Below are 72089 nucleotides of genomic sequence, written 5' to 3' on the forward strand. Positions count from 1 at the left end.
AGCTAATGTCATTTCACGTGACTTTCACACTAGTGGTTCACCTTTTGTGAATACTTTCATGAACAAGGTGATGTGATTTGTTGGCACAAAGAACGAGTTCCGTCTCAATGGTACACGTAATGGCAAAATAGTTATCCTAGTGGCTGGTGTGGATGGCATTCAGGCAAAAAGAAAGGTGAAGAGCACGAATTGGTGCGTCGCAATGATAATTTAAGCTCAGTCTGCCCAAGCTTCTCATGGGGAACAACGCAGCAGCCAAGGTTCCAGAAAAAGGAACAACTGAATTGAATTTTAGCTCTGAACAAAATTTAAAATTCATGAAGAAGATGCCATGTCAACGCTACTCTCTTCAAAAAACAATAAAAAGTGCAACATCATGTTAAGATTTTTGTTGAATCAAATTAAATGGATTTAACGAAAGGGATTTAGCTATACTAATGTGAGAAGCTTTAGAATTTGATTGCGCACCTTGAAATTTTTAAAATTCAATTGCATTTTCACGAAGTGTTAGGACTGTTTGTGCACTTATTTCTAAATTTTTTCACATCCTCTTTGAAAAAAAAGAAAAAACGAAAGAACATGGATCACCTTGCCCTACCAGTAAGGGTGTCCTACAAATAATGACAAATCGATTAAAAAGAAACTCTCCTGGAAAGAAAGGGAACTCGTGATGCACACTTCAGAGTGACTAGGGGTGAGCAGCGGTCTAGGGTCGACCCCGGACCGACGCTGGACCGGCCCAACCTTGCCGGTCTTGGTCCGGTTCCTAAGGGGATTGGGTTGGTCCTTGATCCTGAAATTCCAGGACCAATACTGTGCGGGTTGGTTCTCGGTCTTAAGAGTTTTGGGTCGGTCCAACCCTAGACCGACCCTGTATATTATATTATATTATTTATAATTCTTTTATATATTCAAACCTAAGTAAAATGTCTGTTATATTATATTATATTGAGATGTTCTATCAATAGCACTAATAGTAATTTCAATTTAAAACTTTTGTTGAGTATTAATTATGTGTCGTTTGTTTTGTTTTGAGATGTTTAGAAGTTCAAGTGAATTAACAAGATGTGAAGTTATATATTCATGGTTTATATTAAGTATTCTGAACTTTTTATGATGTAATTGTATTTTACCAATGAATTTGAGCTGCACTTTGCTTTTCAATTTGTGTGAAACGATAGAAGTTTTGAAAAGTAAAGTAGTACTACATTGCTACGGTGATTTGCTAGTCAAGTGGTGTGAAGCTCATTTTTTTTGGTTGAGTGGACTCTACATGATCAAATGCAGGAAAATGCATTTGCATATGGTGTTACGAATATTAAAGATAGATGATTACAAGAACTTTCCATCTTGTCCCATATCTCGACGAGCGGTTAGCGGGTACGAAAGTTCTATTATTGTGTCATCTTAAATTTGCTAAATATGTATTGGTATTTATAGTTTAGTTGCATAATACCGCATTGTCGATGGATGTGTAATTTGAATTTGTAGGTTTGTTTTTTTAGGGAATATAAAAAATAAGAAGGAAAAAATTATCGATCGGTCCTTGGGTTGACCACGGAACCGGACCAAACCCATTGGGTTGGTCCGGTCCTTGTCCCAGGCTCAATAAGGTCGGTCCCCGATCCTAAAAATTGAGGACCGACACTGTATGAGTTGTACCTAGGGTTAAGGGGTGGCCCGGACCAACCCGGACCATGCTCACCCCTAACAATGACCATAATTGAAGGAAACCTCTATAGCCCACAGACTCTTTTACCTTTTTCATTTTCTTCCTCATATGAATTAAATATTTTAGCTTTACTATCCTTTCTCTATCTTTATGTTTACTCGATGTTCTTATTGATTTTAAAATATTCATTTACTTTTAAAAATGCACGTAATATTCCAAATGATCCTCTTATATCAGCTTGCGTCAAATTTGCGCTCATGATCTTAGATGTAGCCTTTATCCCGAAATTTAACTCTTTAAACATTTAAATTTTCTTCTACTAAGTTTTTTCTAATAAAGCATATCATGACTCATCTCATCCATCTTGAGAGAGCAATCAATACTCAGGAAGCTTCACCACTCTCTTGAAAGGTCGAAATCATTTCTATCATAATAGTAAAAAGCAATTAGCAAAGAGCTGCTAACCAGTCTAATCGGGTGGGCTGATCATTATTCTCGAATATCAATTCTATAGCAGCCAAAATAGTGCGCTTGGCTCTTAAGGCAAACAAATCATACTCTTACAATAATATCGTGGGTGGCCCCACCTACCCTAATTTTAAAATCATAAAATTATGGCTAAGCTAATGTCATTTCACGTGACTTTCACACTAGTGATTCACCTTTTGTGAATACTTTCATGAACAAGGTGATGTGATTTGTTGGCACAAAGATCGAGTTCCGTCTCAATGGTACACGTAATGGAAAAATAGTTATCCTAGTGGCTGGTGCGGATGGCATTCAGGCAAAAAGAAAGGTGAAGAGCACGAATTGGTGCGTCGCAATGATAATTTAAGCTCAGTCTGCCCAAGCTTCTCATGGGGAACAACGCAGCAGCCAAGGTTCCTGAAAAAGGAACAATTGAATTGAATTTTAGCTCTGAACAAAATTTAAAATTCATGAAGAAGATGCCATGTCAACGCTACTCTCTTCGAAAAACAATAAAAAGTGCAACATCATGTTAACATTTTTGTTGAATCAAATTAAATGGATTTAACGAAAGGGATTTAGCTATACTAATGTGAGAAGCTTTAGAATTTGATTGCCCTCCTCGAAAGTTTTAAAATTCAATTGCATTTTAACGATAAGTGTTAGGACTGTTTGTGCACTTATTTCTAAATTTTTTCACATCCTCTTTGAAAAAAAAAGAAAAAACGAAAGAACATGGATCACCTTGCCCTACCAGTAAGGGTGTCCTACAAATAATGACAAATCGATTAAAACAGAAACTCTCCTGGAAGGAAAGGGAACTCGTGATGCACACTTCAGAGTGACTAGGGGTGAGCAGCGGTCTAGGTCGACCCGGATCGACACTGGACCGGCCCAACTTGCGGGTCCTGGTCTGGTTCCCAAGGGGATTGGGTCGGTCCTTGATCCTGAAATTCCAGGACCAACACTGTGCGGGTTGGTCCTCGGTCCTAAGGGTTTTGGTCGGTCCAACCCTAGACCGACCACTGTATATTATATTGTATTATTTATAATTCTTTTATATATTCAAACCTAAGTAAAATATCTGTTATATTATATTATATTGAGATGTTCTATCAATAGCACTAATAGTAATTTCAATTTAAAACTTTTGTTGAGTATTAATTATGTGTCGTTTGTTTTGTTTTGAGATGTTTAGAAGTTCAAGTGAATTAACAAGATGTGAAGTTATATATTCATGGTTTATATTAAGTATTCTGAACTTTTTATGATGTAATTGTATTTTACCAATGAATTTGAGCTGCACTTTGCTTTTCAATTTGTGTGAAACGATAGAAGTTTTTGAAAAGTAGAGTAGTACTACAGTTGCTACGGTGATTTGCTAGTCAAGTGGTGTGAAGCTCATTTTTTGGTTGAGTGGACTCTACATGATCAAATGCAGGAAAATGCTTTTGCATATGGTGTTACGAATATTAAAGATAGATGATTACAAGAACTTTCCATCTTGTTCCATATCTCGACGAGCGGTTAGCGGGTACGAAAGTTCTATTATTGTGTCATCTTAAATTTGCTAAATATGTATTGGTATTTATAGTTTAGTTGCATAATACCGCATTGTCGATGGATGTGTAATTTGAATTTGTAGGTTTGTTTTTTTAGGGAGTATAAAAAATAAGAAGGAAAAAATTATCGATCGGTCCCGGGTTGACCCTGGAACCGGACCGAACCCATTGGGTTGGTCCGGTCCTTGGTCCCAGGCTCAATAAGGTCGGTCCCCGATCCTAAAAATTGAGGACCGACACTGTATGAGTTGTACCTAGGGTTAAGGGGTGGCCCGGACCAACCCGGACCATGCTCACCCTAACAATGACCATAATTGAAGGAAACCTCTATAGCCCACAGACTCTTTTACCTTTTTCATTTTCTTCCTCATATGAATTAAATATTTTAGCTTTACTATCCTTTCTCTATCTTTATGTTTACTCGATGTTCTTATTGATTTTAAAATATTCATTTACTTTTAAAAATGCACGTAATATTCCAAATGATCCTCTTATATCAGCTTGCGTCAAATTTGCGCTCATGATCTTAGATGTAGCCTTTATCCCGAAATTTAACTCTTTAAACATTTAAATTTTCTTCTACTAAGTTTTTTCTAATAAAGCATATCATGACTCATCTCATCCATCTTGAGAGAGCAATCAATACTCAGGAAGCTTCACCACTCTCTTGAAAGGTCGAAATCATTTCTATCATAATAGTAAAAAGCAATTAGCAAAGAGCTGCTAACCAGTCTAATCGGGTGGGCTGATCATTATTCTCGAATATCAATTCTATAGCAGCCAAAATAGTGCGCTTGGCTCTTAAGGCAAACAAATCATACTCTTACAATAATATCGTGGGTGGCCCCACCTACCCTAATTTTAAAATCATAAAATTATGGCTAAGCTAATGTCATTTCACGTGACTTTCACAATAGTGGTTCACCTTTTGTGAATACTTTCATGAACAAGGTGATGTGATTTGTTGGCACAAAGAACGAGTTCCGTCTCAATGGTACACGTAATGGCAAAATAGTTATCCTAGTGGCTGGTGCCGATGTCATTCAGGCAAAAAGAAAGGTGAAGAGCACGAATTGGTGCGTCGCAATGATAATTTAAGCTCAGTCTGCCCAAGCTTCTAATGGGGAACAACGCAGCGGCCAAGGTTCGTGAAAGAGGAACAATTGAATTGAATTTTAGCTCTGACCAAAATTTAAAATTCATGAAGAAGATGCCATGTCAACGCTACTCTCTTCGAAAAACAATAAAAAGTGCAACATCATGTTAACATTTTTGTTGAATCAAATTAAATGGATTTAACGAAAGGGATTTAGCTATACTAATGTGAGAAGCTTTAGAATTTGATTGCCCTCCTCGAAAGTTTTAAAATTCAATTGCATTTTCACGATAAGTGTTAGGACTGTCTGTGCACTTATTTCTAAATTTTTTCACATCCTCTTTGAAAAAAAAAAAGAAAAAACGAAAGAACATGGATCACCTTGCCCTACCAGTAAGGGTGTCCTACAAACAATGAGAAATCGATTAAAAAAGAAACTCTCTTAGAAGGAAAGGGAACCCGTGATGCACACTTCACAGTGACTAGGGGTGAGCAGCAGTCTAGGGTCGATCCTGGACTGACGCTGGACCGGCCCAACCTTGCCAGTCATGGCCCGGTTCCAAAGGGGATTGGGTCGGTCCTTGGTCTTGACATTCCAGGACCAACACTGTGCGGGTTGGTCTTCGGTCCTAAGAGTTTTGGGTCGGTCTAACCCTAGACCAACCCTGTATATTATATTATATTATTTATAATTCTTTTATATATTCAAACCTAAGTAAAATGTCTGTTATATTATATTATATTGAGATGTTCTATCAATAGCACTAATAGTAATTTCAATTTAAAACTTTTGTTGAGTATTAATTATGTGTCGTTTGTTTTGTTTTGAGATGTTTAGAAGTTCAAATGAATTAACAAGATGTGAAGTTATATATTCATGGTTTATATTAAGTATTTTGAACTTTTTATGATGTAATTGTATTTTACCAATGAATTTGAGGTGCACTTTGCTTTTCAATTTGTGTCAAATGATAGAAGTTTTTGAAAAGTAGAGTAGTACTACAGATGCTACGGTGATTTGCTAGTCAAGTGGTGTGAAGCTCATTTTTTGGTTGAGTGGACTCTACATGATCAAATGCAGGAAAATGTTTTTGCATATGGTGTTACGAATATTAAAGATAGATGATTACAAGAACTTTCCATCTTGTCCCATATCTCGACGAGCGGTTAGCGGGTACGAAAGTTCTATTGTTGTGTCATCTTAAATTTGCTAAATATGTATTGGTATTTATAGTTTAGTTGCATAATATCGCATTGTCGATCGATGGATGTGTAATTTGAATTTGTAGGTTTGCTTTTTTAGGGAGTATAAAAAATAAGACGAAAAAAATTATCGATCGGTCCCAAGTTGACCCTGGAACGGAACCGAACCCATTGGGTCGATACGGTCATTGGTCCCATGCTCAATAGGGTTGGTCCTCGATCCTAAAAATTGAGGACCGACACTGTATGGGTTGGTTCTAGGGTTAGGGGGTAGCCTGGACCATGCTCACCCGTAACAGTGGCCATAATTGAAGGAAACATGTATAGCCCACAGACTCTTTTACCCTTTTCATTTTCTTCCTCATATGAATTAAATATTTTAGCTTTACTGTCCTTTCTCTATCAACCCATATTTATGTTTACTCGACGTTCTTATTGATTTTAAAATATTCATTTATTTTTTAAAATGCATGTAAAATTTCAAATGATCCTCTTATATCAACTTGCGTCAAATTTGCGCTCATGATCTTAGATGTAGCCTTTATCCCGAAATTTAACTCTTTAAACATTTAAATTTTCTTCTACTAAGTTTTTGTAATAATGCATATCATGACTCATCTCATCCATCTTGAGAGAGCAATCAATACTCAGGAAGCTTCACCACTTTCTTGAAAGGTCGAAATCATTTCTATCAGCATAGTAAAAAGCAATTAGCAAAGAGCTGCTAACCAATCTAATCTGGTGGGCTAATCATTTTTCTCGAAAATCAATTCTATAGCAGCCAAAATATTGCGCTTGGCCCTTAAGGCAAACAAATCATAGTCTTACAATAATATCGTGGGTGGCCCCACCTACCTAATTTTAAAATCATAAAATTATGGCTAAGCTAATGTCATTTCACGTGACTTTCACAATAGTGGTTCACCTTTTGTGAATACTTTCATGAACAAGGTGATGTGATTTGTTGGCACAAAGAACGAGTTCCATCTCAATGGTACACGTAATGGCAAAATAGTTATCCTAGTGGCTGGTGCGGATGGCATTCAGGCAAAAAGAAAGGTGAAGAGCACGAATTGGTGTGTCGCAATGATAATTTAAGCTCAGTCTGCCCAAGCTTCTAATGGGGAACAACGCAGCGGCCAAGGTTCGTGAAAGAGGAACAATTGAATTGAATTTTAGCTCTGACCAAAAGTTAAAATTCATGAAGAAGATGCCATGTCAACGCTACTCTCTTTGAAAAACAATAAAAAGTGCAACATCATGTTAAATGGATTTAACGAAGGGGATGTAGTTGTACTAATGTGAGAAGCTTTAGAATTTGATTGCGCTCCTTGAAAGTTTTAAAATTCAATTACATTTTCACGATAAGTCTTAGATGTGTCTGTGCACTTATTTCTAAATTTTTCACATCCTCTTTGAAAAAAAAGAATAAACGAAAGAACATGGATCACCTTGCCCTACCAGTAAGGGTGTCCTACAAATAATGAAAAATCAATTAAAAAATAAACTCTCCTGGAAGGAAAGGGAACCCGTGATGCACACTTCACAGTGACCATAATTGAAGGAAACATGTATAGCCCACAGACTCTTTTACTTTTTTCATTTTCTTCCTCATATGAATTAAATATTTTAGCTTTACTGTCCTTTCTCTATCAACCCATCTTTATTTTTACTCGACGTTCCTATTGATTTTTAAATATTCATTTATTTTTTAAAATGCGTGTAATATTTCAAATGATCCTCTTATATCAAGTTGGATGCTCATAATCTTAGATGTATCATTTATCCCAAAATTTAACTTTTTAAGCATTTAAATTTTCTTCTATTAAGTTTTTTTTTTGGTAATAATGCATATCATGACTCACCTCATCCATCTTAGGAGAGCAATTAATACTTTGTAGGCTTTACCACTCTCATAATATTAGATGTAGCCTTTATCCCGAAATTTAACTTTTTAAGCATTAAATTTTTTTCTACTAAGTTTTTGTAATAATGCATATCATGACTCATCTCATCCATCTTAGGAGAGCAATTTAGTACTTTGTAAGCTTCTATTAGAATAATAAAAAACAGTTAGGAAAGAGCCGCTAACCAGTCTAACCTGGCAGGCTAATCATTTTTCTCATAAATCAATGTTATAGCAGCCAAAATAGTGCGCTTGGCTCTAAAGGCAAACAAATCCTACTCTTACAATAATATTGTGGGTGGCCCCAGCTACCCTAACCTGAAAATCATAAAATTTTGACTAAGTTAATGTGATTTCACGTGACTTTCACAATAGTAATTCACCTTTCACGAAAACTTTCACGAACAAGGTGATGTGATTCATTGGCACAAAGAGTGAGTTCGTCTCAATAGTACAAGTAATGGCAAAATAGTTATCCTAGTGGCTGGTGTAGATGGCATGCAGGCAGAAAGAAAGGTGAAGAGTACAAATTGGTGTGTCGCAATGATAATTTAAGCTCACTATGCCCAAGCTTCTAAAGGGGATTGACACAGCGGCCAAGGTTCCTGAAAAAGGAACAATTGAATTGAATTTTAGCTCTAACCAAAAGTTAAAATTCATGAAGAAGATGCCATATCAGTGCCTCTCTCTTTGAAAAACAATAAAAATTGCCACATCGGCCAACACGTGCTTTAAAAAGGTAATAAATAAAATCATGTTAAGATTTTTGGTGAGTCAAATTAAATGGATTTAATAAAGGGGATTTAGTCGTACCAATTTGACAAGTTTTAGAATTTGATTACGTTATTTGAAAATTTTAAGACTCAATTGCATTTTTACGATAAATTTTAGGACTTTCTGTGTATTTATTTCTAAATTAAAAAGAGCACGAGATGTTGTTTAAAAGTGACAAAAATATTTCAATAAAATGTATCTTAAAGTGTGACACATTCCATACTTTAAACTTATTGATGTTGGCAAAATATGCTTTGCAATAGTAACATTAGTTAAACAAAAAATATTTTAAAATATAAAAAAAATACCATGAGGCCGACGAATACTTTATTATCTTTTTAGTGAGTCCACGAACTCTATTTGGATACACTTGGTATCAATCGGCTTTGCCTCGATCACTTTATAAAATTAATCAAAATTATTTTATTTTCTAATTTTCTTTTTCTCCCCTCTTCTTGAAGGCCATTTTATGTAGCATGCACGGCATCGGAATGATAATGGAATCTAGAAGTCTCTTAAACTGTTATCATTCCACGTTCCCACTCGACCCCCATCAATATCAGGCGATCTTTCCACTACTTTTTCGGGAAGTCTTCACACCTAGAATCACTAGGTTGATTAAATTATTGTGTCGGCGAAATTTCCAAAATGTTATTGCTTTAGGGGCCCTATCATCGTTTGGAGTAAACCAACCTGCCAAAATTGACTTCACAAGAAAAAAACGAAGTAGTTCATTTGGCCTATTGATTCTAGGTGTGAAGACTTCCCGAAAAAGTAGGGGAAGCTAAATAGCATCAATACTGACACAAAACACGCGACAAGATATGTCGTCATGTCATTTCTTAAAAATAAAAAATTTCGATACGTTGGAATTCGTTGTATATTAAATGTATATTTTTATTATTTGTAAGAATCAAATTCATAAATAAATAAGCCTAGAATGGATATGCACTAAAAACATTAATTCGCAATTTTTTTTTTTTGGTAAAGTTAATTCGCAATTTATTAATACCATTCATTGTTTTAATTTGAAAAATTCAACAATAATTCATAAACCTTTGAGAAAAAAAAAGCGATCCATATTCTTAACTCATATGTTAGATATGTTGGAAGTGGAGAAAAAAAAAACTTAAGGATTGAATTGTATATCACAAGAAGTGAATTCCAATTCGAATGTCGGAGGGTGTTGAGAAAATTGACTAGATATCAGATTTTCCAACAAGTGTTGATTAAGTATCGTAGAGTGTTCGTAGGGGAAGAAAAGCAGGGATGATGGACTTTTGGAGTGTCTTGGACACCGACAGCGAAATTTGGAAGCCTCCCACGTGGTTTCTTTTCTACGTTCTCACTCTACTTCCCATCAATCCCACGTGGTTTTCCCTGTTACCGGACCCTCGCCACAGGTAACAAATAGTTCCCAACTTTATGCCGTGCTTTGGCAGCATTAGACATCTTCTTATCCTTCGGCTCTTCAGCCTCGTTGGTTCTTCTTGCTCTTCAACAATATCACTAGTGGAAAGAGTCTTTGGACAGCGACAGCGCATTCCAGGAGTCTCCCCCACAGTTTTCTTTCCACGTTCCAACTTTGCTTCCCGTTGATCTCGCATGTCTTTTCCCACAACTTTTTCGAAAGTGTCGATTTCTTAAATCAATTGGTTCATTGATTGATTGTGCCGCGAAAGTTCCATAACATTATTATCTTTTTTTTGTGAGGAGTCTTTTATGAAAGTGGCTCCCCACAACCACCGCCCGCGGTGGCCCTGCTGGTTAAGGCTTAGTACCCTATGGGAAAGGAGAGGAGTTCGAGACTTGCAGGCCGCGTTGCTTCAATGCAAAACGCATGTCTTACCGCGCTTGGGGGTCAGCAGTGGGGGCCCCCGGCGCTCCAGGGTTTACTCTCCACCGCAAAGCGGCGTGCGGAGGTTCCCTGGGTACCAAAAAAAAAAAAAGTGATTCCCCACAAAAATGGCAAAACAAAAGGAAAGATTATAACTTCACTTAAGTTGTTTAAACACACTTCATATTTTTTTAGTCTTCAATCCTCCCCTTGAGTTTTTAGCCCTCATAAGTATTCATGAAATAATTACTCAATCTCATTAATGAATTCTTTGGAATCTTACCACAAGACTCTTTACGATTTCAAACACTCATCAATCTTCCACGTGAAAACCCATGTAGAATGGCACCAATTGGCATGTAATTCACGAGAAAAATTATCCACCAGTTAGCTTGGGAATTTACCAATGGCGCAAAGACCCATTGCACATCATGCACACATGGAGATCCAAAGCGCAAACCATCCCCTTTCCCAAACCGACTCCTTTGTCATTTTGTGCCCAGCATGAGTTCATGTACCGTGTGTGTTTGTGTTTGGAAAATATGCGATGACTTTCAAAAATTATGCAATGAGTCCAAATTTGCCACCTAAATACATGTGCAATTGGCTAATAACTTATAATTAGATGTTGCATGCTTAGTTTTAAAATTGACGGAACCATGTTATTATTGGGCCTACTTAGATACAGATTTTTTTCGTTCCTTCGGCCATAAAAGTGAGGATTTTAAAGGTCGGAAATACTTTTAGCGAAAATTACTATAATCTTTTTGAAAACATTTTGGAAAATCCAGATATGCGTGGGGACCTGGGACCTTAGCTCTGCCTTCAGGTCGCTCGAACTAATTTCCTCGGTATTTTGACCCATGGTTTGGCTTCATGAATGGGTTTTCTAGTGCAAATCTTTAAACAAACAAAATAATGGTCCAAGGAAACTATGACATTTCTTATGTTTACTTCAATGGAGTGTAGCTATAAAATCACATTTTTATATTTCAAATGTTAGAATAGCCGTAAAAACACCCATGAATTTCAAATAATCCTCTTATATCAGTTTTTGTCATATATACCTAATATTCTTAGAAATAGCCTTTAACATGGAATATTACTTTCTAAGCATTTAAGTTTACTTTTATAACTCACATGCAGGAATTTGTTCCATCACTGAAAAATCAACATATGTGACTTGGATACAAGACTCTGTCATCATCAACTTGAAAAAAATCATTGTAATTTTAGTGCTAATAATTTTAGATGGAGAATATGCGCAATTATTCAATCGAAATAAATATTCAGCATATAGATATTTCATAATAAAATCTATATATACAATATGATTGTGGATTTATTACTAAAATATGCGTAAGAACTAGAGATTTGCTGAAGTCACTATGAAAATCAAACTACAGGGTAAAGCGAGCAGGTGAGTGCGTTGCGTGCCCATTAACCTTTTGCAATGATGGAAATCCTGGCTCCGTTAGCCTTTTTCAAAAACTCATCATGATCCTCAAGATTTGCTCAAGTCACTATGAAAATCAAACTACAGGGTAAAGCGAGCAGGTGAGTGTGTTGCGTGCCCATTAACCTTTTGCAATGATGGAAATCCTGGCCCCTGTTAGCTTTTTCAAAAACTCATCATGATCCTCAATTCAAGATATTAATAACAAAGTTAGCTTGAAAGCTAAAAAAACACTAGACAAAGTTTTCATGTGAGCGTTACGCATAATTTAATCATGCACAAGTTTTACCCACTTTATGACTCATCTTATCCATGTCAAGCAAGCAATAATTGGGAAGCTTCATCACTATCTAGAAAGGATTATAGCGTTCTTATTAGCACAGCAAAAAGCAGGCAGCAAAGAGCCACTAACTAGTCAAACCAGGCGGGCAATGTCTTTTCTCAAAAATCAAAGTTATGGCGCCAAAATAGTGCTCTTCGTTGTTATAGCAGACAAAACCCTATTCTTATGACAATATTGTTCCGTGCTCCCGCCTACCATTTTTTTTTTCTAAGTTGAAAATTATAAAATTAAGAATAATTTATATCTGATTTTTTCGTATTAACATTCATATTATTGAAAAGTTCTACATATTACATAAAAATAGAGATATATGCACTTGAAGTGATAATCTTGTTGCAAAAGTGCAATTGAATTCTAAATATTGCAAAAAAAAAAATGATTAAATCTTAAAATTTGTCAAATTTGTACAACCAAATTATTCCGTTAATTCCATCCAACTTGATTGATGGAAAATGTTGACATGATTTTTTTAATATTTTATCTCTCCTACATGGCAATGATATGACTAAAATGATGTCTTGATCAAAATCTAATTTTTCAATATAAAATTTATTTAAATAAAATTAAGAAAAAAAAATCAAAAGAATTGAACCAACAACAAGGGTTGGGCTTCAAAGCCCTTGTGCCTCTCGTCCCACCATCACCAAGAAAGGCTTGAGATGGTGGGGGAATGGTTGGCAAGGGTTACTAGCCTCATGAGCAAGGGTTTACATGCCTTCACCCAAATCTAGACATGGGTTGTGACCCTCCCTTAAATCCAGCGAGGGTTGCCAATGGAGGGGGTCGATTTGTTCATTTCCACTCAACTCCAGGAAGTAGTTGTTATTATTACTATTGCTGTGAGCAAAATGGCTGTCTTTTACTTACCAACATCATGACAGCTCTCTCTAACAATGGCAATTTTCAAAACCAATTGAACTGATCCCGTTAGTGTCTGTCTTTTTGCCATAATTGCCTTGTAACATCGTTAGTGCTCCCAACGCAAACTTCAAACCTTTGTAATGGCTATGTTAGTGTTAATCAACGTTCCAATATGATGAGCAAATTGCTAGCACCTTCCAAAACTCAATATCTCCGTTGTCCTTTACCCATGTTATTAGGAGTGTAGATTACCAGTAGTTTGTTGATGCTATCCACCTTTGAAACCACGTGGAATGACTTCCAATCAATCGTCCAATGATCCTCTATGTAGTACTGACACGGACAAGCAACATGCGACACGACACGACACGCCGACACGTTATATATTAAATATATTTTTATATATAAATAATAATAATAATAATAATAATAATAATAATAACCTAGAATTAATTTACACGAAAAATATTAAATAATATCATTCATTATTTTAATTTGTTACAATAATACATAAAACTTAGAGGAAAAAACATTATTTAAAGAAAAATGCTGAAATGATATTTTTAAATTTATTTATTTATCATATATAGCATTTTTTTATTACTTCTTTCATAGTAAAAGACTTTTTAAAAAACTAAAACAATTCTAAAAAAACAACTGAATTTTTTTTTTGACCCCGTGTGTTTATATTTATAGCATTTTTATTACTTCTTTTATTACTTCTTTTGTGCATATTTATATTTTGACTTCACAAGTATTAGAAATTTTTAAAATTGACTCGCGCGTGTCGAATTGCGTGTCGGAATTATGGACTCGCGTGTCGGAGAGTGTCGGAGAGAGTTCACCACGTGTCGGATTTTTCGACACTTGTTGACCGCGTGTCGGGACGTGTCGGAGTGTCGGACACGACACGAAGGCTTCCGGAGAATGTCCGTGCTACATAGATGATCCTCTTGGCTTCATCAGCTTTCAAAGGCTTCCAAGGACATTAACATTTCTATTGATTTCTCGTCTTCACTAAATGACCAGTCAGCATCCAAATTCTAAAGAGAACTACTTTAGTATATTGGTGGCCACGATCTCGATAATAATCTGCCTTCTTCAGTCTTCTTATCCTTCCAAGCATATTGGTGACCACCACTCTATCAAGTAGTTCTTTTTCACAAGTGTGGTCCTTTGAAGATTCAACAAACATTAACATTCTAAGCTTGTTCACCATTGCTAAAGTTCATCCAACCGTTCACCATAAATTGGTATTTTTAAGTCATCATGAACATCCTTGTTCTTCTCAATCCATTCACCCCCGATCAAAGTCCTTCTAGGTTGTTCACATTTGTAGAGATCCTTCCAGCTTGTAGACATCTCCACGTCCACTACCTTGGTCATATTAAATATTGGCATAGCAATTCCAGTGGTGGTAGAGCACTCAGGATCACACTTGATGGTATCCCATTTGCTTAGTGATTTATGTATATATCACCTAGTACTAAACCAATACACACACTAGTAAACTTTGATTGTCTTTGCCATTGTCAATACAACATGGGAAGAGGAAGATGGGGGGTTCAAATCTCCATATTCTCAGGGGGTTGGGGTAAAGACGATTTAACTTCATGTATGTGTTTCAATTTCCATGCCTTATAAGGAGGTTCAGCAAAAATCTGAGAATAAATTATATGTATAGAGTAGGGTCGACTAAAAAAAAAAAACAATATAGGGATTTTTCCAATATTTTCATCCTTCGTCCATATATAATAAGGGTTTGGAATGTCGAATTCCTTTTTAGGGAAAATGACTATAATCCTATCGATTTTTTTTTTTTTTTTGGAAAATCATGAGATGCGTGGGGCATTTAGACCTTAGCTCTCCCGCCTTTGGGCACGCTCAAACCAATTACCTCGACATTGCAACCTATGGATTGGCTTTATGCAATGGGTTTTCTAATGCAAATATTTAAACAAGCGAAATAACGGTCTAGAGAAACTATGAGTTTTTTTAGGTTTATTTCAATGGAACAATAGCTATAAAATCACATTTTTATATTTTCAAAGGGTAATTTAGGCATTACATGTCCTATTTATTCGTGAAAAGTCTAATTTTAAACCAATAGAGTAACAGCTAATTTATTTAATAATTCTAGCCTAACTCTGGCATTATAAAAAATAATTTTATTTAGGGGGTTTAGAATGCTTATTTGTCACCTTGCAACTTTTACTCAATCCGCACCCTATTGAGATTATCGGATTCTTCTAGCTAGAATCTCGCAGGAATTTCCTTACAAATAAAATTAAGTTAGTAACTTGAATTTGAGAGAATATAATTGAAAGAGAGATTTATAATGAGCTACGTTGACGAAAAAAATAGTAAAATGAGCCCCTATGTAAGAAGGATTTTTGTATTTCAATTTGAAAGGTTGGATTGGCCATTCGAAAGGGCACAAAATCCCCCCAGAGGGTTGGCTCAGCCTTTGGAGAGGACAAAAATTGCCTTTAATGGGGGTAGTACACCCCTTTAAAAGGCTAAACAGACCCTTTGAAACTCATAGCGGAATCTAGTCTGCACCGTTTTAATTCCACGTTCCCACTTACTCCCCGTCACTCTCAACAGGGTCTTTCCACAACTTTTTATAGTCTTCGTACCGAGAATCGATGGGTTGATTGAATGATTGTGTCGTTGAAATTTCCATAATCTTACTGTTTTAGGGGGGGCCCTTCGTTTGGAGTAAAACCACGCTGCCAAATTTGACTTTACCCAAGGAAAACAAAAACGTAGAAAGGAGTTCATTTGGCCCATTTGCCGTACAGAATCACGAGGAATAGAAACAGGACTGGTGGATTTCAGGAGTGTCTTGGACACTGAGCGAAATTTTGAAGCCCCCTCGTGGTTTCTTTTCTACGTTCCCACTCTACTTCCTATTAATCTCACATGGTCTTTCCTGTTACCGAACCCTCACCACAGATTACTAAGAGTTCCCGATATTATGTCATGCTCTGGCAGCATGAGACAGCTTCTTTCTCTTCGGCTCTTCAGCCTCGTTAGCTCCAGGTCTTCTTCTTCCTCTTCAACGATATCACTAGTAGGAAGTGTCTTGGACAGTGACAGCGCACTTCAGGAGGCTCCCACACGGTTCCTTTTCCACTTTCCAACCTTGCTTCCCACTGATGACGCGTCTTTTCCCACAACTTTCTCGAAAGTCTAAATTCCTATTAAACGCTCAATAGTCCACTTCTCACTGTTGGAATTTTGTTTGTTAAAACAAAATCAATGCTTTTTACTTTGTCTCACATAGAAAAGATGAAAGCAGGAGGGCCAGTTTAAAAATGTGAGATTTCCCTTTTGTAGTTAAAGAAGTTATTAGGTGGGGCTAGACCCAATCATACCCGCGTGCGGGTGCGCGGATAAATGCGCGATTTTGGCATTAATCCTTTTGCTTTTTATTTATTTATTTTATTTTATTTTATATTTTTAGTTCAAAGGTTGCCTTTTAATTTGAGAATTTCGGAAATGAAATATAAATGAAAATTCGAAATTCTATTTTTAAAAATTATTCCAAATTTTATTTGTGTCTTTTCAAGACAACCTTTGGAAAATTACTTATTCGGTTTTAATTTTTCGAAGGATTGCAATTGTTCGTTTTTCGACTTCTTTCAAGAGTCGCATTTGTTTATCCGAACAATTTTCTAAAGACGTGTTTGTTCGCAATTTTCACGAAGAGTTACAAGATGTTTCATATATATACTTGTCATTTCATTTTCGAGTATTCTTTATGAAAAACTGCAGCCAATTTTTCGATTGTTTTCCTAGAGAGAGACCCTGGAGAAATACTATAATTGCTATTTAGTATTTTCATCCGAGACTTTGTTGTATCCTGGAGGATTTTTGCCGGTGACCATTAGCAACGTTGTGGAGCAAATAAATCCTTAAAGAAAGTGATATCACACCTCAAAGTCCGAGTTGTTTTACTCGATCCGATTTCATTGTACTACCCAATTTCGAAGCATATTTTCTCAACACCCACAAAACGGAAAACGAAAAGAAAGACGAGGCCAATTATTTGGCACCACAAGGAGGAGAAATAGGAATGGTGGCCAGAAGTGTAAATCCGGCATACTTTACTAGTTCGGGAGTTTTTATGACATAAAAATAATTTGAAACAAATGTGTCAGAATTATACCAGGTTGGAAAATTTTAGCTGGGAGAAAATGAAGAGGATCAGAAAAACACGTGTTTTGTGCGGTATCCGATAGTTTGTATATTGCGGGGGCAAATGAAAGATCGTTGTTGACTCAAACACAGTCAATGTTTGTCGTTTCTCGTTCGCTCGTGGGATCTTACCGAGATCGTTCCTCCTTTCTAGATTCCATCTCCACTCTATTTATGTGGGATAGTCTCTCGAATTGCAGTACCAATCCACACTTGCGTGATAGAAGAAGACGAAGACGAAAAAGAAGGCGATGAGCGGCCAAGGCGAATCGCAGTCCACGCATTGGGGCACACGCGCGGTGGGGATGCCGGCGGAGCCACAGGAGCATCCCGCGAGCCAGCACGCCACCACGCGGGTCGCCAACGAGGCTCAGCCAACAGGCTTTCACTCCAGCTACTTAAATGCCACCGCAAGTAGCTCGGTCTCTGGTTTCGTCAACCTCAACAAAAGCGGCGGCGAGAACAAGTATCTCGACGTCACTCCAGCGAATGCTTCCACACCGTCTGGCCTCCACATCGTTCCAGTGAATGCTTCCTTGCTGTCCAGCTGGAGTGAGTCTATTGAGGCGTATTTCGCCTTTGTAGTTATGTCATGGTTGATGATTAGGCTTCATAATTGGATTGATGAGACAAACGCTTTGCTGGTGTTTTCAGATCCGATAAACAAAGTGTGCGACAAGTTGAACCGGTGTGGGAAGAGGGTCGATGATGCTACCAAACAGGCAGAGGCGCTTGTCGACAATGTCTGGAATCACCGTGAGTTTTCTCTACATTTTTCTAGCTAAACATGTCTACATAATCAAATGGAAACGTTTTGGATTTATTTTTCTAGCTAATTATGATCCTATAATCTGATAGAAACATTTTGGATTTATTCGTGGAGACGTATCTGATTGATGATTGCTTGCTTGCATATATTTCTTCTCTTTTTCTGCAATTGATGTAAATATTCAATCCAAAGAGCTTGGTAATTACCACCTAGGAACAAATATATGTGGACGCTATTGATAAGTCATAGGCTTATTTTGCAATCACCCCCTCAGAACAGAGATATACGCGTCATAATCTGTTTATTCGACCCGCCAATTAATAGTTGAGTGGATCAAGTCCTGTGATTATTTATCTAGAGAAGCTCCAACTTTGATGTGCGGGGCTATCTTCAGTGCTTATTCTTTTGGCGATCTATGTCAATTCCTATCTATAACAAATTGCCAAATGCATAATATGGCACTTCCGTGGAGAATATGGCTTGTTTTCCGTAATTTTCTATGGCTATCAGGACCCTCAGGCTCTTTGCGTGGCTGAACGTTGGCCCAATTTCTTTTTCCCTGGAAAGAAGAAAAAATTAGCTTTGTCCTGTAAGAGCAAGCACTGCAGCAGTTGCATAAGCTTGGCTTTTGCTTGTTGTCAGCTTCTTTTGTTTATTTGTGAGAGACAAAGCCCATGATTTCTTTCATTCTCTTCTCCTCACGGTTTCTATTCGATTGAAATGTGATGTTAAGGACTCTATTCTTGCCGGACCTCAACTAATCGGTTATCGTTCTATGTCTGTTTTTCGAAACAGTTAAAACTAGCCATAGCATCACAGATGCAGCAATAGCTCGACTTGCCCAGGGGACGAAAATGCTCAAAGAGGGGGGACGGGATAAGGTATTTGAACGTACTTTTGAAATTCTGCCGGGAGAGAAGCTTCTGAAAGCATATGCTTGCTATCTATCCACTTCCTCCGGCCTTGTCATTGGGACACTGTATTTGTCAACTAAGAGACTGGTCTTCCATGGGGATGAGCCTATTTGCCATTACGCTCCCTCAGGGCAGCAAGAGTGGGTGTATTACAAGGTAACCTTTTCCAATCTTCCTGTAATTGCTTTTACTATAGAATACCAGTACAAATTGTTATGCACTGAGCTTTCGTTAGAATCATGATAAGTTTTTTATGCATTACAAATTCATAACCTCAGTTATTTTTGTCGAGTTGTCTATTGGGACTAGCCTGCTGATTTTATAGTCAAAATTCGGGAGAACCTTCAATGGAAAGAGCCTGCATTTACTCAACGTCCGTGCTACTACACTGAGCCTTGGATCATTCTTCTCGTCATCTTATTTTTATCTAAGCATGAAGCATCTTAATGTAGTGAAACATACCTTTGAAAAACTTTGTCAAGTTCTGCTAAGCTTCACTCTCCAACCATCAGTTTTTAACGTGCTTTCATCCTGATGGCTGTCTAGGTGCCACTGCTGCTCGATCAGTTGAGCTTTGTTAGTCGTTCTTCGAAAGGGTTGGATAATTCTGAAAAGTACATCCAGGTCGTTACAAGGGATGGTTATGAATTCTGGTTCATGGGTTTCGTATCATATGATAAGGCTCTCAAGAACATAAATGAGGCCTTACAGCACAATCGTGAGAATAACACGGCTGGAAGGATACAAGGACGATCAGTGGCCAAAGGGGGGAAGTGATATTCAATTGTACTTGAATAATTTTGGTGTGTTGGTGTGGGTGTGTGACTGCTATGGATAATGTTTAGACATGATCTAATTGATGAAAGGGAAGCATTTCATTTCAGTAAACTTCAGTTGAATATAATTAGTCCAATTTGTTATTGTTGGAAGAAAGTCGGCGGAAGACAATTTACCTCTATCAAATGCGTAGTCAACAATTTACTCGGGAACGAACATTAAATTGCGGATGAAACATGAACAAAAATACTTCATGTTGGTCTGAATGCAATCACGAGGAAAACATTCAATTTCTACAATGTAAATGCCAATTTTCTTATAAAGAAGAAACGGAATACCTTCTTTTTCTTTGGTGGAAATGGGACAAGAAAAGAAAAATGTTTTCTTTCTGAGCGTATGTTCTACCAACTGTGCCAATGGTTGTCTTCATGAAACTTTTATATATCTCCCTTCATACCCTTTCAAAGGGTGTCTTTCTATCGTAGCATATCAAGATGAAACGGTGTGTTCTCATTGCATCCCATCATGGACGTACTGATTAAGTACAAAATCTCCCACTGGACATAATGGGCTTAATAGCATTCTTTCAATAATATAAGTCATTCAACATTAATCAATTTTACAAAACAATTCATATTGGCAAGTAAGCCGTGCGACCGGTGAGTACACCTACACGTGGGAGCTCAAATTATGTATCTGTTAAGGATGACATAATGGCTATAACCCCGAAAAAAAAATAAACAATCGATGTCTCACAGTTCTCCAGACATATTTTGTTACATCAGTCCAAGTATACATATCTCTTAAAGGCTATACTTGACTATTTTCAAAACACCATATACTTACAATTATATTTGCAACCACATAAGGCGATATAATTGGTTGACCAGTAAATACATGTGATAGATGTAAAACAACAATAGTCTTCCTTCGCACTCATGTCTCTCTCCATTTCAAAACAACTACTTTCCTAGACACGTCTCATAAAGCCATATTCATTCATGACTGCCGGTAACATGCTAAAGTAGCAACATTGATCTTTCACTTCAAGAACATAGTAAGAAGTAACATAGGGCACAAAAAGAGAGAAATTATAAATTACCTCAAGGGCTCACATGATGAGTAAATAGGGATAATTTATTTACATTCTCTTGTCGGTTGTACAATGCACATGTAATATGAATTACATACTATAGTGGATTTCTCTTTATATAAGATCGTATATCATTTATTAAATATATTCACTATACGAATCTTAGCCTAAATATAGTCACGTGCTTTTTACGTACTCATGTTTAGCTCGAGTACTATATCAGCTCGCTTTCTATAGCGCCTAATTAAGTACTTGCATTCGGTATCTTTCAGGCATACATAATTGTGGGACTATTTTGTCCGGTCTTATTATAAACAAATTACATACCTCATCTTAATTCCAATCAAGGTAACATCTTATTTTATGTACTAAACTTACTTTTTAGCATTCATTTGTACATAACGTCTCATCTTTACGTGCTAATTATAGCACTTGAGGCGGTTGCTCGTGTGAATAATATATGGAGTGAAACATACCTTCGAAATAGTTTATCAAGTTCTGCTAAGCTTCACTCTCCGACCATCAGTTTTTAATGTGCTTTCATCCTGATGGCTATCTAGGTGCCACTGCTACTCGATCAGTTGAGCTTTGTTAGTCGTTCTTCAAAAGGGTTGGATAATTCTGAAAAGTACATTCAGGTTGTTACAAGGGATGGTTATGAATTCTGGTTCATGGGTTTCGTATCGTATGATAAGGCTCTCAAGAACATAAATGAGGCTTTACAGCCCAATCGTGAGAATAACACGGCTGGAAGGATACAAGGACATGTTGAACGAGTCAATGTTTCTGGTTTGTTTTTATGTGTTAATAGTCTATTATGTGGATTGGTTGCTGTACGTGTGAAGTTAGTGGGCTGTGGTGGTTACTTGTTTTTGTAAAGCCTATATAAAGGCTATGGCATCAGTTTTTTTTATATGTGTGGGTGTAAAACAGACGGTTCCTCTGTTTTTGTGATATCTCCTATGTTCTCCTTTATTTTAGCGCTGCTCTTGTGCATATCTGCACATCTGCATCTCCTCTAGTTTTTAACATTGGAATCAGAGTGGAGGTTAGGAAGAAAAGTGTGTGTTTGAGTGTTGTAAAAAGGTGAGAACCAAAAGAGAGTTTTTATTGCAGCAGTCAAGGGAGAGTATTGCAGCAAGTTACTTTCGTTTGTAGCAGCAGCAGGTTGCTTTTGTGATGGTTCTATTTTGCAGCAGCAATAATGGCCTCAGAAACATTTGTACAACCTGCTATTCCACACTTTGATGGTCATTATGATCATTAGAGCATGCTAATGGAGAATTTTCTCAAGTACAAGGAGTATTGGGATGTTGTTTCTTCGGGAGTTGCCGAACCTAATGAAGGAGTTGTGTTAACGGCAGCGCAAAGAACGGCTTTGGATGCGTTAAAATTGAAGGATCTCACGGCCAAAAATTATCTTTTCCAAGCAATTAACAGATCCATTTTGGAGACAATTCTTTGCAAGGATACCTCCAAGGAAATATGGGATTCCATGAAGAAAAAGTATCAAGGCTCAGCAAGAGCAAAGAGGCAGCAACTTCAAACGCTTCGTTCGGAGTTTGAAATGCTACGAATGAAGTCGGGAAAGACAATCACAGATTTCTTCTCTCGGACAATGGCAATAGTTAATAAGATGCGGATTCATGGCGACAAGACGGAGGATGTCATCATCGTTGAAAAGATTCTTCGATCGTTGACACAAAAGTTCAACTTTATTGTTTGTTCCATAGAAGAAGCCAAGGAACATTGAAGAACTTTCCATTGATGAGTTGCAAGGATCCTTGTTAGTTCATGAACAAAAACTCCTACAACAAGAGACGGAAGAGCAAGCTTTGAAGGTCTCAACTGGAGATCATTCTTCATCAGCAACAAGTGTGAACAAAGGAAGAGGCATAGGAAGGGAGAACAACGATCACAGTGGCTTCAGCTTTGATCAAAAGTCTGAAAGTTATTCCTATCGTGATTTCCAAGGGAGAGGAAGAGGTCGTGGAGGACGACATTCAACTGGTTTTAGGCCAAAGTCAGCAGACAAATCCAAAGTGGAGTGTTTTAGATGCCACAGGTATGGGCATTACAAATCTTAATGTTGAACTAATTTGAATAAACAAAGAGTTGAAAGAACTAACTTTGCTGAAAAAGAAGAATAAGTATCTATTTTGATGGTGTGCCATGAGAAGGAAGAAACTCAACCAAACATGTGGTATCTCGACATTGGTTGTAGCAATCACATGTGTAGAGACAAGAAAATGTTTTTTGATCTAGACGAAACGTACAACAACACTGTAAAGTTTGGTGATAATTCCATTGTGTCGGTGATGGGGAAAGGAACAGTGGAAATTCATCCAAAAGGGACTTCGGTACAAACTATCTAAAATGTATTGTATGTCCCTGAATTGAAGACTAATCTGTTAAGTGCTGGTCAGCTGCAAGAGAAGGGATATGAAATCTCTAATAAAGGTGGGATTTGTAGAATCCAAGATGAGAAGCTGGGTTTAATTGCTGAAGTCAAAATGACGGGCAATCGGATGTTTCCATTGTATCTCCACAACACTACAAATTCATGTTTCTCTGCAAGATTGAAGGAGGAAGCCTGGTTATGGAATTTTCGCTATGGGCATCTTAATTTCGGTGGGTTGCGAACACTATATAAAAAAGAGATGGTGGATGGTCTTCCTCAAATCTCTGCTCCTTTGGAAATTTGTGAAGATTGTGTTGTTAGCAAGCAACATCGTGCTCAATTTCCACAAAGAAAATCGTGGAGAGCAAAAAGTCCGTTGGCGTTGGTTCATTCAAATATTTGCGGACCAATATCTCCAATTTCCAATGGAGGTAAATGGTATATCATTACCTTCATCGATGATTTTAGCCGGAAAATTTGGGTGTATTTTTTGCAAGAAAAATCTGAAGCTTTTGCGGCTTTCAAGAACTTCAAAGCACTTGTTGAAAAGGATGGAGGAAATCAAATAAAGGTCCTTCGCACGGATCGTGGTGGAGAGTACAACTCGCTTGAGTTTACAGATTTTTGTATGAAGCATGGGATCAAGAGACAACTTACAGCAGCCTATACACCACAGCAAAATGGCGTATGTGAGAGGAAGAATCGTACCATTCTGAATATGGTGCGAAGTCTCTTGAGGGGAAGTGGAATTCCAAAAATTTTCTGGCCTGAAGCAGTCAATTGGAGCATTCATATTTTAAATAGAAGTCCCACTCTAGCTGTTCAAAATATGACACCGGAAGAAGCATGGAGCGGCCAAAGACCTACAGTAGATCACTTCAGAATTTTTGGGTGTATTGCCTACGCCCATGTTCCTGACCAAAAAGAGGAAGAAGCTAGACGACAGGGGAGTCAAATGTGTTTTTCTTGGCATTAGTGATCAATCTAAAGCCTATAAAATTTATAATCCTATGACCAAGAAAATCATTATCAGCTGTGATGTGATATTTGATGAAGAACAAACTTGGCCGTGGGGTGAACAAGGTATTGGTAAGCAAATTCCAACGAATTTTGAAGATGAAAATGGGCTGGTGCAGCAATCCACAACAACCCAAATCGCCATAGGCAGTGTCCAATGTATAGCAGCAGCTGTGGAACCTGAAGATCGGGCCTCATCGTGTTCGACGGAGGCCTGCATGGATGAGTGATTATGAAGTAACGGGAGTTGATCAATATGAAGATCCACTTATCCATTTTGCTTTGTTTTCAGATTGTGATCCAACAACTTTTGATGAAGCAGTACAAAAAGAAAACTGGAGGATAGCAATGGATGAAGAAATTGCAGCTATTGAGAGGAATAACAGTTGGGAGTTAACAGATCTTCCAAAAGGACACAAAACAATCGGAGTCAAGTGGGTGTAGAAGACAAAATTGAACAAGAATGGTGAAGTTGATAAGTATAAGGCGCGCTTGGTGGCGAAAGGCTACAAGCAGGAATTTGGAGTGGATTACAAAGAAGTATTTGCACCTGTAGCAAGACTTGACACAATCAGATTGGTAATTGCATTAGCAGCGCAGAATTCATGGCCTATCTTCCAATTGGATGTGAAGTCAGCATTCTTGCATGGTGATCTTCAAGAAAATGTATTTGTTGATCAACCTTCTGGTTATGTGAACCTCGGTAGTGAACATAAAGTTTATAAATTAAAGAAGGCACTATATGGGTTATAACAAGCTCCCCGAGCTTGGTATAGTCGCATTGATGCCTATTTCTTGAAGAAAGGTTTTAGAAAATGTCCATATGAGCATACACTCTTTATAAAAATTGGTGATGGTGGAAAGTTGCTTCTTGTATGCTTATATGTGGATGATCTTATTTTTACTGGGAGTGATAGTGCCATGTTTGACAAATTCAATGAGTCTATGATGGATGAATTTGAGATGACTGATCTTGGATTGATGCATTATTTTCTGGGCATAGAAGTTATTCAATCTGCAGCTGGAATCTTTATGTGTCAAAAGAAGTATGTTCAAGAGATTTTGGATAGGTTTCAAATGAATAATTGTAACCCCGTGACTACTCCAACTGAAGTTGGATTGAAGCTCTTGAAAGATCCTTATGGAAGCAAGGTGGATGGCACTCTCTACAAGCATATTGTTGGAAGCCTGATGTATTTGACAGGGACAAGACCAGATATCATGCATGCTGTGAGCCTTATAAGCAGGTATATGGAGCACCCAACTGATTTACATTTACAAGCTGCAAAAAGGATTTTTCGCTATTTGCAAGGAACTAAAAATTTTGGGCTGTTCTATAAAAAGGGAGAAATATCAGATTTATTTGGGTTTACAGATAGCGATTATGCTGGAGATGTTGATGATAGAAGAAGTACTTCAGGGTATGTATTCATGCTTGGTTCGGGGCGGTTTCATGGTCTTCAAAGAAGCAATCAATTGTTACTTTATCAACAACTGAAGCAGAATTTGTTGTTGCAACTTCATGCGCTTGTCAAGCCATATGGTTACGGAAGATTCTTGAAGAGCTTTAGTTCAAACAGCAAAAAGCAACTATAATCTATTGTGACAACAGCTCAGCTATCAAGCTGTCCAAAAATCTAGTTCTACATGGGAGTAGCAAGCATATAGATGTGAAGTACCACTTCTTAAGAGATCTTACAAAGGATGAAGTAGTTGAGCTAGTTATCTGTAGAAGTGAAGATCAAGTGGCTAATATATTCACCAAGCCCTTAAAGTTGTCCATGTTTCAGAAGCTGAGAAAGCTCCTTGGTGTTCGTTTGTTGGATATTCCAAATTGAGAGAAGGTCATTTAAACTGATTGTTTGCAACATCAGTTTAAGGGAGGGAATGTTGAATGAGTCAATGTTTTTGGTTTATTTTTATGTGTTAATAGTCTATTATGTGGATTGGTTGCTGTACGTGTGAAGTTAGTGGGCTGTGGTGGTTACTTGTTTTTGTAAAGCCTATATAAAGGCTATGGCATCAGTTTTTTTTATATGTGTGGGTGTAAAACAGACGGTTCCTCTGTTTTTGTGATATCTCCTCTGTTCTCCTCTGTTTTAGTGCTGCTCTTGTGCATATCTTCACATCTGCATCTCCTCTGGTTTTTAACAGGACGATCGGTGGCCAAAGGGGGGAACTAATATTCAATTGTACTTGAATAATTTTGGTGTGTTAGTGTGGGTGTGTGACGGCTACGGATAACGCCTAGACATGATCTAATCGATGAAAGGAAAGCATTTCATTTCAGTAAACTTCAGTTGAATAAAATTGGTCCAATTTGTTACCATATTAAAATTCATCAGAAAGTAGGCATTAACATTCCATCGTTCCGAATTTTTATATTGTTTATGATTTTATTTAGTCACTATATGATTAATTATCAATTGTGAAATCTTCCGATGTTGTGGGATCAATTATGTTCCTGAGTAAGGAATGAAATAAATAATTTTGGAACTTTTTCTTGTTAAGAAATTAATTAATTTCTTATGATTTTTAAATATAATTAATGTGGTTACTTAACCAATGTGGTTACAGGAGTCAATTGATCATGTCCGTTTACATTAAAGATGAGATTACATAGGATTTTGACACGTGAAACAACCATTGAAGCCTATTTTACTAGGCTCTTGTACTATATAGATATTAGATATTAGTTTAAGAACTCTATTCTTTATTGTGAATTTGGAAACTTTGCGGAACGTCATCAAAGTGACGAGAAACACTTCCAATGCCTGTACATAAGAGAATAAGAGAAGCTAATGCGTGCATATAATGTCGCCTGGGTTTATATTGTCTGTGATTAAACAATAAACGGTATCAATGGTAGTCCTTATATAAGAAGAGAATGAGGGAGAAGATATTGTCAACTATTCCAAGTTCGACTACTCAAGGATTAAAGTTTAGTCAAAGTTTCAGAGGCGTGCGCCTCTCCTAATTTACATTGGTAAGCTCGACGTCTACCGCTCTCTGAGGGCACCCTTCCTCTACACGATCAGGAAGTCCTTGCTCAGTAGATGGCATGCCTTGCTCATTGGTCAAGACGTCGTTTTGGCTGGAGTCGCTCGACAAAATTGGAGGGAAATGAGTGTTTTCTAACGTTTCAACAGCTGCAATCTCATTGCCGACATCATTCATAACTCCATCCCCAAATCTGCCCTTCCTAAAATTATGGGAATTGGCATCTCTTTGGTAAAATCTTCTTCCTAATTCAACAGTCTTCTCCCACAATGAACCCGAAGAACTTGTTACTTCCTGCCAATTTCTTTTAATAAACATAACCATGAAAATGAGGAGAGCAGAAATTGCAGCAGCTCCAGCAATCAGAAATAGACCCCAAAAACTGTCGAGACCTAGGCTGTCGGATGAAACCGAGGAAGTTGAACTCTGGCAATTGGTTTTGGATGTAAGCCACGCATTTTCAATTTCTGTCATTTGAGGCCCTTCAGTCACATTGAGGATTGCTCGCGAAATATCTGGTACCAGTGGAGACCCTTTGGGGAAAACCTGTAAACCGAAAAGAGATGAACATGAGATTTTTTTTTCAAACAAAGTATTAACCACTTAACCTAATAATTGAAAATTTGGAGGATTTCCTCTTTTAGCTAGAATTGAGGGATCGAGGACTGTACAAAGCCAAATCCAGCAGTTTTGAATGCTGGAATCATGGTATATTTGTTGCAATATTCTGAAAGTATAAGTTTAAGGTAAGGGACTTCATGAAATGCTGCTGCGATCCCACCTTTTGCACTTCCATTGGAAAGAAGTGCATCACATTCTTCAGGAGACCGATAAGATATAAGTCTTGAATCATCGAATTTCATTTCCTTTAGCATTCCATAAACGAAAGAGCCATGTTGGTAACCCACGTTTTTTCCACTTTTTAGGAGTTGATCCACATCAGTCACAGTTGGTTGAAGATTTTGCACCACCAAAAGAGAGCTCAAGCTTGCCGTATAACTCTGCGTTAGTATAAGTACCACGAAAACCCACACAACCACAACAAATCGTGCTAAGTTGCTGAGCACTTTCTCCCCTGCAATCCAAATTAAGGCTAAATACATAAATTCTCCTACAATAATATGTGAATTTCAATGTTTGATCTATCTATTAAAGTGAAAGGTGATTACTTTGTGCAAAGACCACGGTTGAAAAGGAGAACCAGAAGCTCGTGCCAACTTGATGTGTGGCTGGACCTCTGAAGTCTTCGTTAATCCGATGTTCGAGAGTCCATACAACCACAGCTATAAACACAAAGAAGCACACAATGGTTAGCCAAAGGTCCCAAGTGAGTGGCTTCAAGAAAACCCAAGCCTTCTTGCTCGTGTCATCCTTGTATGGCACGAGCATTGCACCCCCTGATTCCGTGTATGGTAAGGTGAAATCCACATACAATGATCTGTTTGCTATGATTGTTGTATCACCCACCACTGCATCATAATTCTGTTTCAATAAAAGGAACGGAAACGTTTTCTTCGTCAACAACATTATAGCATAGTAATTTTCAATATGTATTCCAACAAAATCAAGCACTTGCAATGAGCTCACCTGGTTAAATACTCGATCGATCATGTCATTGTAACTACCAGCGCTACTTCCATTAGGCAAGGCAAATGGAATAAGGTCATAAGCCACGGCATAAGGCAATTTTTCTATGACGGCTTGAAAGATGTCAATACAATAGCCAGTGACTTGGGCTATGTTTCTGCTAGGATCTCGAGTCACCTTCACGAATTGATTAAAACCGTTCTTCACGGGAACTAAGATTTTCAACCTCTTTCCATTTGTGGGAATCTCCCAACCCTTAGGAACAGAGGTTGAATCTCCCGGCCATATTATTGATCTGAGATTACTTTTCAAAGTGGAATATTTGCTCGTGTTGACTGAACTCAAATCTCTTTGCAGCCCATTGTCTAGCGTCCAAAACCCGATCCCTCTTGCTGCATTTCCATTGATATTGACAATCTGGAACGCTGATGATTCTAGTTGCCCATCAACTAGGCCAAAATTTCCAGCAAGGCCCGTAAATGTCGTAGTGGCTAGTTCTTGGAGAAGTTTATTACCATTTTGAGATATCCCAATATTGTCGAGATCTGTCGCACCTGTTGAAGCCTTCAACATCTGGAAGGTAGAATTGGCCGCACCCATTTCCTCGACAGCCATTGCTAGAGCCCGAGCAGCGTCATAAGCCCTATACCCGAAAATGTTCAACGTAGGATTAAGGATGGATGGATTGTCTTGTTGGAATTTCATCTTCCATCGGACCATGAAATTGTGCAGGTTTGGCGTATCTGGGATATAAGTCTTTATGCCTAGTACTCCTTGCATCGAGCTAGCGACAACAGATGAATCCACAGAACTTAATAGGTCAGTGATTCCATTAGTCAAGATCCATACGTAACCTTCGCTCATCATTCCCACCTCTTTTGCTTTGGCCAATAGTCGAGAACCGAGAGCAGGTAACATGTGCACGATGAACACCCTCGTTTGATCGTCCGTGGCCGAAGGAGAAATAAGACTCCTATAGGAAACTTGCGTGTCGGCTTCTTCCAAAGCATCTGCAAGAGAAGGTATGATGCCTTCTCCAAACTGATTGTCCACATATATGAGGACCAATTCTTTCCAGCCAAAAGCTTGGATGACCGCACTTATGGCATTCACTTGGGACGAGTCATTTTGTGTGGCTCTAATGAAGTAAGGACTCCGAATCGAACTGAGGGATGGACTAGAAGCAGAGAAAGAGATGATGGGCACATGAGACTTGTTTCCAAGGTCAATGATGAAGTCTGCTTGCAAGGAAGCTTCAGGGCCTATTATGGCTTGGACTTGCTTATTCTTTATCAAATCGAGTGCTGCAAGGGTGAACCAGAAAGACGGTGTAAGAATACGGCAGATTATGGAAATTCGTATTGGGAAAGGCATAGTATCGATCAGAAAAGTCAATGAAAACTTGATGCAGTATTATAGCAGTAGAAATATTTAAGAAAAAGGAAAATAGGAGTTTGAAGTTGTCAAAGAAATTGTAGTTGATATTATTTAAAGATACAATCCTTTGACCTTATTGTAGGCATTTGGGTGTCGCCTTTAGAACAAAAAAAAAAAAAAAAAAACAAAGTGCATAAATTGACTCAGAACGATTAAGTTGATTCTTCTCCATCGATGAGTTGACCTCTCTACCTCATGACATTAAAAAATTGCACTCTAGAATCCAAGCCTCACATTTCAATTCTATGGCTTTTGTGAGGTCAGACCTTTTTTATGCTGTATTATATATCGGTTCTCTCAACATTCATATTAAACAGCTTTCATGTCTCAAAAATTATTTGGTCGATCTTGAAACTAAATTTTTTTATTTTATTTCTCTATTAATAATACAACTTCTATGGAATTAATTAATCACTGACTCAACTAAACATGACTCGTTATTATAATATTTGGTTCAAAGAAATAATCAGCACAATCATGTAGAGATATCTACCCCATTAATATTCTTCCAAAAAAGAATTCGAAATAGTCTCTATCAATGGTCCGCACTAAAATGAATATTTTCTAATCTGAAAGGCAAAATAGTTTTATGCTCTTTTCTGAAAAATGTTGGTATGTAGCACGCGTCTTTCCCGAGACATTTGTAACAAGATTCATCTATCATTTAAATGCAGACATAACTTTGTAGAGTTATGCTACATTTATAGCAGGACAAGAATCATGAGAGAGCTACATATTCATCAAAGTCGTACAAAAATAAACAGAAGAGTTACGACCCCATAAACACGTTCAAATTTTGACTTCAACTCGATCAATTCAATCCAAGTCGCCTTCTTTTGGCTAGTGCAGACCCGCCAGTGGTCCATTGGCGATTTTTCATGATGACTTAAACAACAACAGTCTTTTGTTTGCGGATCGTTTTTTAATGATCTTATTCACAAAACGATAATCTTCCGGTAATTTTAGGGACAGCTAAATGATTTGGCAAGAAGAACTTATTTTCAAAGTAGATGGTGATTGGCCCGGTTTAATTCACGAACGACATTTTTCAAACCAAGTTCTAGGATACATCTTTCGTTATCTACATTTCTCCGCATATCTTCTTGTCACGGGGCAAAGTAATCTTTTATATTATTCTCCACGCGAAAAGGCTAAAAAAAAAAAAAACCGTGAAATTCACGTCGAAAGACAAAAATAGTTTTCGCCGTTTGAACTTATGGAGCGAAAGCATCATCCTTTTGGACATTTCGACTTTGTCATTCGTAGAAGTTCCAGTAGTACTATTTCAAAGGTGCTGCACCCCAAAACACAAAACCCCATGAAAAAAGTTATAGTAGATTAGAGATTTTCGATTTGTTTCCATTGTATCATAGCAATATCATTTCCGGTTTTAGCTTTCTGAAAGGTACACTCCAAGGAAGGAATAAATAAATTAAATTGTTCCACGGTCAAATGTTACGCTCGGAGACTATGAATCCTCTCAAGCTAAGCGGTCAAGCTGTCAGTCCAATATGACTGCAAGAGTTGGGGATTATATTGACATATTTCTAACTTCGAGACCCTCCTCATACCCATTGTGAAAGAGATCGAATGGAATCTTAAGTACCAACTTGGTGTTATCTTTGATTTACAACCGACTTGAAAATAATGATCGAAAATTTAACTGAGAACTCTTTTGAAATTTCATATAAATAGAATCTGAAATGTCCATGTTATTGGCAAATACGTCATTACGAACATTAATTGGTTTTATCTTGCATAATACAAATAGTTGCATAAAATACTTTATCCTCTACGACAGGATGTGTATTAAACCAAAACCAAACCACTTCCAAGTTCAAGCAGAGATTAAACCATAAATGTTCGGTAAAAAGAAAGATTAATCAAACAAACTTCCACACGATCAGTAGAAGTACAAAAGTCTAAACCCAAAAACTGATGCCGTCATATAATTCTGGACGAGCATCATGAGCAGTCAGTGCATTAGAGAGAGAGAGAGAGAACCTGCAGCAGCAGCAGCAACCTCATCTTGTTTGGAATCTCTAACGTTGAGGACGAGCCTGGTATTGTAGGAAGGGTTTGAACTATAAAAGTCAGAGAGAGACATTTTAATGCAGCTCAATCCCATCTTACCCACCCACTTCTCCAGATCAAGTACCACCCCAACGTTCACCGGGATCGTTGTTGCATTGTTGCTGTTACTGCTTTGCGCCACAGCGACCCAAGGGCCTTCACAGTAGGGGTGAGCAGCGGTTTAGGATCGACCCTGGACCGACCCTGGATCGGCCCAACCCTGCCGGTCCTGGTCCGGTTCCCAAGGGGACTGGGTCGGTCCTTGGTCCTGAAATTCCAGGACCAACATTGTACGGGTTAGTCCTCGGTCCTAAGAGTTTTGGGTCGGTCCAACCCTGACCAACCCCCCTGTATATTATATTATATTATTTATAATTCTTTTATATATTCAAACCTAAGTAAAATATCTATTATATTATATTATATTTAGATGTTCTATCAATAGTACTAATAGTAATTTCAATTTAAAACTTTTGTTAAGTATTAATTATGTGTCGTTTGTTTTGTTTTCAAGTGTTTAGAAGTTCAAGTGAATTAACAAGATGTGAAGTTATATATTCATGGTTTATATTAAGTATTTTGAACTTTTTATGATTTAATTGTATTTTACTAATGAATTTCAGCTGCACTTTGCTTTTCAATTTGTGTCAAATGGTAGAAGTTTTTGAAGAGTATAATAGTATTGCAGTTACTACGTTGATTTGCTAGTCAAGTGGTGTGAAGCTTATTTTTTGGTTGAGTAGACTCTACATGATCAAATGCTAGTCAAGTGGTGCAAAGCTCATTTTTTGGTTGAGTGGACTCTACATGATCAGGAAAACACTTTTGCATATGGTGTTATAAATATTAAAGATAGATGATTACAAGAACTTTCCATCATGTCCCATATCTCGATGAGCGGTTAGCGGATACGAAATTTCTATTATTATGTCATCTTAAATTTGCTAAATATGTATTAGTATTTTATAGTTTAGTTGCACAATACCATATTGTTGATGGATGTATAATTTGAATTTGTAGGTTTGCTTTTTTAGGAAGTATAAAAAATAAGACGAAAAAAATTATCGATCGGTCTCGGGTTGACCCTGGAACCGGACCGAACCCATTGGGTCGGTCCGGTCCTTGGTCCCAAGCTCAATAGGGTCGGTCCTCGGTCCTAAAAATTGAGGACCGACACCGACGGTGGGTCCTAGGGTTAGGGGTGGCCGGACCAACCCGACCATGCTCACCCCTACTTCACAGAAGGTCGTGAGGATTGCGAAGGAGAGAGTCATAAAGAGGAGCTTTTCAGCATCGAAGGAAATTCTTTCTGGAAACATTGGAAAGTGTCTTACGAAAAGGCAAGTGTGAGTTTGTAAGAGAGGAGAAAGAGAAAGATACTCTGAGGACATGCTGACGCTGAAGATGTATTTATATTGTGGTAGAGCTTTGAAAAGTAAGACGATGCATTGACAGCTTCCGTTCAAGGATTGCTCGACCTCCGGCGGGACCAACACTTCATCTTTTCTTTTTCCCAAGTTATTATTTAGGATAAAAAATATCAGAAATTCTTTAACCCCAGGATTGTTTATATCGTCGTTTTTTTCCTGTTATTTCCATCTTGCTTTAAAAAACTGATGATGGAACTGGGTTTGAGTGCTAGAAACGCATCGAATTTTAAAGACTAAGAAATGTAGAGTCGCCGATATGATGTATACGCGACTCATCGTTTAGTGATTTGTTTATGTATTTTCTAAGGCCGATATGGTTTCTATTCGAGAGTTTCCAAGAAACTGCGTGTGCATTAATGACCAAAATGCAACCATTGATTGGGTACACTGCAAGCTAGGGTATTATGTCAACATATTTTGTGTGTATGTATGCGCGTACAATTTTATATTTATAGATATATATTAATATATAACATTGACCCAGCAACTAATTCACAAATTATATTTAAAAAAAAAAAAAAATCAAAAAGAGTGAAAACTTAATTTAGGAGAAGCTAAATAATTGGCCTCTTGGATTTAGATACAAGTCAGTAGAATAAGATTCTTAATATGTTTAGAAGGAGAGCTTAAGCGTATCTAAATGTGATGGATGGTGATGAGAGTGCAGATTCTCTCTATCAATTAACTCATTTGATGCAAGTGAAAGCACCAGGTCATTACTTGCGAGGGAATGTTTTGTTTATATCATTATTAGCCTTTGGTAAGTATTATAATTATATGGTTAAATAATGACTTAGAAATTAATTAGCTCTAGTCAACTAGCTTTGTTCATATGCGGAGCCATTAAATGATTCTTAACGTACCGTCCAATTTCGTCCATCGGATTCTATCTTAATTAATAAACAGGAAATTTCGTCGAATGGGCCAATTGTACGAGTCATGCGGTAGACGACTAGAAAAAATTTCACGGGAAAATCTGTATATTTTATGGGGCTCAACAAGAATATTGAGTCCGAACAACAACTATTTAGTTGATACAATGGTAAAAGTCATATGATGGCTGTTATAGACTGGATGAATATTTAGAAACTAGTCCAAACTTTCTGGTTTTCACAGGTTTCCTTCTCATTTCGTTGTCCATGTGCTTGACTAGTATAAATAAAATAATAGTAAAAAGAAATTAAGAATAGAAAAACATAGTGCCCATGATTCGCGGAATGTTCTAGGCCGTTTGACTTGGGGTTCTTCACCACAAGGAAGTTTTAACTAATTCATAAACACTTTGTTTAAGGGTGCATTCATTTTACAAAAAAATGAATGGTTTCGAAAATATCTTCCTAAAAATAATCACTTATATCACTTAAAAGATATATAAACAAACGAAAATGCTAAAACACAAATTGTCGTTAGTGATTAATGTATTTCATTTACTAATTATTTCAAATGAAACAATTGATTATTTTTATGAGATGTTTTCCAAATTATTTGTTTTCCGCAAAACAAATGAAGACTAAGAGTTAAACTTATCTAGACAAACATATGAGATGTTCATTTATCAAAAATTAATTTATTTAAATCAATAAAAGTTTATCATATTAGAAAATTATATCCTCATCGTTTTATATTTGTTTTCATAATTAGAAAATTGATTGGATTTATATCATATCATGAATTTGATAATGTGTACATGCCACTATATATGTCATGCATATTAATCCTATAAGGAGAATCTTATGCTTGATATTTGTTAGTATCTATTTTGCTTTTTTTGAAATGATGATGTACGAAATGATATATATATTTCTCTTGTTATCATGGGTTACTTTTTTAAGGACTTATTAAGCCCTTAAAGATATTAAGTGGAGGATAACTACATAAATGTAAGAATGTTAGTAAACCCATAAATAAGCTTCTCATGTGCGAACCGAACATGAAGACGGGGCTTGGAATGAATATTTGGAGAATTCAAAAGTAAAAAGCACATGCATAATGAAAAACTAAACAGATCATAAAAATTGAGACGTGGTCATGATATTAATGTCACTTGATGGACTCAAGTTTTGGGAGAATGACACTAGAAATGTCATAAGTTGTGTACATCACTCACTTCAGTATCAATTTTTTTTTTTTTCAGATCACTTAAGTGCTGCTTTTTTGAAAAAAAATTGATCATTTAAGTGCCAACTCCAATCTAAATCGTCGGAAGTCCGACGTGACCAAATTTTATTAATTTCTTAATCTTATGTGGTTTGTGCGGTATACCCAGTTAGTATATAACCCCTAAACGACGTCGTGTGGTAGGTTAAAAAATGATCACTTTAGTACTAGTTGTTATAAAAAGAAAAGAAAATAATCACTTCAATGTCAATTGTTGATAAAAAGTGATTATGTCAGTGTCAATCTTAATAATAATAAAAAGTGATAGTGCCAAAAAAATGCCACTTCAAATAAAAATTTTAATTATAAATGCCAAGTAATTTCTCTAGCTGAAATTTCTCACCGAAGGCACTTAAGGGCGCGTTTGGTAACGATTACGTTCTCGAGCCGATTCGACTAGAACTGATTATTTTTTATTCGTTCCCGAGAACCGATTCGAGTAAAAAAACACGTTTGGTAACTGTTCAAAATTTTTTATTCTAGAATAGAATTGCATTTGATACCGTATTAATTGATTCTTCCAAATTAATTTCTTTTAATTTTTAAATAAAATTTAAATAAAAATTTTACTTTTTTTTTTTTTTTTTTTCTTTTTTTCCCTTTTTCCTATTCTTCTTCTTCTTCATCCGGGGCTGGTCGCCGGCCCTAAGGCAAGGTCAGCCTTCATCGGCCGAGCCTCGCCGGGCAAACTGGCGAGGCTCACCCGGCCCATCGAGGCTCGGCCACGCCCGCGATCCGGCGAGGCCAAGCCTCGCCGCTGGCTGACCCGCCGACCTCGCCCGGCCTCGGCGAGGCCAAATTGGCCACCGGCGGGGCTGGGCGAGCCTCGCCGACCTCGCCCGGCCGGCAAGCCTCCGGGCGGCGGCGGCGCGGGCAACGATGGCGGGCAGTGGGGGGCGGCAACCAAGATGTCGAAAGGGAAGAGCAAGGGTTTTAGCATTTTGATTCTTTTTCGATTCTCGGACGGAAAATCAAATTTTTTTTTTTTCTCAAATCTTGTCCAAAATTGTTCCCGGAACAAAAATTTTACCAAATGCGATTCTCGTCCCAAACTAGTGCAGGAACAAAAATCAGAATCTGGCACTATTTGGCACGTTGCCAAACAGGCCCTAAGTAATAGCTTTTCTTGATTTTTTGGCACTTAAGTGAGCCGGCGATAATCTTTAAAATGAGCGTCATACATAATTTGTGGCACTTTTAGTATCATTCTACCCTCAAGATTGCAATTATCACATAAGAAGAAAAAAATATTGTATAGACTATTGTTGACACAAAATAATATATTTTAAGAATCATGGTGATTAAGGGCGCGTTTGGTAACATTTCTGTTTAAAAATTGTTCCAAGAAACAGAAATAGAAAAAAGTGTTTCTGTTCTAGGAACAATTTTTGAACAAAAAATGCGTTTGTTAAACTTGTTCCAAAATAAAAAATGAACAGAAACACGTTTTTATAAATTTGTATAATTGTTTTTTTCTTTTAATTTTTAATATTCTTATTTTATTTTTTATATTTTCTTTCTTAATATTCTTATTTTCTTATTTATTTTTCCTTTTTTTCTTTTTTTCTTCTTTTGGCGGTGTCGGGCCTTGGCCATAGCCGGCGACCGGGGCCGACAAGGGCCGGCGGCTCGCCCGGCCACGGCAAGGCTCGTTAGCTACCGATGAGGCCAAGCTCGCCCCGGCCGGTAAGGCTCGACGTCGCCGGGCCACCGCAGCTGGCGGTGGCCCGGGCGACGCCGAGCTTGCCCAATGGCCAGCAAGGCTCGGCGTCACCGAGCCACCGCAGCCGGGCGAGCTCACCATCGTATCTAAGCGAGCTCGAGTTCGCCAACCAAGGCGAGCCCGAGCCTCGCTGGGGTCGGCAACGCTTGGCCTCGCCGGGCCAACAACGCTCCAGCAAGGTCGCCGGCCCTCAACAACCGGTCGCCGGCCATGGCCGAGGCCGGCAACCGGTCAAAGAAAAAAGAAAGAAAAAGAAGAAGAAAAAAAAAAGAGAGAAAAAAGTGTTCTTAAAATGTGTTCCGTAAACAAGAAATAACTTTTTTTATTTCTTGTTTCATTCCGATGTGTTTTGGGAACAAAAATGCAAACAAACGCGTTTACTTTCCTTTTTGTTCCTGGGAACAAAAAAACAGAAATTTTTGTTCCAGGGAACAAAAATAAATTTTAACAAACGCAGCCTAAGAAGCACAATATGTGGGAAGAAAATTCTTTTTTTGTTTGCAAGGAAAATAGTTTTGCCGATTACACTCGAGCTTTTATACAATTTCTCATGTGATTAATTAAATTGAACATACCTTGATATATTTTTGGCCAAATGATGCACATTACAGTCAGGAGATTTATATCTAGGACAAAAAGAAAAAAAAATCAAATCAAAGAAAGATGTCTTGGATTGAAATAGCTACTTCTTTGAAATTATATACTATAGCATGATCATCTATGAAGCTTTATTTATTCATTTATTTTTACTTATTTTTTGGTCAAGGATAAAGGAACACATGACTCTTTCAATGAATTATGCTCTCAACTTGACTTTCAAGCTTTGTGAAATTTTCCTAAAATGAAAATGAACATCGTTATAAACAAATTAGATGATTTCGTAGCCCTAAATTTTGTAAAATCAAGCATTTGATAATTGGATTTTAAGCTATTTTCTATTTAACATATTAATTGTGAGTCATTAAGAGGTCAACAGGAGTAGAAGTGTAATATGAAACTTAAAAGACATTAATAAGATTCTATAAAAATATATATAATAAGTTTCATTGCATAATTTTATATTTAACAAGATGAACGTTTTCAGTTCTAAAGTAATTGTGAGATTGAAAGACAAAGGAAATTCTACGCAATGGTAGTTATGATCCTGATCAGCTGCATAAGTCTACAGCTTAGGTCTTTACAAGTCTCTAGCTTGAAACTTTTATTTTTATTAGAAATTAAAGACTTAAGTGACACGTTTTGAAGCATATGAGTCGCAATGTCATATTTGCAATGCATGTCCGATAGAGATTCATGAAATTTCCAAGTTAATATATTATGAATTCACTAGGAACTATTTTTAGTATATATCGAAACATCATGGCCTTGTAATGTTTGTATTGTTCCTGAAGGATTATATCAAGTAGTTATCAGAGCTTGTTTTATCTCTTTGTAGTTATGTTATGGCCGATGATTAGGCTTCATAATGGGGTTGATGAGACAAACGCTTTGCTGGTGTTTTCAGATCCGATAAACAAAGTGTGCGACAAGTTGAACCGGTGTGGGAAGAGGGTCGATGATGCTACCGAACAGGCAGAGGCGCTTGTCGATAATGTCTGGCATCACCGTGAGTTTTCTCTACATTTTTTCTAGCTAAACATGTCTACATAATCAAATGGAAACGTTTTGGATTTATTTTTTCTAGCTAATTATGATCCTATAATCTGATAGAAACATTTTGTATTTATTCGTGGAGACGTATCTGATTGACGATTGCTTGCTTGCATATATTTCTTCTCTTTTTCTGCAATATATGTGAAGGCTATTGATGTAAATATTCAATCCAAAGAGCTTGGCAATCACCACCTAGGAACAAATATATGCGGACGCTATTGCTAAGTCATAGGCTTATTTTGCAATCACCCCCTCAGAACAGAGAAACATGCGTCATAATCTGTGTATTCCACCCGCCAATTAATAGTTGAGTGGATCAAGTCCTGTGATTATTTATCTAGAGAAGCTCCAACTTTGATGTGCGGTGCTATCTTCAGTGCTTTTTCTTTTGGCAATCTATATCAATTCCTATCTATAACAAATTGCCAAATGCATAACATGGCACTTCCGTGGAGAACATGGCTTGTTTTCCATCATCTTCTATGGCTATCAGGACCCTCAGGCTCTTTGTGTGGCTGAACGTTGGCCCAACTTTTTTTTCCCTGGAAAGAAGGAAAAATTAGCTTTGTCCTGTAAGAGCAAGCACTGCGGCAGTTGCATAAGCTTGGCTTTGGCTTGTTGTCAGTTTCTCTTGTCTATTTGTGAGAGACGAAGCCCATGATTTCTTTCATTCTCTTCTCCTCACGGTTTCTATTCGATTGAAATGTGATGTTAAGGACTCTATTCTTGCCGGACCTCAACTAATCGGTTATCGTTCTATGTTTGTTTATGGAAACAGTTAAAACTAGCCATAGCATGACAGATGCAGCAATAGCTCGACTTGCCCAGGGGACGAAAATGCTCAAAGAAGGGGGACGGGATAAGGTATCTGAACGTACTTTTGAAATTCTGCCGGGAGAGAAGCGTCTGAAAGCATATGCTTGCTATCTATCCACTTCCTCCGGCCTTGTCATTGGGACACTATATTTGTCAACTAAGAGAGTGGTCTTCCATGGGGATGAGCCGCTTTGCCATTACGCTCTCAGGGTAGCAAGAGTGGGTGTATTACAAGGTAACCTTTTCCAATCTTCCTGTAATTGCATTTACTATAGAATACCAGTACAAATTGTTATGCACTGAGCTTCCGTTAGAATCATGATAAGTTTTTTATGCATTACAAATTCATAACCTCAGTTATTTTTGTCGAACTGTCTATTGGGACTAACCTGCTGATTTTATAGTCGAAATTCAGGAGAACCTTCAATGGAAAGAGCCTGCATTTACTCATCATCCGTGCTACTACACTGAGCCTTGGATCATTCTTCTTGCGTCTTATTTTTATCTAAGCATGAAGCATCTTAATGTAGTGAACATACCTTCGAAATAGTTTGTCAAGTTCTGCTAAGCTTCACTCTCCGACCATCAATTTTTAATGTGCTTTCATCCTGATGGCTGTCTAGGTGCCACTGCTGCTCGATCAGTTGAGCTTTGTTAGTCGTTCTTCAAAAGGGTTGGATAATTCTGAAAAGTACATCCAAGTCGTTACAAGGGATGGTTATGAATTCTGGTTCATGGGTTTCGTATCCTATGATAAGGCTCTCAAGAACATAAATGAGGCTTTACAGCACAATCGTGAGAATAACCGGCTGGAAGGATACATGGACGATTAGTGGCCAAAGGGGGGAAGTGATATTCAATTGTACTGGAATAATTTTGGTGTGTTGGTGTGGGTGCGTGACTGCTACGGATAATGCTTAGACATGATCTAATCGATGAAAGGGAAGCATTTCATTTCAGTAAACTTCAGTTGAATATAATTGGTCCAATTTGTTACCATATTAAAATTCCTCAGAAAGTAGGCATTAACATTCCATCATTCCGAATTTTTATATGTATTATAATTTTATTTAGTCACTATATGATTAATTAATAATTGTGAAATCTTCCGACGTTGTGGGGATCAATTATGTTCCTGAGTAAGGAATGAAAGAAATGATTATTGAAACTTTTTCTTGTTAAGAAATTAATTAATTCCTTATGATTTTTAAATATAATTAATGTGGTTACTTAACCAATGTGTTTACAAGAGTCAATTGATCATGTCCGTTTATATTAAAGATGAGATTACACAGAATTTTGACACGTGAAACAACCATTGAAGCCTATTTTACTAGGCTCTTGTACTATATATAGATATTAGATATTAGTTTAAGAAGTCTATTCTTTATTATTAATTCGAAAACTTTGCGGAACGTTCTCGAAGTGACGAGAAACACTTCCAATGCCTGTACATAATAGGATAAGAGAAGCTAATACGTGCATATAATGTTGCCTGGGTTTATATTGTCTTTGATTATACAATAAACAGTATCAATGGTAGTCCTTATATAAGAAGAAAATGAGGGGGAAGATATTGTCAGCTATTCCAAGTTCGACTACTCAAGGATTAAAGTTTAGTCAAGGTCGCAGAGGCGTGCGCCTCTCCTAATTTACATTGGTAAGCTCGACGTCTACCGCTCTCTGAGGGCACCCTTCCTCTACACGATCGGGAAGTCCTTGCTCAGTAGATGGCGTGCCTTGCTCATTGGTCAAGACGTCGTTGTTTTGGCTGGAGTCGCTCGACAGAATTGGAGGGAAATGAGTGTTTTCTAAAGTTTCAACACCTGCAATCTCATTGCCGCCATCATTCATAACTCCATCCCTAAATCTGCCCTTCCTAAAATTATGGGAATTGGCATCTCTTTGGTAAAATCTTCTTCCTAATTCAACAGTCTTCTCCCACAATGAACCCGAAGAACTTGTTACTTCCTGCCAATTTCTTTTAATGAACATAACCATGAAAATGAGGAGAGCAGAAATCGCAGCAGCTCCAGCAATCAGAAATAGAACCCAAAAACTGTCAAGACCTAGGCTGTCGGATGAAACCGAGGAATTTGAATTCTGGCAGTTGGTTTTGGATGTAAGCCACGCATTTTCAATTTCTGTCATTTGAAGCCCTTCAGTCACATTGAGGATTGCTCGCGAAATATCAGGTACCAGTGGAGACCCTTTAGGGAAAACCTGTAAACCGAAAAGAGCTGAACATCAGATTTTTTTCAATCAAAGTATTAATTACTAAACCTAATAATTGCAAATTTGGAGGGTTTCCTCTTTTAGCTAGAATTGAGGGATCGAGGACTGTACAAAGCCAAATCCAGCAGTTTTGAATGCTGGAATCATGGTATATTTGTTGCAATATTCTGAAAGTATAAGTTTAAGGTAGGGGACTTCATGGAATGCTGCTGCAATCCCGCCTTTTGCACTTCCATTGGAAAGAAGTGCATCGCATTCTTCAGGAGACTGATAAGATATAAGTCTTGAATCATCGAATTTCATTTGCTTTAGCATTCCATAAGCAAAAGAGCCATGTTGGTAACCCACGTTTTTTCCACTTTTTAGGAGTTGATCCACATCAGTCATAGTTGGTTGAAGATTTTGCACCACCAAAAGAGAGCTCAAGCTTGCCGTATAACTTTGCGTTAGTATAAGTACCACGAAAACCCACACAATCACAACAAATCGTGCTAAGTTGCTAAGCACTTTCTCCCCTGCAATCCAAATTAAGGCTAACTACATAAATTCTCCTACAAAAATATGTGAATTTCAATGTTTGATTTATCTATTAAAGTGAAAGGTGATTACTTTGTGCAAAGACCATGGTTGAAAAGGAGAACCAAAAGCTCGTGCCAACTTGATGCGTGGCTGGACCCCTGAAGTCTTCGTTAATCCGATGTTCGAGAGTCCATACAACCAATGCTATAAACACAAAGAAGCATACAGTGGTTAGCCAAAGGCCCCAAGTGAGCGGCTTTAAGAAAACCCAAGCCTTCTTGCTTGTGTTGTCCTTGTATGGCACGAGCATTGCACCCCCCGATTCGGTGTATGGTAAGGTGAAATCCACATACAATGATCTGTTTGCTATGATTGTTGTATCACCCACCACTGCATCATAATTCTGTTTCAACAAAAGGAACGGAAATGTTTTCTTTGTCAACAACATTATAGCATAGTAATTTTCAATATGTATTCCAACAAAATGAAGCACTTGCAATGAGCTCACCTGGTAAAATACTTGATCGATCATGTCATTGTAACTACCAGCACTACTTCCATTAGGCAAGGCAAATGGAATAAGGTCATAAGCCACGGAATAAGGCAATTTTTCTATGACGGCTTGAAAGATGTCAATACAATAGCCAGTGACTTGGGATGTGTTTGTGCTACGATCTCGAGTCACCTTCACGAATTGATTAAAACCGTTCTTCACAGGAACTAAGATTTTCAACCTCTTTCCATTTGTGGGAATCTCCCAACCCTTAGGAATAGAGGTTGAATCTCCCGGCCATATTATTGATCTGAGATTACTTTTCAAAGTGGAATATTTGCTTGTGTTGACTGAACTCAAATCTCTTTGCAGCCCATTGTCTAGCGTCCAAAACCCAATCCCTCTTGCTGCATTTCCATTGATATTGACAATCTGGAACGCTGATGATTCTAGTTGCCCATCAACTAGGCCAAAATTTCCAGCAAGGCCCGTAAATGTCGTAGTGGCTAGTTCTTGGAGAAGTTTATTACCATTTTGAGATATCCCAATATTGTCGAGATCTGTCGCACCTGTTGAAGCCTTCAACATCTGGAAGGTAGAATTGGCCGCACCCATTTCCTCGACAGCCATTGCTAGAGCCCGAGCAGCGTCATAAGCCCTATACCCGAAAATGTTCAACGTAGGATTAAGGATGGATGGATTGTCTTGTTGGAATTTCATCTTCCATCGGACCATGAAATTGTGCAGGTTTGGCGTATCTGGGATATAAGTCTTTATGCCTAGTACTCCTTGCATCGAGCTAGCGACAACAGATGAATCCACAGAACTTAATAGGTCAGTGATTCCATTAGTCAAGATCCACACATAACCTTCGCTCATCATTCCCACCTCTTTTGCTTTGGCCAACAGTCGAGAACCGAGGGCAGGTAACATGTGCACGATGAACACCCTCGTTTGCATCGTCATTAACTTGTAGAGTTCCTGTAGGATTTGATCGTCCGTGGCCGAAGGAGAAATAAGACTCCTATAGGAAACTTGCGTGTCGGCTTCTTCCAAAGCATCTGCAAGAGAAGGTATGATGCCTTCTCCAAACTGATTGTCCACATATATGAGGACCAATTCTTTCCAGCCAAAAGCTTGGATGACCGCACTTATGGCATTCACTTGGGACGAGTCATTTTGTGTGGCTCTAATGAAGTAAGGACTCCGAATCGAACTGAGGGATGGACTAGTAGCAGAGAAAGAGATGATGGGCACATGAGACTTGTTTCCAAGGTCAATGATGAAGTCTGCTTGCAAGGAAGCTTCAGGGCCTATTATGGCTTGGACTTGCTTATTCTTTATCAAATCGAGTGCTGCAAGGGTGAACCAGAAAGACGGTGTAAGAATACGGCAGATTATGGAAATTCGTATTGGGAAAGGCATAGTATCGATCAGAAAAGTCAATGAAAACTTGATGCAGTATTATAGCAGTAGAAATATTTAAGAAAAAGGAAAATAGGAGTTTGAAGTTGTCAAAGAAATTGTAGTTGATATTATTTAAAGATACAATCCTTTGACCTTATTGTAGGCATTTGGTTGTCGCCTTTAGAACAAAAAAAAAAAAAAAGGTGCATAAATTGGCTCAGAACGATTAAGTTGATTCTTCTCCATCGATGAGTTGACCTCTCTACCTCATGGCATAAAAAAATTGCACTCTAGAATCCAAGCCTCACATTTCAATTCTATGGCTTTTGTGAGATCAGACCTTTTTTATGATGTATTATAAATGGGTTCTCTCAACATTCATATCAAACAGCTTTCATGTCTCAAAAATTATTTGATCGATCTTGAAACTAAAATATTTTTTTATTTCTCTATTAATAATACAACTTCTATAGAATTAATTAATCACTGACTCAACTAACATGACTCGTTATTATAATATTTGGTTCAAAGAAATAATCGGCACAATCATGTAGAGATATCTACCCCATCAATATTCTCCCAAAAAAGAATTTGAAACCGTCTCTATCAATCGTCCGCTCTAAAATGACTATTTTCTAATTTGAAAGGCAAAATAGTTTTATGCACTTTTCCGAAAAATGTTGGTATGTAACGTGCATCTTTCACGAGACATTTGCAACAAGATTCATTTATCATTTACATGCAAACATAACTTTGTAGAGTTATGCTACATTTATAGCAGGACAAGAGTCTTGAGAGAGCTACATATTCATCAAAGTCGTACAAAAATAAACAAAAGAGTTAAGACCCCATAAACACGTTCAAATTTTGACTTCAACTCGATCAATTCTATCCAAGTCGCCTTCTTTTGGCAAGTGCTTTACCTGCCAGTGGTCCATTGGCGATTTTTTATGACTTAAACAACGACAGTCTTTTGTTTGAGGATCTTTTTTTAATGATCCTATTCACAAAACAATAATCTTTCGGTAATGTTAGGGACAGCTAAATGATTTGGCAATAAGAACTTATTTTCAAAGTAGATGATGATTGGCCCGGTTTAATTCAAGAACGACATTTTTCAAAACAAGTTCTAGGATACATCTTTCGTTATCTACATTTCTTTGCATATTATCTTGTCACGGGGCAAAGTAATCTTTTATATATTCTCCACGCGAAAAGGCTTTAAAATTTTTTTGTGGAATTCACGTCGAAAGAAAAAATTAGTTTTTTCCCTTTTAACTTATGGAGCGAAACATCATCCTTTTGGACATTTCGACTTTGTCATTCGTAAAAGTTCCAGTAGTACTATTTCAAAGGTGCTGCACCCCAAAACACAAAACCCCATGAAAAAAGTTATAGCAGATTAGAGATTTTCGATTTGTTTCCATTGTATCATAGCAATATCATTTCCGGTTTTAGCTTTCTGAAAGGTACACTCCAAGGAAGGAATAAATAAATTAAATTGTTCCACGATCAAATGTTACGCTCGGAGACTATGAATCCTCTCAAGCTAAGCGGCCAAGCTGTCAGTCCAATATGACGGCAAGACTCGGGGGATTATATTGACATATTTCTAACTTCGAGACCCTCCTCATTCCCATTGTGAAAGAGATCGAATGGAATCTTAAGTACCAACTTGATGTTATCTTTGATTTACAACCGACTTGAAAATAATGCTCGAAGATTTAACTGAGAACTCTTTTGAAATTTCATATAAATAGAATCTGAAATGTCCATGTTATTGGCAAATACGTCATTACGAACATTAATTGGTTTTATTTTGCATAATACAAATAGGTGCATAAAATACTTTATCCTCTACGACAGGATGTGTATTAAACCAAAACCAAACCACTTCCAAGTTCAAGCAGAGATTAAACCATAAATGTTCGGTAAAAAGAAAGATTAATCAAACAAACTTCCACACGATCAATAGAAGTACAAAAGTCTAAACCCAAAAACTGATGCCGTCATATAATTCTGGACGAGCATCATGAGCAGTCAGTGCATTAGAGAGAGAGAGAGAGAGAACCTGCAGCAGCAGCAGCAACCTCATCTTGTTTGGAATCTCTAACGTTGAGGACGAGCCTGGTATTGTAGGAAGGGTTTGAACTATAAAAGTCAGAGAGAGACATTTTAATGCAGCTCAATCCCATCTTACCCACCCACTTCTCCAGATCAAGTACCACCCCAACGTTCACCGGGATCGTTGTCGCGTTGTCGCTGTTACTGCTTTGCGCCACAGCGACCCAAGGGCCTTCACAGAAGGTCGTGAGGATTGCAAAAAAGGAGAAAGTCATAAAGAGGAGCTTTTCAGCATCGAAGGAAATTCTTGCTGGAAACATTGGAAAGTGTCTTACGAAAAGGCAAGTGTGAGTTTGTAAGAGAGGAGAAAGAGAAAGATACTCTGAGGACATGCTGACGCTGAAGATGTATTTATATTGTGGTAGAGCTTTGAAAAGTAAGACGATGCATTGACAGCTTCCATTCTGGGATTGCTCGACGTGGGCGGGACCCATCTGGGATTGCTCGACCTCCGGCGGTACCAACACTTCATCTTTTTTTTTTCCCAAGTCATTATTTAGGATAAAGAATATCAGAAATTCTTTAACCCCAAGATATAAGATTCAATGTCGAAATCTAATGAGCTCACCAAATTGGTATTACAGGCCCAGCAGAACCTTCTAAATAAATAATTTAGGGCCTCCTTACGAGTTTCGTCATATTAGATGCTCCAGAAAATCTTTAGGACCCACTTTTGATATAAAACCAGTAAACCCTTGTCTCATATAGCTAGTAAGAACATATAGACCAAGCTCATTTAGATCGTTGATCATGTTGGTCCCAAGGTATGACCCAAATAATTAATGTTTCAGTGATATTGGTGGAGATGATTTACAGCCATTCAATAGCTTCTCCTTAGAGAGAAAATATATTGCATGGTCCAATAGAACATGCAAACTAAGTTCATCTAGACCCTTGGTCACATGACTTTTATGTTCAAACCCAATTAATTAATAAATCATATAACATTATAACATATTATGTACCAATTGTGCAATAACTATTTTTTTTTTTTTTATCTTAGGGGATAAAAGGTGTGACATGTATACACCTATAGGTAACCCTAAGAATTCCACATGAGACGGTCTAGTTTGCTGTTTGCACTGTCTTATTTTTCTGAACCCCAGAGAAAGGTCATTGTTTGCGGGAGTAGGACATCTTTGATTAAACGTAGAAATTTGTCTTTATCCACCTATAGGTAACCCTAAGAATTCCACATGAGACGGTCTAGTTTGCTGTTTGCTCTGTCTTATTTTTTTCTGAACCCCAGAGAAAGGTCATTGTTTGCGGGAGTAGGACATCTTTGATTAAACGTAGAAATTTGTCTTTATCCACCTCGTTTACCTTGACCAATTCAACGATAAAACCACACACGGCCATTTTCAACCCTCATGATTAATTCCTCCCCCACCGACCGACGCAAACCTGCTTGAATTCAATCATCAAGTCCCCAGAGACCAGTCATACGGTAGATTCAATTGGTACGTCAAGTTGTACTTTTTTTATAACTCAACACACTACTCAAGTTGAAGTTGAAGAGATAACTCGGATACATCGTATTGAATGGAAACCTTTGAGCTTAGAAAAAGAAACAAAAGTAAAAAATTCGAAAGCAGATGACGAAGTAGGTCTAGATCCAAACTTTATCACCTAATTACTCCAAGAATCACTAAGAATGAAACCCACGTATGATTATGGCTTAACAACATAGTAAGCTCGTCGAATCTTAGTGCAGATTAAGGACTACTATTATAATAATAATAATAATCATCATCATCATCATTATCGTTATTGTTGTTGTTATTATTACTATTATTATTATTATTATTACTATTATTATTATTATTATTATTGTTATTATTGTTATTATTATTATTATTATTATTATTATTATTATTATTATTATTATTATTATTATTATCATCATCATTATTATCATCATCATTATCATTATCATCATTATCATTATTATTATTATTATTATTATTATTATTATTATTATTATTATTATTATTATTATTATTATTATTATTATTATTATTATTATTATTATTATTATTATTATTATTATTATTATTGTTATTACTACTATCATCATCATCAGTAAAATTGGTTTCTATTGCATGTTGAGTGATATTTGAGAGTTTCCAAGAAATTGCGTGTGCATTAAAGTCAAACCTATTGACTTGGATTTCTCCCAATATTGTAATTGCTATATTGAGAATTGCGTTGTTCCGTATCCACCTAGCTTGGTAGGAACACAGACGGAGCCATTGATGACCAAAATGCAACCATTGATTGGGTACACTGCAAGCTTGGGTATTATGTCAACATATTTTGAGTGTATGTATGTGTATTATATATATATGCGCGTACAATTTTGTATTTATAGATATATATCTATATAATATAACATTGACCCAGCAATTAATTCACAAATTATATATAAAAAAAAATCATAAAGAGTGAAAACTTAATTTAGGAGAAGCTAAATAATTGGCCTCTTGGCTCTAGATACAAATCAGTAGAATAAGATTCTTAATATGTTTAGAAGGAGAGCTTAATCGTATCTAAATGTGATGGATGATGATAAGGGTGCGGATTCTCTCTATCGATTAACTCATTTGATGCATGTGAAAGCACCAGGTCATTACTTGCGAAGGAGTTTTTTGTTTATATCATTATTAGCCTTTGGTAAGCATTATAATTATATGATTAAATAATGACTTAGAAATTAATTAGCTCTAGTCAAATAGCTCTGTTCATATGCGGAGGTATTAACTGATTCTTAATGTACCATCCAATCTCGTCCATTGGATTCTATCTTAATTATTAAACAGGAAATTTTGTCGAATGGGCCAATTGTACGACTCATGTGGTAGACAACTAGAAAAATTTTCACGGGAAAATCTGTATCTTTTATGGAACTCAACAAGAATATTGAGTCCGAACAACAACTATCTAGTTGATACAATAGTCAAAGTCATATGATGGCTGTTATAGACTGGATGAATATTTAGAAACTAGTCCAAACTTTCTGGCTTTCACAGGTTTCCTTTTCATTTCGTTGTCCACATGCTTGAGTAGTATAAATAAAATAATAGTAAAAAAAAATGAAGAATAGAAAAACATAGTGCCCGTGATTCGCGGGAATGTTCTAGGCTGTTTGATTTGGGGTTCTACACCACAAATCGCATTCCCATCACAGTCAACACTGTTACAGCCTAATTTTAGATCTAACTAGTATTATAACGGCCTACTGACATGCATGATTACTGGCGACATTTTGGCAGCACGGCAATGTATCATGTAACTCAAGATCTTATTTCAACATTATAATGGTCTTGGAACATGCGTTTTTTTTTTTACTATTTTAATAGGCAACATAATGGCGTAGCGTAGGCTTTCAAGCTTAACTTTTGCATTCCAAGGGCCTAAGAAAATGCGGTAAGTCTACTCAAATGGCAACATAATGACGTATTCTATATGTTATGATTCTAGATAGACATTACGATGTCTTGGCATGCATTTCTATTGAAAAATGAAAACAAGGGATTGAAACTTATCTAAAAGCGCGAGAAGTTTCGGTACAGAAGAACACGCGAACACCAGAGAATCACGAGGACCGAACTCAATTTGAGAGAATTTCAAGGGCAAAAGGATGAGGGAGAGACTCACCATCGCTGAAGATAAGGCATGGCTGCCTTGAGATCAGGGCAGGCACACTTTGGGTCGGCATGTGCCCGCCTCGTCTCGAGGCCGGCATGCCTGGGTCAAGGCTCACTCTTTCCGAGCTCGCATACCCTCCGTCCGACATTGATTCGTGCGACTTTTGCACTTCCAGAGTGTTTGAATCGACCTTTCCAATGAGCCCAATATTGCTCGGTGGAGTCGTGAAATCACGGACCCGAGATTTCAATTTATATCGGGTTTTAGGCTTGGTTCTGTAAACTAAGCATCGTTTCAAAGACTCCTCATTTTAAAAATCATCATTGACCATAACTTAGGGGTATGGAAAGTTCCGTCCGATTTTGATACCTTTAGGTACAGTTTCGGCCTTTGAGACCTTTTTCAAGTTTCGGAAGGTACCGCCGAAATTTGACTGGCGACTACTTCCTCATCCAACATCCGTTCGGAATGCTTGCGATCGTGAGTTTGAGGATGTGGAATCAAAATCGGGAAATGGCAAATTTACATGATATTGCCTTCGAGACTTCCTCGAGCGATGGGTTGCTTTGACGCAATTTTTTTTTTTTTTTTTGGTAATCGAGAACTGTCAAACGTCGTGCAAACACTATTTAGACGTCAGTACCTCGGGGGAATTTGGCCCAGCAACCCACCGCCACGGCCTCTCACTTAAATCGCAATAGCAACGTGGGGATTCGAACTTTCGACCGCATCAAAGCAGGTGAGAATGAATACCAACGCGGCTACCCACAGGTGGGTGCTATGACGGAAATTCTTCTTTGATTTAGGCAATTATTTTCCAAAGAGGGTGATTCCCTTTTGTGGCGACACACTCGCCTTTTCAGCGGTAGTAGAAGGCAATTCCTATGGGACTTTCCATGAAAGTAATGTAGTGACTTTCTCGCTAAGATTCGGCCTCGATCCATCCGATAGAAGCATTCGCATCTGCCATTATTAAACCCTGCTTGCCAAGTTTAACTTGAAGTTTTGCACGAAAATCTATGAAGCTTTCGAATCAACCTCTTTTACATCCCTAGGTTGCATTGCTAGACTCAACGGAGTTAGTATACAAAAAGTATTGCATGGGGCATAATTCATGAAGGCATAACCCAATTAGCTCTATTGCTTTCGGGAAACAATTCAGGAAGCAATTCGGCGAGGAAATGTTAAGTTTATTGATGACAAAGGAAAAGGAAAAATGGAAGTCGACACCGACCCTCTTTCTCAAAGTGGTCCGTATTGCATTGGCTATATTTGAAGACAGAACAAGTTGTGCTAACGATGTTGACAGGATATCGAAGCAGGCACCTATATTGAGGTAGGAGGAATTTGTAAGTGAGATGGCAGTTTGGTCAAGGTAGAAAGGTTAGTTACCAACCACTCCCCACACCTACACATGAGGCTTATAGGCCAAGCATATTCGACCGAGTTAGTTTCTTGAAGAAAGGCCCTGATGAGAAAGAAGTTCCTCGAGCAGCGGTGTGAAGAGGGTAACTCTAATGGAGAGTATGATTTCTATGTGATCTACTCGGTCTCCGATGGTTTTGGACCTCTCTCATCACAAAACTAATTCAAAGAATGAGGTATTTCCTCACATTTATGAACCAACCACCAGTCCATTACATAATTAATGTGGAACGACCTCAACACTCTTTGACATCGACATCAAAGATACCCTAACTTTCAACTCACTTTCAGATTTTTCACCTTACCTTTTTGTAAAAAGTATGAAAGTTGAACCCCATATTTGAAACTAAACCGTGCCTACCCCCGACCCCTTGAGAAGATGAGGAATCAAACTCTTAACCTCCCTCTTCCCATATGGGAAAAGTAACCACCGAGACACAATTGTCAAAGTCTCCGCATTGACGAGCCCTAAATGACATCGAGGATATTTTCCTACAGGATGTAAAGAAAGAGGAAGATATCCAGACAAACGAATCAGGACTTTTGGCGAAAGGCCAGAGCCCATGGGCTTTTCTAGGCAAGTGACGGAAATTCACACTTCTCTCTCTTGTAATCCTCATGTCCTCTTGCCCATTTAGTTAACTTTTGAAATTTCTCCAAACCAAGAGCAAAATCACTTTCTTTTCACTTCAATTTTTTCCTCAAATCCAAACTATTTCCCCCAAATCCATTCATTTTCAACCCCAAACCCTTAAACCCTAGGTTTCACCAAAATCCTCCCTTTCCTCCAAAACTTTCAATCAAAAGAGTCAAAGTGCGTTAGCCGCAAGATTTAAATTAAACAAGAAGCAAAGAACAAAATAGATCCGATAAGAGATGTTTTAGAGGCAAAGCTTATATTTTTCTACTAAATAGGTAACTCGAATGATTGCCTTTCTTATTCATCATTTATCTGCCATCAACATCCCTTTCATATCAAGCATTTATCTTAGCATACACCGGACTTAGTTGGCTGTGGGAGAGCTCCCTAAGGACTATTCGAGAAATCTAATATTTGTGCTGAAATTTCAATGCAGTTCCCTGCAACATTGCTTTTGTGTATGACCATGATGTTCGATTTGCTAGTTGTTCTAGCGGATCCACAGGGTCACCACACCCTGGGACTTTCCTTGTGTGTGTGTCAGACATAAAGTGCAAGTTCGATACTCTATACTATAAAATAATAATAATAATAATAATAATAATAAATAAATAAATAAATAAATTTCATATTTTGAACCCTCACTTAGATTTAGACTCGCGTCTTATCTGATTCACGAGATAAGTGGAGTATTTTACGGATTTGGGATTTTACCTAACTAAAGTAGGCTTCCTCATCATTGAAAAAAAAATGTTTTGAATAAGTTAACCTACGCCGTATTAAATTTCTTTTTGACCTTGGAAATCCAAATAATAACTAGCCCAAATATAAAATCGTTCCTATTTATTTATTTTTCTCTATTGATAATTCTTATGTATGAGAGCAAAGTCCCAACTATTTTGAGACCTATGAAACATCTTATAATGTCCCTTGAATTGGTGAAATCCAGACCTGTGCCAGAGACTCTTGCACACAGATAATTATGCTTGCTTTCTCTTACCGAGCAAGGAACTTTTTCGCATCGCGTGATTATACTCTGCGATGTTTGGCACAAATATATTTCTCCATCGCTCTTCCTCGTTTTTTCCTTTTGTGGGCAGTAAATCATACAGATTGCAATTAAAAGGCATTAGTTATCTTCGAACTGATCCAGCAAAAGGACATTGTTTGGCATCAGCTTCAATTTTCCTTTCTTTTTTACTTCAATTCTTCCTTTCTCTAGCAGGAACACTTGATAAGTGACATTCACTTCCCTAAAATTGTGTGGTCTTAAGACCTCCTGACATTACATAGGCCCTCCATCAAATTCGTATAAATTGATTTGTCGTGTCACCAAGAATTTGTCGTGTCACCAAAAGATATTTCTCGTGGTTTTGGTTTTAATTTGTTTTCCTAAGGTTAATTTTAGTTGTATTTGGTGAAAAAAGAAAAAAATTCTTTGTAATTTTGTATTTGATGGGGGTAGGAAGGGTGATAAAAGGTCTTTCATCCAAGCAAAATAGTATGTGCACGGAACATCAGTCAATTATTGTTGTGATCACATTTTTCAGACATGGAGTTCGTGCATTCTTGATAAATTAAAAAAAAATGTAGCATTTTCCCACCTAATTAATAGTTATAAATCATTCTAACCCTTAGTTGATCAGTTACCTTGTGTTTGTGTGGGTTGGGGGTGTGGGGGCGGGCAATGTGGGTTTCATTAATCATATAATGGGGTTAAAGGTGGATTTCATGTATAAAATAATGTTAAGCATACATTTATTAAATTTATTTGTAAATATATTCATTAATTAGTGGAATTCATGTATAAAATAATGTTAAGTGTACATTTATTCAATTTATTTGTAAATATTCATTAATTACTAAAATTATGTTTTCAGTTAGCAGTTAAAAAGCAGATTTGTAAATTATGTTAGGGTGTAAGCGAGTCAAGCTACCCATAAGCTACAAGAGTTTGACTAGTAGTTCTATTCAAAGATCACTGGAAATTAGCTCGACATTTTGTCGAAATTGAGTCGAGCTTGAATGGTTCGAGTACTTAAATCTGGTCAAGCTAATGCCAAAAATACTTACAAGACTCAAGCAATTGACTAGGTTACTTCTTTTTTTCTTTTCTTTTCTTTTTTGGTTGGAAAACAAGCCTAGTTGAGCGGTAGAAAAACTAGAATCTGAGCACGAGCGTGAACTAAGTTCAATTTCCCTATATCACATATCAACTAACTGAGTAGAGAGTAGAGTTGAAATTGAGATTATTGAAGACCGATCCAAGCGAGCTCAAGCTGGAAAAATCGAGCTCGAGCAAACCTCCTATATCAGGGTTTAAATATCCTAATTGAGTTATACTCAAGTGCTCAATTATGTCAAATCGGCTCAACTCGATTCTATTGTTAAGGCATGGCACCCAGCACATATTCGGTACCCCTTCCTAGTTTTTTTTTTTTTTTTTTTTTCTAGTCCTATCCTATTATCTATTTTACAAGTCACTGCGTGCATTATGTGTTGTGTGTAGGTTACGAAACCTTGCTCCCTTACTCACACGTCTCCGGCCCAATCTCTCAAGAAGATGAGAAATCAAACTCCTAACCTCTCCAATAATCTAGACCTTGACTTTAGGACTCAAATTAACAGATCATTTCGGCGTGCTCGACCCGGATGTGTCAAGGCCTATGGTCAACTTGCCAAAATAAGACTGCGAACTCTAGTGGAAAGCCAACCTAACTTTCAACAGGAAAGAAAGAAAGATCATCGCGGGCTGGACTTTGGATGGGAATGACCGGTTGAACCACGGTTCTGCGTCACTGTGAAGTTTTCTTTCTTTCTCTCTGTCTTTTTGTGCTTTTGGCCACTCCATCCCATTGGTGAGGTTCAAGAATCGTTGCCTCAGTCGCTGGTGTTCGGTCAAATCAAGGACACAGCCTTGTCAAAGACAATCGGAAGTACCGGTTGATAAGTCAATTAGAAGATACTCTGTGAAGCACGGATCTATCTAGCATGTGTCATTTTATGATTGCATATTATCATTCAACACTCGGAACCTTACTATACCTGACTATTCAACGATAATCATTTCCAAAGAAATGATGGGGTGTCTCCCTCAACCCCCAGGGTCTCCCTAGTTTCTAGGTATATTTACATCCCGAGGTTCTTAACTTAGGTCCAATTTTTTTGTGCTTTGGGCCATTCCATTCCGTCAGTGATGTTCAAGTAGGGTTGCCTCAGTGGTTGGTGATTGGTCAAATCGAGGACTCCGCTTGACATAAAGAAACGTTGTACTGCGATGCTATCCACGTATTAGACAAGACAGGCCCAACAAACTGTTGGCATTTAATTCTTCTGTGGAAAATCTTCAACCAAGGCAAAAGGGCCTACTCACATGACTCCGTTCATTGCACCATATCTAGTGGTTTGATGATTAAAGAAAAATTTATAATGTTCAAATTCTTTGTATTCATGTTCTTAAGACTTATTTTCAAATTGATGCATTAAAAAGAATACTAGAGGACGATACTAAGTTCTTAATATATGCATCCATAAGATATGCTAAATGATGTAGCATGCTTTTATTGGATGGTAAATATGACCTGCCTATTTAAATATTCACACAAATTGCATGTCATATTTTTTTGTTACACTACTTATTCAGACAGCAAATTCCCCAAAATTACTTGAAAAATGGTGAATTTCAGGGTGGTTACCAAAGTTTCAACGTGATCTATAATTACATCGTCGAATCTTGATTTCAATTACCAAAAATTGACTTATGCTATAGATAATTTTTAACAAAAAGGATTGTTAATTAGCGTACTAATAAAAAATGCAACAACAATAAGTCACTATTTTATATAAATCATATAGTGCAAAACGCTAAGTTTAACCATAACAAGTTGGAGGTCACATGAAGCGAGAATCTCCTCCTTGCACGTGTTTCGCAGCCGGACCGTCGCGCAAATCAGCTTCATTCACTAAATTCTAAAAAGGGTCGGTAGAAATTGGAAAACGATGGAGAAAAGTCGAAGGGGCTCTATATCTCGAAGTGAAAAGCCACTCCATGCCAAACTATATTCTATGACCATGCGAAGAAGTCTCCTCAGTATATAAACCTTGATTTAAAAAGTATAAAGGTTCAATCCGTCCGTAGAAATCATTCCTAGCCAAATGGCAATTTGCTTGTAAAATACGTGAAATAGAGCAAATATGGTCAGTACCGAAAAACTTCAGACACACAGTCTTACCCATCTTTGATTTGAAGATTACAATAACCATTGTAGAAGTCGTTCGTATAAAACCTTTTTACTCCGACAAAGTATGCTATAATTACCTCATTTTAAAGGTAATTTTTTTATAAAAGTACACTGAAATGTAGAGCATCCGAATTTAACTTTGTTATGTATAATTTTATAAAAGAATATGTTCACTAAAAATTCTAAAACTTGTTACGCAAATGCAATTGAATCATAAAATTTACAAAAGTGCAATGAAATCTTTTCATTAACACTGTCAATATAACTAATGAAAATACTGACATTGTATTTTTAAATTAATTTCTATTTTCCACATGGCATTGTTATTATTTTTTATTCAAATTTTTTTAATTAGAAAAAAAAAAAAAGAAAAGCTAAAATTTATTATATAAATAAAATTGTGAAAAAGAAAATGGCAAGGCTCACGAATAGTCGCTTCTGCCACCGCAACCCATTACTAAAGGGGCTTACGGAGGTCATAAGCTACTGTACCTGACTATTCAACGATAATCATTTCCAAAGAAATGATGGGGTGTCTACCTCAACCCCAGGGTCTCCCTAGTTTCTAGGTATATTTACATCCCAAAGTTCTTAACTTGGGTCCGATTTTTTTGTGCTTTGGGCCATTCCATTCCTTCAGTGATGTTCAAGTAGGGTTGCCTCAGTGGTTGGCGATTGGTCAAATCGAGGACTCCGCTTGACATAATGAAACGTTGTACGGCGATGCTATCCACGTATTAGACAAGACAGGCCCAACAAACTGTTGGCATTTAATTCTTCTGTGGAAAATCTTCAACCAAGGCAAAAGAGCCTATTCACGTGACTCCATTCATTGCACCATATCTAGTGGTTTGATGATTAAAGAAAAATTTATAATATTCAAATTCTTTGTATTCATGTTCTTAGGACTTATTTTCAAATTGATGCATTAAAAAGAATACTAGATGACGATACTAAATTCTTAAGATATGCATCCATAAGATATGTTAACTGATGTAGCATACTTTTATTAGATGGTAAATATGACATGCCTGTTTAAATGTTCACACAAATTGCATGTCATATTTTTTTGTTACACTACTCATTCAGACAGCAAATTCCCCAGCATTGCTTGAAAAATGGTGAATTTCAGGGTGGTTACCAAAGTTTCAACGTGATCTATAATTACATCATCGAATCTTGATTTCAATTACCAAATATATTAAAATTGACTTTCATGCTATTGATAAATTTTAACAAAAAGGATTGTCAATTAGCGTACTAATAAAAAAGACAACAACAATAAGTCGCTATTTTATATAAATCATATAGTACAAAACGCTAAGTTTAACCATAACAAGTTGGAGGTCACATGAAGCGAGAATCTCCTCCTTGCACGTGTTTCGCAGCCGGACCATCGTGCAAATCAGCTTCATTCACTAAATTCTGAAAAGGCGTCGGTAGAAATTGGAAAAACGATGGAGAAAAGTCGAAGGGGCTCTATATCTCGAAGTGAAAAGCCACTCCATGCCAAACTATATCCTATGACCATGCGAAGAAGTCTCCTCAGTTTATAAACCTCGATTTAAAAAGTATAAAGGTTCAATCCGTCCGTAGAAATCATTCCTAGCCAAATGGCCATTTGCTTGTAAAATACGTAAAATAGAGCAAATATGGTCAGTACCGAAAAACTTCAGACAAACGGAGGCTGCATGTTTTCGTTTCTTTTTCTGTTTAAAAACATAAATTTTGTTTTTTTGTTCTCGGAACAAAAAAAATGTAAACGCGTTTGTTTGCATTCTTGTTCAAAATCTGATTTTTAATTTTCAGAATACAAAAAGAACAGAAATGAGAAACAAAAAAAAAAAATTATTTCTTGTTCCAAAACACTTTTGAAGAAACACTTCTTTTCTCTCTTCTCTTTTCTTCTTCTTTTCTCCTTCTTTTTCTTTGGCTGGTTCTGGCCCTCGGCCATGGCCGGCGATCGGCCGTCGAGGGCCGGCGACACCGTCGAGGGGGAGACGACCTCGCCGGAGCTGTCCGCCGGCCCCCGGCGAGGCCGAGCCTTGCCGAGGCTGCGGCTCGGCCTCGCCGCTGATCTAGGCGAGGCTACACGGCCCCGTCGGCTGGTTGCCGGTAAGAAAAAAAAAAAATAAAGGAAAAATGAAAATAAAATAAAAATTTTAAAAATTTTAAAAAAGAAACAAAAAAGAATATAATCTACCAAACGTGTTTCTATTCATTTTTTATTCCCAGAACAAATTTACCAAACGCGTGTTTTACGGTAAAAAATTATTCCCTGCAACGTAAACACTTTTTTTTTTATTTCCGTTCCCGGAACAATTTTTGAACAAATGTTACCAAACGCGTCCACAATCTTATCCATCTTTGATTTGAAGATTACAATAACCATTGTAGAAGTCGTTTGTATAAAACCTTTTACTCCGACCAAGTATGCTATAATTACCTCCTTTTAAAGGCAATTTTTTTTATAAAAGTACACTTTGAAATGTAGAGCATCCGAATTTAACTTTCTTATGTATAATTTTATAAAAGAATATGTTCACTAGAAATCCTAAAACTTGTTACACAAGTATGATTGAATCCTAAAATTTGCAAAAAGTGTAATAAAATCTTTTCATTAACACTATTGACATAACTAACGAAAAATGTTGATATTGTATTTTTAAATTAATTTCTATTTTCCACATGGCATTTTTATTATTTTTTATTCAAATCATTTTTTAATTAGAAAAAAACTAAAAAGAAAAGCTAAAATTTATTATATAAACAAAATTGTTAAAAAAGGAAATGGCAAGGCTCACGAATAGTCCCTTCTGCCACCGCAACCCATTACAAAAGGGGCTTACGGAGATCACATGCTCTCATCCGACTAAGTGGTGCCTCTCTAACCCTAGGTGAGGTCCAACAATCCTCATTAGGCTCAAGCTCAAGCACCCAAATCTAAGTGACACCAACCATCAATTGAAGATTGGCAACAATTGCCCACCCTAGGTGAGGCCTTATCGGGCCCTAGGCAAGGGCCAACGACCCTTGCCGAGCCACCAAGGGTGACGCCAATGCTCACTTGGGGTTAGTGAGGATCAATGAGGCCTCGCCCGAGCCTACGAGGCCTCGCCCTAGTGGGCGATTATTGGGCCAACGCCACTCAAATCTAGGCACACTCACCTAGGCCTAGCTAGGGCCATTGGCCCTTCGGGCGATGGCTGATGGAAGCGCCACCAGACTATCATTCTCTTTTTTTTTTTAGTTTTGTTTCTTTGATAAAATTGTTGGTATTCTTTTTTTATTTTTTAATCTAATTTATAAAGATTTAAATAACTAATAATAAAAATGTTGCGTCAGTATTTTTCATTAATCAAATTAATGATGTTAACAAATTGACTTAATTGTAATTTTTACAAATTTTAAGGCTCATAATAAATTTTATGATTTTTAGTGAGCATATTCCTTTTATAAAGTGAAAGACTTTTTAAAAGATCCGAATTTAGTTTTTAAAAAGATCCGCAAGAAACAGGTCTGGCCTGCAAACTAAATTCAACTTTCAGCATTCCTTATAAAATGCATCTGCTTACACTTGACTAAAACAGCACATTCCTCTCAAGATTTTCCCAATCCGCCAATCCCCAAAGCCACCCATCATGGAGGAGCAGGCGGTGGTTCTGTATTCTGCACCGGCCATCGGCCACCTCACGCCCATGGTGGAGCTGGGCAAGCTCCTTCTCACTCACCAACCTTCCCTCTCCATCCACGTCCTCCTCCCCAACCAAGCCTACGAAGGCGGCTCCATCTCCTCCTACATCGCCGCCGTCTCCGCCACCCACCCTTCCATCACCTTCCACCACCTGCCTCCCACCTCCCTCCCTCCCGACTACTCCACCACCTCCCCGCACCTCGAGACCCTCGCCCTCGAGCTCCTCCGCCTCAACAACCCCAACGTCCACCGCGCCCTCGTCTCCATCTCCGAGACCCACCGCGTCCGGGCCCTCGTCATCGACTTCTTCTGCACCAACGCCCTGTCGGTCGCGCGCGACCTCGGCATCCCATGCTACTACTTCTTCAGCTCCTCGGGGGGCGGCTTGACCGTCTTCCTCAGCTTGCCCGTCCTCCACAGGACCACCACCAAAAGCTTGAAGGACCTCGACACTGACACCGTCCTCCGCTTCCCCGGCGCGCCGCGGTTGCTGCCTTCCGACATCCCCGAACTGGTGCAAGACCGCAACGACCGGGCCTACGAGCTCTTGCTGGAGAGCGCAACGAACATGCTGATGGCGTCCGGGATTATATTGAACACGTTGGAGAAACTCGAGGAGGAAACCGTGAAAGTCATCCGGGACGGCAAATGCGTGCCCGACGGGCCGACCCTCCGCTTTACTGCATCGGGCCCCTGGTCTCGAGCGGGGATGGCGGAAAAGCCGGGAGCGGCGGCGGCCCAGGCAACGACAAGCCGGAGTGCTTGACATGGTTGGACTCGCAGCCGAGAGGAAGCGTCGTGTTCTTGAGCTTCGGGAGCCTCGGGGTCTTCTCCGCCGAGCAGCTGAAGGAGATAGCGACGGGGCTCGAGAGGAGCGGCCACCGGTTCCTATGGGTGGTCCGGAGCCCGGTCACCGGCAAGGCCATAAGGCCGTCTCCACGGCGGAGCCGGACCTGGGCGCGCTTCTCCCGGAGGGGTTTTAGAGCGGACCGCGGGAGAGGCTTCGTCGTGAAGTCGTGGGCCCCGCAGGTGGCGGTGCTGCACCACGGCGCCACGGGCGGGTTCGTGACCCACTGCGGGTGGAACTCGGTGCTCGAGGCCGTGTGCGCGGGGGTGCCGATGATCGCGTGGCCGCTCTACGCGGAGCAGCGGCAGAACCGGGTGTTCATGGTGGAGGCGATGAGGGTCGCGCTGCCGATGGAGGAGGTGGTGGGGAGGAGCGGTCGGTGAGCGCGGCGGAGGTGGAGCAGCGGGTCCGAGGGCTGATGGGGCGGGAGGGCGAGGCCATCAGGGAGCGGATGCAGCATCTCAAGCAAGAAGCGCAGGCAGCACTGAATCCCGGCGGGTCGGCTCAGGTCGCGTTGGCTGAGTTAGTACAGTCATGGAACATCGCTTGAGCTTTTGCCTTTTCTATCGTTTTTTTTTTTAATCTTTTTCTCTTCTTTGTGTGCTTTTGAAAAAAAAAAAAAAAAAAAAAAACGCTGCAAGTGGTCAAACGCTAAGCTGCAATGAGGGCACGCTCGAAACCCTAGAGAAAATTCTAGTAACTAGAAAAATAATAATGGGATTTGATCCTTTGCACCGATCCCTTTTTTGATTTAATTCTTAAACTACATTTCACGGGACATGTGTTCTGGTTTGGTTGGTGGGGGTCGGTTCGCTAATGACATGTAATCCCGGGGTATGAAAGAAAAGAAAGCATTTTGACTATATTGTTAAAGCCGATGTATTATTAGGGACCGCAATTACAATAATCTTGTCGTTATGCTATCGAGATGGTTACAAACGGCCCTTATTTCGCCACAGCGCCGTCGAATGATGTCATGTGGATAATTTATGGTTTGTTGCGTTTTAGTGAGTGAATGACGAAGGTCATATGCATTATTTATGCCAAGGTCGTGACAAAGTGCATAGGTAACCATCAGGAGCGTGAAAAAGTCATCGGTGCTCCGGAATCTAAATGTCCGCAAATCATTTGAATGTCCTAATTTATATTCAATGTTCATTCCAATGCAAATAATTTTTTTTTTCGATCATTTAAATATTATATAATTTTTCAATCAATCACCTTAACTATCATAATTATTTAAAAATGTTCACAATAAGTGACATGTTACATTGGATTTTCAGCATTTTGGTAAATGTTTTCGAAAGTTTTTACATTTAAATGACTAAATGAAAGTTATGGCACTTAGATGAAATGTTTTTTAGAAGTTGTGACATTTAAGTGATAATAAAAAGATTATGGCGCTCAAGTGAGGATACAAAAGTTATAACACTTGTTATGTCCTTATTTCGATATTTGTGTTACCCAAGCAATAGTTTAAATTAGCCATGATTAGTATGATTATTGCAATTGATTGAAATAAACGAGGCATCCAAACTTAGCCGAACATTATAAAATCGTTAACTTGATGGTAGGTGATGTACTTCAACCGAGAACTTCCTTATGGATTTTATCAAGATTTCTACTAACCCCCGTCTTGCCCTTGTCCGCGATGCTCGATAAACTTCCAACGACACCTCTAGCATCACCAGGCGCTCCCCCAATCATCGTGAACCCCTTGGGATTAGGGGCCACATGATTTCGACGCCTCCTTCAAAAGATATGCTTTTGCAAAGTTGAAGTCGCTGACCAATGTGTAAGCATACTTGTCACCAACAAATGTATTTCTCTAGAAAGTTATGGGGTAGAAGATTGTGGCATTCTTGCTCTAATCTATGAGAGCTTCCCATGGACACCAAGTTAGACAATTTGATGCTCTCTAGATAGAAATATCGTGCTTGAAAAAGGCAACCTAGGAACTAAAATTTTGGAAAACCAACTTGGTCCATAGGGCCGTCCAGTCCATCTCCTCATCAGATTGCAACACCGTTTTTCAAGAGTGAAATCAGAGGTATGTAAGTTTTCTTAATTTGAAAAGATATTCAAATTTTCTGTTCATTTCTAGAAATTACATAAGTCTTGAAAAATCCAAGAAATCATGTTGTCGAATTGTGAGAATGGGATAAACTTTTTAAATGATCGATATCCAAATTTGGGTAGTAAAAAAATTTTTAGTTGTAACCTTTGAATGCTTTGGTGCCATGTTTAAAGTACTTGCAATAATAGATTAAAAAAATCATATTTAATCGTAAAGCAAGTATACAAATTTAAGAAAGAAACGCAGTAGCACCGAGTCCTGGTAGGTCAGCTCAAGTCGCGTTGGTTGAGTTAGTACGGTTATGGAGCATCACTTAAGCTTTTGCTTTTTTCCATCGTTTCTTTTTCTTTTCTTTTCTTTTCTTTTCTTTTGGTCTTTTTCTCTTCTTTGTGTGGTTTTAAAAAAAAAAAAAAAAAAAAAAACTCGCAAGTGGTCAAAGGCCGAGCTACGATAGGCCCGGATAATATGTATGGAGGGCACGCTCGAAACCCTAGAAAAAAATTCAAGTAACTAGACAAACAATAATGGGATTTGATTATTTGCGTCTACCTAGAGGTAAGCATGGTCCCGCTTGGGTCGGTCCGCCCCTAACCCTAGGACCAATCCACACAAAGGCTGGTCCTCAATTTTTAGGACCAAAGACCGATCCTATTGAGCTTGGGGTGAGGACCGGACCCACCCAAACCCACCCAATGGGTCGGTTCGATTCTGGGGTCAACCCGTGACCAATCAATAATTTTTATTTTATTTTTGTGCTTCTTAAAAAGCAGTGAGAACCGAACTGACCCATTGGGTTCAGTCCGGTTTGGTCAACTCAAGACCAACCAATAATTTTATATTTTATATTTTGTACTCCTGAAAAAAGTGATTGAGGACCAAACTAACCCAATGAGTTCAGTTTGGTTTTGAGTCAACTCAAGACCAACAAATAATTTTTTATTTCATTTTTTATACTTCTTAAAATGACAATCGAGGACCATACTTGACTCAATGGATTCGATGATGAGCGAGGTCAGCTAAAAAGGCAAACGATGAGGGTCAAGTGGGGTGAGCATTGACAGAACGAGCATCGAATATCGATCGGAAAACAACAGCCAAACAAGCATTAAGTGGCAAGTGGCACGAGTGACCCAAAGCGAGCGAGGCGAGTATCAAGTGATGAGCGGAGAAGTTGTTTCTTTCGATTTTGGCAAATTAAAGACTAAGAGGATAATGCCATAAGGAGCTGTTTATGCCTTTTTGGACGTCGTGAGGATTTCTCAAAAAACATTTTCCTCATTGGTAAATTATAATTATTGATACCGTAAAAGACATTAAAAATCTAAGTTATTAAAGAACAATATAAAATTACTTGAACTCCTCACTAAAGAGCTGTTTAATATTGTTGACGCCATTAAAAATCATGTTGTGGAATTGTGAGAATGGGATAAACTTTTTTAAATGATCAATATTGAAATTTGGGTAGTAGAAAACAATTTTAATTGTAACTTCTGAATGCTTTGGTGCCATGTTTAAAGTACTTGCAATATTAGATTAAAAAAACATATTTAATTAGTAAAAACGGTATATAGCCTTAATTGTGTTTTGGGCCAATAGGGTTTTTGGGCCCATGGACCCAAAATCGGCCCTAGAGGACATTTTCAAAAAATTTCACTGGATGGGTTTTAGGCCATAATGATTTGATTAGGTGAATAGTTTTGAGATGTTGAATAGTAGTTTTTAAGATAATTTATCTCTTCAATGTAAAAATTGCATTACATGATTTATGGGAAAATTCTGTCATTTTCAAGAATGTTACATGATGATTTGTTCCAAGTTGTACTCCTTGGTAAAAAGAATTGAGTTAGTAGACACTTAAATGCCAAGTCGAACAAATCAAGTGCACATCATGTTCGATTTCCTTGATGCGAATTCATGGCCCTAAAGTGTTCGAAAAGAAAGTTTAAGTATGTCAGACAGAGAGAGAGAGGAGCCCTTTATCGGGTGCTCCAAACATATACCAGTCCAGTACACCTTAATCTTAATCATAAGGATCTCATCCGAAACATACCAAAACCTAAGTCCAGACCAAGATAGTAAGCTAGGAGGCAGTGTGCCAATCCTCGCCAAAAGCTAGAACAAGGGTCATGGGTCGAATCATATCTTCTTGAAGGGCGAACAAGTGTTGAATAATTTGCTCATGGCCAAGTTTCATGCATTTGGCATACTTAAGCTTCCAAGAAGAAAGCAACAAGCCACTTCAAAGAGCAAAATACTCACCCTACATTCATGAGGGCGACATCAAGGCTCGCTCAGGGCTGACGAGGCTCACCCATTCACCAACCCTAGGCGAGGGCCAACAAGGCCTCTCCCAAGCCCGTAAGGCCTTGCCCAAGGCGAGCGATGATTGAGCAAGCATCATCCAAATTTAGGTGCCTTCACCCGAGCCTAGTTAGGGTTCCACTTTTTCGACAATGGCCAATGGAAATGCCATTAGCTTTGTCGTTCTCTTTTTTTTTTTTTTTATAGTTTCGTTTCTTAAATAAAATTTTAGTTTTTTTTTTTTTAGTTTTTAATCTAATTTTAATAAAGAATTTAATAAAAATAATAAAAATGTCACCGCAGTTTTTTTATTAGTCAAATTGACAATGTTAATCGGGATGTGTAGCTGGACTAGGTCTACCCAAGAACCAAATCGTCCCACCTAGAAAACAGGTCCAGATTCGATTCCCATTAAAACCGATTTGAGAACCAATTCCCAAAATTTGAAACCAATTTGAACTAGTCTGGTCCACGGTTTCGAGTGAATACCCACCTAAGAACCGAATCGACAGGACCTATTTGGGAATCGGATTGAGAACCGGTTTTGTAAGCTCAAAAGTTTAGAACTCTATCTTTTTTAACGTGATTTCTAATATTAAAACGGTATTTTTCCTCTCGCTTCCTTCTCTCGTTGGCTCACGATCGTACCATCCATCGCCAACTCACGATCACTCTATTTCGTCTCATCAACAATGAAGACCTCATCCATAAGCTTGCAAATTTCCTTGGTTTTCTAGAATTTTCTCTCGAATTGAAGCTGGGTTTACTTTTTTTCTTGGGGATGTTTTCTCGAGCTGGATTTCTTGTCAAATTGGTGGAAAGTTTACGTTTTTTAAGGATTTTGGCTAACATGGCAGGTTGAAGACGACGACCTTTTGCTTGGCATAGTCGATGGGCTAGACCTTGTAGGTGCCAAAGAGGGTGGCAAAGAAGAGGTCGGAGGCGTTGTAGGAGAGCATGCGGCGGAAGCTCGGGAGCTGCAGCCGTCGTCAATGGCGGAGGGTAGAAGGCGGGGATGGGCCTGCAGGAGGTGTAGCAAAGGGATAGGGGGAGGAGCGAGAGGGTTAGGGTTAGGAGGTTGAAAATGGCCGTGGTAGTTGTGGGAACACAAGGAAACCTTGAAGAGTGCATTTGGAGAGAGAGAGAGAGAGAGAGAGAAATGCTAAGGAAATACGAGAAAGAAGAAGCATTGTGAGTCATTTTTATCCAAGAATGATTGCCACTTTATTGACCATTTTGGCACCACTGGTCCACAGTCATGGGAGGAAACCAAGAAATCACTCTGAAAATTTGCTTCCGGTTGTCTTCTATTAAACTTTGAATTAGTTTGCAAAGCCACGATAGACAAATAAAATCACTCCACAATCATAGAATTTTTACTTTGCCTTATGATTTTTATTTATGATAATTAATCTTATGAGTCCTTAATTTTCGTTTAGTCAAAAAAAAATTATGTACTTATTAATTACACACGTTTAATGTTTCAATGCAAATTAAGAAGATTACATTATTTTATTGCGTATTAATGTAAAATTCAAACTATATAGGATATCAGCGCTTACAAAACATATTCCAATGAAAATAGGATTGACTCTACACATCGGATTGAAAAAAAGAATGATCCCAAAACAGGGTTCGGTGTAAATAAAATCGAGTATATAGTCCAAAAATGAGGAACCGATTATAATAGGATTAGGTATGTGATCCAAGTCTTAAATCTATCCACACTAGATCCAATCACCCCTAATGTTAACACAAGGACTATATTGCATCAATTTAATAAATTTGAACTTGATTATATATATATAAATTTTAGGAGGCGTAATAAACTTTTAGGCAACATATCCCTCTATAAACTGAAAGACTTCTTAAAAGATCCGAATTTATTTTTTTAAACATATAGACAAGAAACAGGTCTGACCCGGTCAACCTAAATTCAACGATAAATTCATCTGCTTTTTTGACATGTAATATACATCTGCTTACACTTGACCAAAAGAGCACATTTCTCTCGAGAATTTCCCAACCCGCCGATCACCACAACCACCCATCATGGAGGAGCAGGCGGTGGTTCCAGTATTCTGCACCGCCATCGGCCACCCGACGCCCATGGTGGGCTGGGCAAGCTCCTCCTCGCCCGCCAACCTTACCTCTCCATCCACGTCCTCCTCCCCAGCCAAGCCTACGAAGGCGGCTCCATCTCCTCCTACATCGCCGCCGTCTCCGCCGCCCACCCTTCCATCACCTTCCACCACCGCCTCCCACCTCCCTCCTCCCGACTACTCCACCACCTCCCCGCATCTCGAGACCCTCGCCCTCGAGCTCCTCCGCCTCAACAACCCCGACGTCCACCGCGCCCCTCGTCTCCATCTCCGAGACCCACCGCGTCCGGGCCCTCGTCATCGACTTCTTGCACCAACGCCCGTTGGTCGCGCGCGCCTCGCATCCCCGCTACTACTTCTTCAGCTCGTCGGGAACAGCTTGACGGCCTTCCTCGGCTTGCCCGTCCTCCACAGGACCACCACCAAAAGCTTGAAGGACCTCGCCACCGGCACCGTCCTCCGCTTCCCCGGCGTGCCGCCGTAGCTGCCTTCCGACATCGGCGAACTGTTGCAAGACCGCAACGACACGGGCCTACGAGCTCTTCTGGAGAGCGCGACGAACATGCTGATGGCGTCCGGATTATAATGAACACGTTGGAGAAGCTCGAGGAGGAAGCCGTGAAAGCCATCCGGGATGGCAAAGGTGTGCCCGACGGGCCGACCCCTCCGCTTTGCGCATCGGGCCCCGGTCTCGAGCGGGGATGGCGGAAAAAGCCGGAGCGGTGGCGGCCTGTAACGACAAGCCGGAGTGCTTGACATGGTTGGACTCGCAAAAGAGGAAGCGTCGTGTTCCCGAGCTTCGGGAGCCTCGGGGTGTTTTCCGTGAGCAATCAAGGAGATAGCGACGAGGCTCGAGAGGAGCGGCCATCGGTTCCTATTGGTGGTCGGAGCCCGCCACCGGCAAGGGCCATAAGGCCGTCTCCACGGCGGAGCCGCGCCCGCTCCGGAGGGGTTCCTGCTGGCGGACCGCGGGTAGGGGCTTCGTCGTGAAGTCGTGGGCCCCGCAGTGGCAAGCAGGGAACCACGGTGCGACGGGCGGGTTCGTGACCCACTGCGGGTGGAACTCGGTGCTCGAGGTGTGCGCGGGGTGCCGATGATCGCGTGGCCGCTCTACGCGGAGCGGCGGCGAACCGGGTGTTCATGGTGGAGGCGATGAGGGTCGCACCGCCGATGGAGGAGGCGGCGAGGAGGAGCGGTCGGTGAGCGCGGCGGAGGTGGAGCGGCGGGTCCGAGGGGACCGATGGGGCCGGAGGGTGAGGCCATCGGGGAGCGGATGCGCATCTCAAGCAAGAAGCGCGAGCAAAGACCGAGTCCCCGCTGGTCGGCTCGGGCCGCATTGGCCGAGTTAGGGTGCGTTTGGGAAGGCTTTTGGGAAAAGTCATTGAGAAAATGTAAAGGCCTTTGAGTAAAAGGTGTTTTCAAAATGCAATGTGTGTTTGGTAAATTTATTTGTGAAAGTCCATTGTGAAATATCTTTGTGCAAAATAGTGTTTGGGTAAATTAAATTTGTAAAATACTTTTATTATTAAAAAAAAAGAACGTTGGCCGGGCAAGGCTTCGTCGGTTATCGCCGGCCAAGGGCTTCACCGGTCACCGCCGGCCAAGGGTAGGCAATCCGGCGAGGGTCGCGGCGACCCTCGCCCCGCTATTGTGCGACCCACCGCGCCGCAGAGGTCGCCGGCGACCCATCTGGTTGCGCGTGAAGGTTGCGGCCAGCGTGGTCGCGACCAAATCTACGACTTGATGGGTCGCGTGCGGTCGCGACCTCCGCGGAGGTCGCCCGGCATGGCCGCGACGCAGATCTGGTCGCTACCATATTTGCATCGCGACCTCTGCGAAGGTCGCGGTCGGCGACCCATTTGGTCACAAATACAAGGTCGCGACCTTCGCGGAGGTCGCCCGCACGGTGGCGACGCAGATCTGCGTCGCGACCTCCGCGAAGGTCGCGGTTGGCGACCCATCTGGTCGCAGCGCAAAGGTCACGGCCGGCGACTAGATCTCGCGACCAAATGGGTCGCGGTCGCGACCCGCGGCGACCTCTCGAGTGGGGTCACGCGACCTCGCCGAAGGGTCGCGCGGCCGTGGCGGAGGTCGTGGTGCGGCGGGTCGGCGTGGCGGGCGCACGGTGCCCTTCGTCGGCAACCGCTCACGAAGAAGAAAGAAGAAGAAGATGAACAATCGGGGTAAAAAGGGAAAAACGAAAATCAACGGGGACAATTTGGGAAGGAAATTTTTTATTTAAGCTCACCAAAGATGCCGAGAAGGCTGAAAGCCCAAGGCAGCCCCCACCCGCCTTGGGCTTTCAGTCTTAATGCTTGGCATTTCCCAAATGGGGTTTGGAAATTTTTACCAAACACCAACAAATTAGCCCAAAGAGCTTTGGGGGTTCAAAGTGGCTTGCAAATGCCACTCCCAAACGCAGCCTTAGTACAGTCATGGAACGTGGGTTGAGCTTTTGCCTTTTTCCATCATTTCTTTTTTGTTTTTTGTTTTTTTGTCTTTTTCTCTTCTTTGTGTGGTTTTTTTTTTAAAAAAGAAAAACAAATACGCTGCAAGTGGTCAAAGGCTAAGCTGCAATAGGTCCAAGGAAATATCTATGGAGGGCATGCTCGAAACCCTAGAAAACATTCTAGTAACTAGAAAAATAATAATGGGATTTGATCCTTTGCGTCTACCCCATTTTTGATTTAATTCTTAAACTACATTTCACACGACATGTGTTCTGGTTTGGTTGGTGGGATTGGGTTCACGTTGAAATGAAAGCGGGTATGGAAAAAAAAAAAAAGGCATTTTGACTATATTGCTAAATCCGATGTATTATTATGGACCGCAATTACAATAATCTTGTCATTATGCTATCGCGATGGTTCTTGATATTTTTAGGAACGGCCCTTATTTGGCCACGTTTGGGTGCCGTCGAATGATATCATATGGATAATTTACGGTTTGTTGCTTCTCAATGAGCGGATGACGAAGGTCGTACCCATTATTTATGCCGAGGTCGCAACAAAGTGCATAGGTATCCATCAAGAGCGTGAAAAAGTCATCGATGCATTGGAATTTAATTGACCTAATCATTTGAATGCCATAATTTATATTCAGCATTTATTTCATTTGAGTACAATAACTTTTTTTCAATCACTCAAGTGTATATAACTTTTCGATCAATCATCTAACTATCATAATTATTTAAAAATGTTCACGATAAGTGACATGCTATGTTAAATTTTCAACATTTGGGTGGAGGTTTTAAAAGTTGTTACATTTAAATTAGTAATTGAAAGTTATAGTACTCAAATCAAACGTTCTTTAGAAGTTATGACACTTAAATAGTAAAAAAAAGTTATGGCGCTCAAGTGAGGATACAAAAGTTATAACACTTGCGGTGTCCTTATTTCAATGTTTGTATTACCCAAGCAATAGTTTTAATTAGCCATGATTAGTATGACTATTGCAATTCGCTAAAATAAACCAGGCATCCAAACTTAGCCGAACATCATAAAATTGTTAACTTGATGGTAGTTGATGTACCTCAACTGAAAACTTCCTTATGGATTTTATCAAGCTTTCTGCTAACCCCCGTCTTGTCCTTGTCGACGATGCTCGACAAACTTTTTTGACAGCACACTTCGCCATGACCGAGCACTCCCCAATCATCGCGAACCCCTTGGGACTAGAGGGTACATGATTTCGATGCCTCGTTCAAAAGATATGCGTTTGCAAAGTTGAAGTTGCGGACCAATGAGTAAGCATATTTGTCACCAAGAAATGTATTTCTCTAGAAAGTTATAGGGTAGATTGTGGCATTATTACTCTAATTTATGAGAGCTTCCCATGAACACCAAAGTTAGACAATTTGATGCTCTCTAGAAAGAGGTATGAGCACTTGAAAAAGGAAATCTAGGAATTAAAATTTTGGAAAACCAACCTGGTCCACGAGGCCATCCAATCCATCCCGTCATCAGATTGCAATGCCGTATCAGCGGCGAATGCACTATCTCATGTAAATTTTCTCAATTTGAAAAGATATTCAAATTATCTATTGATTTCTAGAAATTACGTAAGTATTGAGAAAATCCAAGAAATCATGTTGTGGAATTGTGAGAAT

The 72089-nt window shown here is 38.7% G+C and overlaps 5 protein-coding genes across 5 annotated transcripts; 3 read left to right on the forward strand and 2 right to left on the reverse strand.

Moving 5' to 3' along the window:
• The first annotated feature begins 17541 nt into the window (after window positions 1-17541).
• LOC104437125 (GEM-like protein 1) lies at window positions 17542-19987 on the forward strand. The gene is made up of 4 exons (XM_039308348.1): window positions 17542-17933; window positions 18036-18137; window positions 18946-19220; window positions 19611-19987. Exons 1-4 carry the CDS (start codon window positions 17633-17635, stop codon window positions 19839-19841), a joined length of 909 nt encoding a protein of 302 aa, XP_039164282.1. The 5' UTR covers window positions 17542-17632; the 3' UTR covers window positions 19842-19987.
• A 7298-nt stretch (window positions 19988-27285) lies between these two features.
• LOC104428943 (glutamate receptor 2.1) lies at window positions 27286-32600 on the reverse strand. The gene is made up of 5 exons (XM_018866438.2): window positions 32381-32600; window positions 28940-30243; window positions 28522-28834; window positions 28024-28427; window positions 27286-27898 (listed from the first exon to the last, which is right to left on the reverse strand). The coding sequence occupies exons 1-5, from the start codon at window positions 32502-32504 to the stop codon at window positions 27326-27328; spliced, it is 2718 nt and encodes a 905-aa protein (XP_018721983.2). The 5' UTR covers window positions 32505-32600; the 3' UTR covers window positions 27286-27325.
• Window positions 32601-41814: 9214 nt separating this feature from the next.
• On the reverse strand, window positions 41815-47266 carry LOC104439430 (glutamate receptor 2.1-like). Its single transcript, XM_039309539.1, has 5 exons — window positions 46954-47266; window positions 43491-44830; window positions 43073-43385; window positions 42575-42978; window positions 41815-42451 (listed from the first exon to the last, which is right to left on the reverse strand). The coding sequence occupies exons 1-5, from the start codon at window positions 47264-47266 to the stop codon at window positions 41876-41878; spliced, it is 2946 nt and encodes a 981-aa protein (XP_039165473.1). The 3' UTR covers window positions 41815-41875.
• A 13188-nt stretch (window positions 47267-60454) lies between these two features.
• Window positions 60455-62374, forward strand: LOC104437115 (UDP-glycosyltransferase 88B1). The gene is given in 5 exon segments (XM_010049999.3): window positions 60455-61316; window positions 61319-61575; window positions 61578-61633; window positions 61635-61860; window positions 61863-62374. Coding segments are annotated over 5 exon segments (1443 nt in total). The 5' UTR covers window positions 60455-60601; the 3' UTR covers window positions 62052-62374.
• A 5557-nt stretch (window positions 62375-67931) lies between these two features.
• On the forward strand, window positions 67932-68465 carry LOC120291798 (proline-rich protein 36-like). Its single transcript, XM_039309540.1, has one exon. It carries the CDS (start codon window positions 67932-67934, stop codon window positions 68463-68465), a length of 534 nt encoding a protein of 177 aa, XP_039165474.1.
• The last annotated feature ends 3624 nt before the right edge of the window (window positions 68466-72089 follow it).

Source organism: Eucalyptus grandis, chromosome 3 (assembly GCF_016545825.1).
Source record: "Eucalyptus grandis isolate ANBG69807.140 chromosome 3, ASM1654582v1, whole genome shotgun sequence".
In the NCBI taxonomy this organism is placed as follows: Eukaryota; Viridiplantae; Streptophyta; class Magnoliopsida; order Myrtales; family Myrtaceae; genus Eucalyptus; species Eucalyptus grandis.

Excerpts from the sequence above, each read along its gene's own strand:
- LOC104437125 (XM_039308348.1), top strand. The coding sequence starts at position 17,633 with ATGAGCGGCCAAGGCGAATCGCAGTCCACGCATTGGGGCACACGCGCG. Across the intron at positions 17,934-18,035 it reads TTCCTTGCTGTCCAGCTGGA|ATCCGATAAACAAAGTGTGC; the intron begins GTGAGTCTATTG and ends TGGTGTTTTCAG. Across the intron at positions 18,138-18,945 it reads CGACAATGTCTGGAATCACC|TTAAAACTAGCCATAGCATC; the intron begins GTGAGTTTTCTC and ends TTTTCGAAACAG.
- LOC104428943 (XM_018866438.2), bottom strand. The coding sequence starts at position 32,504 with ATGGGATTGAGCTGCATTAAAATGTCTCTCTCTGACTTTTATAGTTCA. Across the intron at positions 28,428-28,521 it reads AACCGTGGTCTTTGCACAAA|GGGAGAAAGTGCTCAGCAAC; the intron begins GTAATCACCTTT and ends TTTGGATTGCAG. Across the intron at positions 27,899-28,023 it reads AAACTGCTGGATTTGGCTTT|GTTTTCCCCAAAGGGTCTCC; the intron begins GTACAGTCCTCG and ends TTCGGTTTACAG.
- LOC104439430 (XM_039309539.1), bottom strand. The coding sequence starts at position 47,266 with ATGTTTCCAGCAAGAATTTCCTTCGATGCTGAAAAGCTCCTCTTTATG. Across the intron at positions 43,386-43,490 it reads TCGATCAAGTATTTTACCAG|AATTATGATGCAGTGGTGGG; the intron begins GTGAGCTCATTG and ends TTGTTGAAACAG. Across the intron at positions 42,979-43,072 it reads AACCATGGTCTTTGCACAAA|GGGAGAAAGTGCTTAGCAAC; the intron begins GTAATCACCTTT and ends TTTGGATTGCAG.
- LOC120291798 (XM_039309540.1), top strand. The coding sequence starts at position 67,932 with ATGGAGGAGCAGGCGGTGGTTCCAGTATTCTGCACCGCCATCGGCCAC.